Here is a 72089-nt window from a genome sequence, read left to right on the forward strand (position 1 = left end):
TTCTTGCATAGAGTCACATTGTCATTGAAGTCTCTTGAGATTTTCATAGTTTTTCTGGCCAAAAAATGGGATTTTGCATATGAGTTTCAGTTAATAGATTCGGATAAACCAGTATGTGGCATATTTTTCTCTTTCTAGTTTAGATAAATCATGAGCGTCCAATGTAATTGCATTACTTTAAGCTTTAAATGTACACCATAAATGCTAATTTTAGCAAATCCAATGATAATTAACATTGATATCCCAAAATATAGCTCCTCTAGTACCTAATTCCCACAGATTGATACAAAACCCCAAACCAAAAAGTATAAATGATTCTACTGTCTACCTTATCATTTGCTTGTAAGCTATTAGAATCCTCAATCTTATCAAAATCAAATCTTATTGTCAGTATAATAAATAATTGCACAATGAATAAACTAGCAAAAAATGAAAACTCAAAACAAAAACAATTTGATGTGATCCTAAGCATTATCTGATCAATTACTTTCAAGATCTTCCCATCTACAATGAGTTGATCAAAATCCAATTTTCCTTCATTCTAATAACCAATTCTACAACCACAATTTACACAAATTTTTTTAAAAAAAAAAAACACTTAGGACTATAAAATTTTATTATTTTTTTCTTGCTTTTTTGCTTCAAATTCAATAATAGAAAGTCGGATTTTAAAAAAAGGCAAACAGAAAAGAAACTCAGAAAACTGCTCAAGCTACAAAGAAAAAGTAACAGAAAAAACTTACAACATTGAATCAAACCAAAGATCCGTTCTTTCCCTTCATTTGCTTCACCTCCTTATTTTCATTTCAAAAAATTAGATAAAAATGTATTTGAACTAAAATAAAACCTTACAAAAATTGCTTAAATTAAAATAAAAAAAGAAACTTATACACCAGATTAGGCTGAAGATCCATACTTTTCTCTTCATCTGCTTATTTTTCTTCTCATCTTATCCTTCTAATCAAGGGGAAAAAATAAAACAAAAAAAGACTGACAGAACTAGCTTAAATTTCACAAAAAAAGTGAAAACAAAAGCATAAATGTTCTGATGAAGATCCATTTTCTCCTTTCTGCTTCTTCTTATCATAGCCTTCTTTTTTTTTTGTCCCATTTCTCTTGCTGTTTAAAATGGGAACCTAAGCAAAGAAAGGCTATTAGAAATTTGTTGCAATTGTGAGAAGCAAATGCAAAGAAAAATCAAATATTCCTTAATCTTGCTTTCAAACCAAATTGTTCCATTTTCACCAAAATTCTACACGAATCTAGTTTCTTGTTTTCATGAAGCTCTATTTGTACTCTAAAAGGTTTCCATTTAACCATTTAATTGTGAGATAAGGAATAAAACCTGTGAAGTAAATTTCAGAAATTTAAATATGTAATCTTCAATCATTTGCACCTTTAACATGGACGAACTAAATTAATAACATAAAAGAATAAAAAATTAATAACATAACCAAAAGTGACATAAAAAGTAGATGATTTAAGAAAATAGCATGTAAATGCAAAGTATTCCTAACATCTTTTTGTTATTTTATCTGCAAAAAATTCTAATCACCTTTTCAAGCAATAAAGAAACTGGAAAGACCAACATATTATCACACCAAACTTTTAATTGCCCACAAACATTGAAATCATTTTCGTGGAAGGTAAAGTCTAAATAAGCAAGAAGCATGTAGTAAACCGGTTAAATGGCAGTGGACGGTAAGAAATTTCTCTGCAATAACAAGCTAATACTCAATCTCCCATATATACTTTATATTTACTTTATATTCTCAAAATGTTATCCCCAATGCCAATCTTTTAGGAACAAAATCAACAAAAATTTAACCAAAAAATGGTATTCTTGTGAACCTAAAATAAAAGGTACTCATTTAAAAGAAAAAAGGCAGGCAAGATTCATGCAACACAAATACATAGGGAACATGTACTTAAAACAAGTATCTCAACTAATGGCTCCTCGATCAGTTTTAGTGCTTTTATTAGCAACTAAGAAAACACAAAAAGCATTTTTTTTGTTTTAAAGAATCCATATACACTCTTTGGAAAATGAAAACCAAAACTTCTCAAGAAAATAAAAAAGAAAAATAGTTTTCTAAAAAAATAAATAAAGCTTTCAACAGTCAATGACATGAAATTTGTGTTGGAAAAACAACCAAAAACAATGTTAACTGAAATTAATATAATGTAGCTTAAGTCGTACTTTATAGCACTGTCCTAAGAAACTATTTTAGAAGGTCAAAATGTTTCCCCAAATTTAAACAAGCCTTCTTCCTATTATGAACAGGAAGAATCAGAACTAGCAATAAATCCAACAGAGTAAAAGTAGAAGAGGAAGCTAACAGGAAGGTATCTACTATCAGGGGGAGAATTGGTGAAGAAAGCTGACAGGAAGGTATCAACTGTCAGGGGAAGAAGAATTGGTGTGATTTTCCAAGGGGAAATAGCACTTATTTATACATTATAAATCTTGAGAGGTCCTATTCATTTTCTGATATGGGACAAAACTTTTGTCCTATTCATTTTCCGATGTGGGACAAAACTTTTGAAATATTTTACAACAATTTCCTTCCTATTTCAAAAGATTTTGGACAAAAGATAAGAAAATAATCTGCTGGATTTATTTGGGTGAAATATAATTAGTTTGGTGTCTTTTGAACTATGAACCAAACTTAGACTGACGAAACATGACCTACAGAATTGTTGGTGAAATATGAATTTCTATAAACCAATAATTCTTGACGTATGACGGAAATTTTGTCAATCACATTACAATCCATAATTTTGCTGTTAATGCGATTTTGCGCTTTTAGACTGTGTGCCTGCCTAGTTATACATGAGAGCTCTAAGATTTGACCAAGGAATCTTATAGGAGCGACCCCACTCCACTCTCATATAGGTGAATTCATCAAGCATATACTGTTTTATATACACCTCCCTAATGGGATATGAATTCATTAAAAATTTTAACTCATCCTCATAGTTACTCAAAGCACTTATCTCTGTAGGGACTTAAATTTGAAGTACTTTACAGTCAATATTGATGTGTTATTACCCATATGAACCTACTTCATGGGATCACCAATCACATAGGTTGGGTTATTGTCTCTATTGACAACTTGTTGGTCGAAGTCCCATTTCTTTTGAAGTTTGAAGAATCAATTTTCTTCCTACGAGTTTAGTCAGAAGATCGGCCAAATTCAACTCTAACTTCACATAATCAATGGAAATAATTCCTTCTCTAAGCAGCTGCTTTATGACATCATGTCTTAATTTCATGTGTCGACTTTTACAATTATATTATTTATTTTTAGTAATAGCAATTGCCGCTTGACAATCACAATATATGGATACAGGAGGCAACAGATCCTTAGTCGGAGGAATATTGGCTAAGAAGTTTCTTAACCAATCAGCCTCAAACTAGTCAACTCCAGAGGTATAAACTCTTTTTCCATAGTTGATCTAGCAATGATTGTCTGTCTAGCTGACTTCCATGCTACTGCACCACCACCAAGGGTGAATACATAACCACTAGTAGATTTTGTCTCATTTGAATCGGAGATCCAATTAGCATCACTGTACCTTTCTAATCTAGTGGAAAATCTACAATATACGATACCATAATTCATGGTACCTCTCAAATATTTCACTAGTCTGACTAATGTAAATCAATACTCACTATTGGGATTGTGAGTATATCTACTCAATCTACACACAGCATAAGCTATGTCAGGTCTTGTGAAATTCATCAAATGCATCAGACTCCTAATAATCTAAGTATATTTAGACTGAGCAATTGGGTCGCCATTATTTTTCTTTAATTTAGTGTTAGTTTCATAAGGAGTACTTACAGGTGTCACATCATAATTTTCAAACTTTCTAAGAAGTTTTTCTGTATAATGTTCTTGTGACAACATTATACCATCATTTCTCCTTATGATTTTAACACCCAGTATCATTTTAGTTTCACCCAAATCTTTCATATCAAAATTAGAAGATAAGAAATATTTAGTACTATTAACAATCTCTATACTTGTACCAAATATAATCATGCCATCCACATATAGGCTAATTATCACATATTGATTATTCACAATTTTAATATATACACATTTATCCACTTCTACAGACAAAAAATCGTCTTTTATCAATATTTGATCAAATTTCTCATGCCACTGTTTAGAAGTTTGTTTTAGACCATAAAGAGATTTAATTAATTTACACACTTTATTTTCTTATCCAGATACAACACATCCTTCAGATTGAAATATATAAATTTCTTCTTCTAAATTGTCATTTGAAAAAGTTGTTTTGACATCCATTTGATGAACAACAAGTTTATGGATAAAAACTAAGGCAAATAAAACACGAATAGAAGAAATTCTTGTTACTGGTGCAAACGTGTCAAAATAGTCAATATTTTGTTTCTGAGAAAACCTTTTGCTACTAAACGAGCCTTGTATTTTTCTATAGAACCATCAAAATTATATTTTCTTTTAAAAATTCATTTGCAACGAATAAGTTTTGCACCAGGGGATAAGTCTACCAAAGTCCATATTTTATTTTTCAAAATAGAATCTATTTCTGATTTAATTGCCTCTTTCCAAAATTTACAATCAGAAGAAGAAGTTGCATCAGACTACGTTAAAGGATCATTGTCAACAAGAAAGGTTTGAAAATCATTCCCATAGGAAAATTCTTTTCTTGACATTTTACTCCTTCTCAACTCCTCATTAGAGGTTGTTTCCTCATTTCTTTCAACAGGTGCATGAGAAATTTTATTGGACACTGGAAAAATATGTTCAAAAATTTCAGCATTCTTTGTCTCAATGATTGTATTACAATCAAGTACGTCACTTCTCAAAACAAGAAATCTATATGTGGCACTATATTCAGCATATGCAATAAACATACAATCAGAAGTTTTAGAACTTAATTTTCTTTTCTTAGATTCAGGTAATAGCACTTTAGCAAGACATCCCCATACTTTTAAATATTTTAAATTTGATTTATATTTTTTCATAACTCATAAGGTGTTTTGCCAGTCTTTTTATGTGAAATTCTATTTTGTAGATAACAAGCAGATAATATAGCTTCTCCCCGTAAGTTATCTGGAGCATGAGAACTAACTAACATAGAATTCATCATTACTTTTAGTGTTTTATTTTTTCTTTCAGCTACTACATTAGATTTTGGTGAGTAAGGAGGTATTATTTCATGTATTATGCTTTCATGTTCACAAAACTTATTTAAAGCTAAATATTCACCTTTTATATCTGATCTGATTCTTTTTATCTTTTTATTGAGTTGATTTTCTACCTCAAACTTATAAGATAAAAAGACATTATGAGTATCATCTTTATTTCTAAGTAAATAAAGTTTAGTGTATCTAGAATAATCATCTATAAAAGTAACATAATATTTTTTTCCTCCTCTACTCATAGTTTGTTTTAAATCACCTAAATCTGTGTGAATTAGATTTAGAAGTTCAATTTCTCTTTGAACAGTTATACAACTTTTCTTAGTTTATTTAGTTTCTGCACATGTTTGACATTTTTTCATGTTATTATTATTGATACTAGAAAGTAACCCGACTGTCGAGCAGAGAGCGCACACGTTCTTGCCATCTTTTGAAGTTTTCATTGGCAAAAACTTCAATTTTGGAGATGTCTGAAAAAGGTTTAGCCAACGGTATTACAACGACAATTGATGTGGATATAGGTTGTGAAGTGTTAACATTGCCGGAGGCCATAGTTTCTTAGATTGTTGAAAAAACAGCCAAAAACAATGTTAACTGAAATTAATATAATGTAGCTTGAGTCGTGCTTTATAGCACTGTCCTAAGAAACTATTTCAGGAGGTTGAAATATTTCTCCAAATTTAAACAAACCTTCTTCCTATTATGAATAGGAAAGATCAGAACTAGCAACTGAAATATAAATCCAGCAGAGTAAGAAGAAGAAGAAGTAGAAGAGGAAGCTGATAGGAAGGTATCTATTGTCAGGGGGAGAATTGGGAAGAAAGTTGACAGAAAGGTATCAACTGTCAGGGGAAGAAGAAATGGTGTGATTTTTCAAGGGGACATAGCACCTATTTATAGATTATAAATCTTGAGAGGTCCTATTCATTTTCAGATATGGAACAAAACTTTTGTCCTATTCATTTTCTGATGTGGAACAAAAAAAACTTTTGAAATACACTTATATTTTACAATAATTTGATCTCAACAAATAGAGACTTTGGATTGGTTACCATATGGATCGTCCTTTATGAGTCAATAGTTGAACGCACCCTTGCATGGAACAAAAAAAAAACAGTGCCATCAGATGAGTCATGAAAACTCCATTTGCCAGAGTTTTTCAACAACCTTTTCCTTTAGTTTCTCTACGAAGCAATTTTCCCATCTATAATAAATATCATACAAGTTTGTAAAGGGTCCTCTACAGACCCAAAGAAAGAAATAAGTAACATAGAAACTACTTGCAAAAGAGTACAAAACTTTAAAAAAAATGAAAAAATAAAATAGAGAAAACTTCAGATGAAGAAGGACGAAACCCAAGGAAGCAAAATTTCAAGCAATATTTCCCGGTGATGATCTTCTCTTGGTTGCCTCTGTCTTGTGAGAAAGCATGAATAAAGAAATAAGGAACAACATAGGCGAAATTTAGATATTAACCAGGTGAAAATTTTTGGGGAAAAAAACCAAGAAATGTAGAAAGGAAATAAAGATTAAGAGGCAATAAAGAACTTGATAATCTGGAGACAGATTCTGCAAATTTCCTTGGATCTGGAGCTAAAGATGATCAACCAGAGAGAGAAAGATCTGGTGCAACCCTATTATCCTGCAAAAAAAAAAACCACAACAACAACAACATTAGTTTGCACAAGAAGCTAGCCACAATGTTAGACAACTAAACCGGAGAACAAAAAGAAAAAAAGGCTGGAGAAGTTTAGGCAAGGGAGGAAAGAACAACCCTTCAAGCAAAAATATTGAGCCCATTTCGGAGAAAATATGAAGAAAAGGAAGAGAGAATGAGGGCTTTCTAAAGAAACAAATAGAGGAAGGGTGAGAGACAAACAGAGGGGAAAGGACAGTTCTATGAAGCTTTGAGCCCAACGCAAGTCTCACCAACTCTAACAATAAGTCAATCTACCCCTATGGGTAATGGCCTAATGGGTTTCTTCCCTGAAAAAATAATCAAATCTATGGTTTAAAAAAAAGAAAGAAAGGTCCCTTGCAGAGCACATGGTTAAGCTGGAGGGTTATTAATTCACACGAGCAATTACATCAGGGAAGAAATTTGCCAATTCACACGAGCAGGACAATCCCTCCAATCACAGCGCAATACATTAGCACAAAACGACCACTATTTGGCAACATTCGTTCACATTTAGTTCGTATGTGCTAATTAGTTACAAAAAATTGTTAATTAATTGTGATTTTTTTGGAAACCAAAAAATTGTGTTAAAAAGTTGGTAATTAATTGTGATTTGTTGGCAATAAAAAAGTGAAATTATTAATTGATTAATGAGCAATTAATTACAAAAATTCTATAATTAAATATGATTTGTTGAACAACCCAAAATAAAAGAGGACATTTTTTTATAACATTTGAAAAAAATTGATAATTGTTGTTTTTTGGGCAACCACAAAAAGAAGTCAATTTTTAGTTAATAATTGCAAAACATTTTTAATTAAATGTGGTTTGTTGGATGACAAAAAAATGACATTATTGATTATTTATTAACAATTAATTGTGAAAATTTGGTAATTGGATGCGATTTGGTGGACAACCAAAAAAAGTAGCCCAAATTTTTGTTTATGTGATTTGTTAGGCAAAAAAAAAGGGCCAAATTTTAGCACAATCCTAGATGCAATTAAAGGACTACCACCTCTCATCCAATCAAAACTCACAATGTCACCATTTTCATATGCAATTGGGAGGACTATTACCAATTGACGAATCAAAAGACGACACCTCATCAATTTGAAAGCAATTGGAGGACTACAAAATCTGGCCAATGGTAGCGCACCACATCAGCATTGAAAATCAATTGGAATTCAAGTATAGGCATTTTGAGAAAAATCGAGCTCTAATACAATATTATTTGAATTCGATTCAACTTGCGTGCAACCCTAGTTTTGATTCTCAAAATTTGGAAATGTTTTAATGGTCATTGAAATTTTTATTTGACTATAATCACACTAATGTCCTTACAAACTAAATTGAATCTTGAAAATTTTTTAATGTTCTAACTTTAAAGGTCAAATTTTCAATTATTCTTCTAAGCATAATATGAAAATTTGTTTGGATTGTAATGTTTTTCAAAAAATTTTATATTTCTCATAAACATATTTTTAAATTATTTTTTATTTCACGTGCATTCAATCAATACAATATATTTTTTTTTATAAAAACTCCAGAAAACAGTAATTAAAACGGCCTACTAACTACCAGAACGGGCTAAAACGTTTTTTTCTTATTGTGATGCGATCAAACAAAACTGTTCCTTAAAAAATTCAATCCGAGCTCAGATCGGGCACAATCCGCATCATCATCATGGATCTAGACACAGACAATGAAAAGGGATAATTTCAGAAACCTCCCCTGAGGTTTCTGACAGTCTCAAGGACCTCCCCTGAAGTTCCGAAAATCCCTTATACCTCCCCTAAAACTAAGTAGATAGTTTCAGGTCCAACCCAATTGAGGTGGACAATGAATATAAAATGTGTTTCAGGAGAGAGAAAATAATCAAATTCCACCTCTGCCCTCAAGATTGTCATTAGTGAGGATGTTTATGTTGAAAATTTCAATGGAATCTAGTTCCTTTGAAATTGCGGGGGGTGTATGTGAAACTGATGGAAAAAGGTAAGGCTGTATTGCAAGAAATTGTCTTCTAGTTCATGCCAACGGCTCTCAAAGTAGTTCTTTGTAACGGTAATAAGAAACAGTAGTGTTGCTTTGGAGCTCTATATAATTGCCTACTGAAGTTGCAAGAGAAACCAGTGAATGTTGTTGGGTTGTGACTGAGGTTTCTGCAAAAGTGCTCATACAAGTAGCAAAATTCTAATCAAAATCTATTTTTTGATCACAACAAGAAGTGTCACCTATAACAGGAGCGGGCAGTTTAGAAATTTATTTATCGGATAAAATAAATTTAAACCCATTGTTGAATAAAAGACCAGCTCTTTATGGCTTTCGTCCATTATACTTACAGAGTACCCATTTTCCTTAAATACTAATTTATTTGTCGGATAACATAAAATAAACCCCACTCGCTGTGCCATAAAAATCGAATTAGTTAAGTAAGCTTAAACTTAATATAATAAAAAAGAATCGAAAACCTTTACATTTTTATTTCTGTCTATTTTCGTCATTCTAAGGCGAATTTCCATATAATTATAATAAAATACCCCACCAAAAGATTTAAGATAAGAATAGAAACTTTGCTTTTGCTTAATGAAAGAAAAAATTTCATCTCCTTTTCTATTAATTATATAACTGATCAAACTCGGGTACTTTTTCCCTTTCATATAATTTTATATAATTTGAACAATTATAACTTCTTGATTTGAATATTTTAAGGATTTAGCAAAAATTCAGAAGAATAAGTAAAGTAAAAAAACAAAAGATTCTAAAATTCTATTTAAGTTAGTTTAACTTAAAGTCCATATCTTGACTTTTATTGATCCCTTTCAAAGAGGTAAGATCCGGTGAATCGGAAACAATTAATTAATAAATTAAGAATTAAAAAATGTTTTTATGCAACAGACATATCAATACGGGTGGATCATCCCTTTCATTCCACTTCCAATTCCTATATTAATAGGGGTCGGACTTCTTCTTTTTCCGACCGCAACAAAAAATCTTCGTCGTATGTGGTCTTTTCAGAGTGTTTTATTGTTAACTATAGTCATGATTTTTTCAATCAATCTGTCTATTCAGCAAATAAATAGCAATTCGATCTATCAATATATATGGTCTTGGATCATTAATAATGATTTTTCTTTAGAATTCGGCTATTTGATCGATCCGCTTACTTCTATTATGTCAATATTAATAACTACCGTTGGAATTATGGTTCTTATCTATAGTGATAATTATATGGCTCATGATCAAGCATATTTGAGATTTTTTGCTTATATGGGTTTTTTCAGTACTTCCCTTAGGATTAGTTACTAGTTCGAATTTGATACAAATTTATATTTTTTGGGAATTGGTTGGAATGTGTTCTTATTTATTAATAGGGTTTTGGTTTACACGACCTCTTGCTGCAAATGCTTGCCAAAAAGCTTTTGTGACTAATCGTATAGGGGATTTTGGCTTATTATTAGGAATTTTAGGTTTTTACTGGATAACGGGTAGTTTTGAATTTCGTGATTTATTCGAAATATTCAATAACTTGATTTATGATAATGAAGTCAATTCTTTGTTTGTTACTTTGTGTGCTGGTCTAGTATTTGCCGGTGCCGTTGCTAAATCGGCACAATTTCCCCTTCATGTGTGGTTACCTGATGAATAAAAGAGCCCCACTTTTCAAAGCTTTCATTCATTATAAGAACAGAGTACCCATTTTTCTTAAACAAAAATTTAGTTATTAGATATAATAAAAATTAACTCGTTGTTGAATAAAAAACCAGCTCTTTATGGCTTTTCTCCATAAAGGTCTATTCCTCAAGAAGGTCTATTCCTCACCAAAATTAACGTTCAGTCAGCTACCATTGTCACATCAACAACCAAATGGGCGCCCATTTTTGGGCCTTTTCTCTTAGCCCAAATTAGCAATTCATTTTATTATCAAATTCCAGTTAAGTTACTTAATCCTTTCTATTACTCATTTCACTAATTAATTCATGTTATTATCAGAATATATTACTTCAACAGCAGGGATATTTGTGTCAATTCAACGTTTTTCAAGTCATTTTGGGACCCAACAATCTGACAGGGGAGGTATAAGGGATTTTCGAAACTTCAGGGGAGGTCCTTGAGACTGTCAGAAACCTCAGGGGAGGTTTCTGAAATTATCCCCAATGAAAAAGTGATGTATCTTTACACTATTTAGTAGTTAGTAATGCTGCTGTAGAAAACGGTCGAATTGAGTGGGTCCCGTTAACAACGGGGCCACGTGGAGGAGTGTACCCTTTCCTTTTCATCTTACAACAGCTCTCTGGTCTACACTTCTATACTCTATAGTGGTCCATACTTTCCATTTCTACCCTTTTCTCTCCTTTTTTTTTTGGCCTCTCGTCATATAGGTGTACCAACATTGTCGGTCCCAGCACTCCTTAACGCCTCGATTCCCTCAGCTCCATGAACCAAATCACTCCGTGTAATCGGATCTAAAGCGTCACATTATACCCGAATTGGACTGATACTGTATTCGGATCTTTTTTAAATTTAATTTATCCTTCTTGCAAAAAGGGAAAACATTTCAATAACAATATTCAATTTGTGCACCTCTGGATTTACATCTATTTACAATGGAGAACTTACTTGAGGGCCATATAAAGCATATAAAGATTAACATTGTAAATTTTAATCTTTGATCTATTTTGTTTTGTTCAGCTTCAATGTAGATCATTACTGAATTTTTCGAAAAACTTTGGATAATGTCAAAAATTGATACCATAAATTAGAGCGCAGAAGTTGAAATACTATTTTCAACATGAAAATGCTTATGTATGTAAATGCAATGCTCTAAATATCCATTTATCTTGACAATTTTCACAATTTCTCTACGACACAAGGATATTTATAATTAAAAACGAAATTAGATTTTGAAGTCCAACAAGAGACAAATTTCATAGAGATTTACAGTATTGAAATAATACCGTATGAATGTTTGAATAGTTAAAATTTTTCAAATAATATTTTGTTTACATCATAAACACTTTTTCTAATCCACTTTTTTTATATTTTCAACCAACTTTATATCTCATATACATCACAAAAAATATTATAATAATTATTTTAAATAATATTTTAAACATTAATCTATCCAAACACACACTTTGCATGAATTTCACCCTACTCAGACTTCAAAGGTCTATATGGCTTATCAAATAGTGTTCTACTTGCATTAGAAACACTATTTTAATCATTTTTTTATGTCACATATTATTACATTACAAAAAATGTTATAATATTATTTCAGATTATTTTTTCAAATAATCAGTATTTACCAAATCAATATTCTACTGGATGCAAACAGGATGCTATCGGATCCTAAACAGACCGGGTCCTATCATCATCATTCAGACCGCACACAGCCCCATCCTAAACAAAAGCACTACACTTATTTCTATAAATCCTGCTACACCACTTCCCCTTCTCTCCTCCATTCCCTCAGCCCACATTCATTCCTCGGTGCACATTCCACATTCTCACTTCCCCCCGTCACCCCATACCCAGCTGCTGCCAAACCCCAGCCAAAATAATCCATCCCATATTGCAACTTTTACTCTCTCATTCATGCTCTGTTCTCCCAAGTTTCAGAGCACGATGGAATATTTCAACGTCCCCCTCCTGCTCCTCCTCATCCTCTCAATCTTTTCTCATTCAGGTAAAATCCCACCATCTCTTTTTGCTCATTCTTCTCATTCATGGCTATTTTAGTCCCCAAAAAGGAAAAAAAAAAAAAACTCATCATTTCACACCTTTTCCTTTATTATTCATTGCCCCATGCAACTATCCCATACACTCACGCACGCGCACACACACTCTACAACACCATTTTTGCACACACGTACCCACATGGGTGTGTGCGTTTTTATGCATATATGTTGATGTTTTGATGCATTTTCATTTTGCAGATGGGGGTTCAATAGGGGTGAATTATGGGAGAATAGCAGATAACCTCCCATCAGCAAGCAAAGTAGCGGAGCTCCTAAAATCTCAGGGTTTGGATCGGGTCAAGGTGTACGACACGGATCCGGCGGTTCTCAAAGCCTTAGCCGGGTCGGGTGTTAAAGTGACCGTGGACCTCCCAAATGAGCTTCTCTTCTCCGCCGCCAGACGGCCTTCTTTCGCCTACTCCTGGGTCCAGCGAAACGTCGCTGCTTATCATCCCGCCACCCAAATCGAAGCCATTGCCGTCGGGAATGAAGTCTTCGTCGACCCGCAAAACACGACCCGGTTCCTTGTACCCGCCATGAAAAACATCCATTCCGCCCTTGAGAAGTACAACTTCCATGACGACATCAAGGTATCTTCCCCAATAGCCCTCAGCGCCCTCCAGAATTCCTACCCATCTTCTGCGGGGTCATTCCGACCCGATTTGATCGAGCCCGTTTTCAAACCCATGCTGGATTTCCTCCGCCAAACCGGGTCATACCTCATGGTCAATGCATACCCGTTTTTCGCCTACGAATCGAACTCTGACGTCATCTCCTTAGACTACGCACTCTTTCGAGAAAACCCCGGTGTCGTAGACGCCCGTAACGGAAACCGTTACTTTAGTCTCTTTGACGCCCAGATCGACGCCGTTTTTGCGGCAATGTCGGCTATCAAGTACGACGACGTTTCAATTGTAGTCACTGAAACAGGCTGGCCTTCGAAAGGGGACCCGAATGAAATCGGAGCCTCCGTCGAAAACGCCGCTGCATATAACGGAAATCTAGTGAAGAGAATCCTGACAGGAGTTGGGACCCCCTTGAGACCCAAAGAAAATCTGACCGTCTATTTGTTCGCCCTTTTCAACGAGGACAAAAAGGTGGGCCCCACTTCCGAGAGAAATTACGGGTTATTTTACCCTAACGAAGACAAAGTTTACGACATTCCTTTTACCGTCGAAGGATTGAAGAATTACCACGATAACCCTACTCCGGTGACGGGTGGCAGGAGAAACTCGAAGGGCAGTAGCGGTAATTCACACAGCTATTCAGGGCAAACTTGGTGCGTCGCGAATGGGGATGAGGAGAAAGAGAAGCTGCAGGTGGCTCTAGATTTCGCTTGTGGTGAGGGAGGGGCTGATTGCCGCCCGATCCAGCCTGGGTCCACGTGTTACGATCCTAATACGCTTGAGGCTCATGCTTCCTTCGCTTTCAATAGCTACTATCAGAAGAAGGGCCGAGCTATTGGTACCTGCTATTTCGGTGGAGCCGCATACGTTGTAGCTATACCACCTAGTAAGTGTTACTACCTCATTTTACTTTATTTCATTTATTTATTTGTTTCCTGGCAATTTAATTCTCATAATCAAGTTAATAGAATTATATTATTTAGGTCTTATGTGTGTTTGAATTTGTGATTATTTAGAATAAACATTTTACTTTTTTTAAAAAAAATTATTTTTCAGCATTTTTTTATTTTTCTAGTTAAAAAGTGATTAGTGAATTTTTGAAAGGAAATATGTTAAGTGATTAATAACTAAAAGTGTTTAGTATTTTTATTTGCTTAATTAATTCTACAGAAAATCGTGGCGCACGTTAGAGATTGCTTTGGTGCATTACTAACATGCGCACGTGCTTAATCTAGACAGCGTGAAAAACAGTGCTGGTCCCCCAATGTCAGGAAAGTTTGTGCGGGCCAAGTAAATGGGCAGCATGTGATAGACTCAGACCTTTGTTGGGGACCTTTTGACCTTCTTGTGACTTGTTGAGTTTTATTTTTTTATTTGTTTTTCATTTTTTAGATATATTTAGGGAATCTTGTCCTTAATTTTTAGCCAGACGTTTCCTTGTTTGAATTTTCAGTTTTCGCAGAAATATTTACTTTAATACATTTTTCAATCATCTTTATTATTTCACACACATCCATCACATCGTCACGGAATAATTTTCTACAAAAATTCCTAAAGTTTTACGATCCAAGCGGGAATGTACTGATATGTTATTGACCCATAGGGCACGTAAATTATTCATTGGAGAATCTTTGTTAACTGTTTCTTGATGGTAGTAAATTCTTAATCCCCCAACGTTGAATTTTGTACCCTAATGGTTATAAAATTGCATTTTGATTATTCTTACTAACCTTGAAATTGTGCGCTTTTTTGTTTGCAGAATATGGGAAGTGTGAATTCCCCACTGGATATTAATATTAGCAGAGCAGAGGAGAAAGAGGTGTCTTGAGTGGTTGTAGGTGTCTTTCTTATGGTAGTAATATTTTTTGGTATCCAATGTAATTAGTTATTGAGTCATTATTGTTGTTAGATAGTGGTACCATCTTGGACCATCTTTGTCTATATAATAATTCACATCTAATCTATCTATCTAGTTACCACTTCCTACACTTTCCTCCTTCCTGCAATTCTTTTGTGGTAGTGTTGGTAGGTCTTGTTCTTCCCTAAGAGAGGGGAAAAAGGGAAGGGGTTGAAGACGCGAAAAATGAACATTAGTTTCACTCTCGAAATGCTGATAAAATATTCAAATTATAAAGGTCAATTAAAAATAAAATTTGATTTTCTTGCCGAACAAAAAAGACTTGAACGATGTTTGTGTGCAATTCCTTCTTGATTAGTTTGAGCAAACGCATCATTTTTACAATGAGAGTTTTGGGATTGGGAAAAAGGAAGAAAAGAAAAAAAAAACACATCTACTTTTTAGAAATCAGAAACTTTCCCGTTTGGATTGCATTTTCTATGATTTTTCATAAAAAAAAATTACTATAGCGATTTAATATATGTGAGAGAAAAAGATAATAGGACAATGTGATCTTTAATATATGTGAGAGAAAAAGATAATAGGACAATGTGATCACGAAAGACGATGCAATTTTTTGACAGAAAATGACAATCCAAATAGGTTACTTTCGCTGAAATCAACTGTTCTAGAACCAAAACGTTCTCCTGAACTTTGTGGGGCATTTATTTTTAAAAGGTTTGATAATGGTGTCCTTGCATAGAATGGCTTGCAAGATGGTAACAGCCAAGACCCTGTTTGAATTGTGAATTTTTGCTTCCTTCAATATTTTTTAAATGACCTTTTTACTATATGTATATTATATGAGTATAATATATTGGGAGAGTTGTACATTAGTCTTTTACGTATCATTGATGTGAAAATATCACTTCTATTCCTTTTTACTTTTTCATAGGAATTTTGGTGGGAACAAGTCATGACCACATTGCCCGCTCAATTTTTAAAGGGTAAAAATGATAAATAACTTTAATATTGCCTAAAAATATATAAACCTCCCAACAATTCGCCTCTACCCACGAGACTTCTATTTTGAGGCAGGCAATAAAGGAACTCTTTCTTTTGCCATGATTGACTCTTCCAAATTTCGCTTCCAGAAGAAAAAGTGGAAAACAAGTTCGCGCCCTTTTTCGAGACAGTCAATTTAGTGTGTTTAGACTTTAGATAGTTATTATTTAGCTCTAAATTATTTGCTTACATCATGAGCATAATTTTCAATACACTTTTTTATCTTTTTAATTATATTTTTAGTTTATATACATCACATCACTAAAAATACTACAGTTATTATTCTAAATAATATTTCAAATAATCTCCTATCGAAACACTAGTGGGGCATCTAAAGGAATTGAACTAAGATCAAGTGCAATAGTTGTGATAAACGAAGGGTCGGTTGCATTTCTCTAACTCGTGTCTATTTTCGCTCCTCTCTTTTCTAGATATTATATTGTTATGCTATCTTTTTATTATTTTCAGTTTTATGAATATTAGCAAAATGAAATTGTAAAATCAATAGAAAAGCAAATTAAATGTCAAACTAGAAGGAAATTGACGAGACTCATGGTGATAGAGAAATAAATAATAAAATTGATGATTGATATAAGAAGAATGACCAAAGATGTGGAATTTGTCGTATTTTGTCTATTTTCAAGAAAATTTTTTGTAAAATGTCAATAATTTGTATAAGGATTTCTTTTGTTGGTTTAGTAATTATTGGTTATAATTTTGTTATAGAGGTAGAACTTATTCTCTATTTCTTAGATATTAATATTTTAAGGACATAAGAGTATTATAATGGTCGTTTTAGACTAGATTGGAAAGACATTGAGGCATTGAGATTTAATTTTGGAGTATAAAATTGGTTGTCAATAAGGGGGAAGAGTATGCTTGCCTGTGTGTGTGTGTGTGTGTGTGTGTGTTTTTTTTTTTTGTTATTTGCATGACAAGTATTGATGTTGTATATACAATTTAGGATCTTTTGGACGACTACTTGAATTTGATAATAATTCGAAGTTTATGTTTGGATAGTTGTTAAGCATCAAGATAGTGGATTTGTGCAAATATGAAAAAAAAAAATTGATTTAGTATATTGTATTTTTCTTTTTTAGTTTTATACAAAAGGATAGTTTAGAATTTTTGAGAGAAAATTTAACTTGTTGGACTTACATTGTTACATAAATAGTAAAAATAAGGGAGGTATGTGTAATTTTAAAAATTTAAGGAAAGCTCTCTACAATTATTAAAAACCTTAGGGGAGGTTTGCGAAATTATCCCTTGTGTTTTGTGGGCTCTTGGGCGTCTACACTAACACTGGAGAGTGTCTTGATATAAAAGGTGGGACCTTTGTTTCTTCATAATTTGTTTTCTAAGAATAGAGCCATATCTTTTGTAATGTTCTGGTTGGTTTATTGGTATGTTTAGCTGCTAAATCTGTTGGATCGATTATGCTTCTGCTTATAATCCAATTGAAATCTTACGGAAACTGTTGGATTTGTTTGAATGCAGGGGACCAACCAACTGATATGAATGTCAACATCTCCATTGTTCCCTTACATTTTTTATCAACATTGAAGTGATATGTCATTTTTATCCTTTAAAAATTAATCACGTAATATTCTCATGACTTATTTCGGCCAAAATTTGCACGGAATGGTGAAAAGGGATCAGAAGTAATTAATTTTTATTTGTTAGGGATTAAAATCACACTTTTTCATTCTAAAGGACCAAATTTTCACTTCAAAAATATGTAAGAAAAGATTGGTACAATTCTCCCTAATATATATATTTTAAAAAAAACTCGGAGAAAATGTATAATCCAAATGGGACCTAAGAGCAGTGATGGCATCAACATGGCATTAATAGCAGTAGACAACGAAAGGGGCTAAGATAATTCGATGGTTTGTGTAGTGACGTGCGACCGTGTCTACTCTTTTTGTTCCTTTGACGGTTTTACTCTTTGACAAATGGATCTAAAGTTGCCAAGCCAGAGATTCAACCATGAAAGCACTCTGGTTTATCTGAAAAGAAATGGTGTCTCTCGCTCCTAAAGGCAAGCAATGCAAGAAAAAGCAGTATTTTGGTAGGTCCGTCAATCAATGCCTTCTGGCCAAATTCAAGTGACTGCCAGTAAATGTATAGTACAAAGCAAAGGCTGGCATCTTCCATTGGATCCTCATTGTACACTTTTTCCTGGAAACAAATTTGGATAATAAGGTACTCATGCTCGCCTTTGTTACGGGGTAGTAAGACTTGTATCACATGTAAACACGAGTTGGTTCAATTAACAAGGATGAACTATTTTTTTTTAATAAAATTTGTGTATTCAAATCTCGTTATTGATGTAAGTATTGTATTAGTAGATGAATTGTAAGAATTTTTGTAAGCTATTTATAGTTTTGAGGGCATTACTCTAATTCATGGTGTTGATCGGAGTCAAATTCATCTAATTTTTTTTTAAAAGACTTTTATCATAGGAAAATTTTGAAAAATGATAAGAAAATACTGAAATTTATTTAAGTTTCTCAATATTCTGAAATGAGGAAGTAATTAATCATTAAATATAGTACACATTGAATATATTGCCAAATTATTAAACTTTCCCTATCAAAAAATTACAAAGATACCTAGATAGGTTAAAAAATCTCTATATAGTACACATAAAACAAATTGCCAAATTATTAAATTGTCCCTAATGCTAAATTACAAAGATACCTAGATAGGTTTTAAAAAGCTCTACTGATCGTCAAATCTAAATAACCAACTACTTTTCACCATAAAAGAGATTTAAAACTCTACTTGGTATAGGTCAAGGGTCAAAATTCTTGGCCTGCATTCTAAATTGGATTTTTAAAAAAAATTTCCATAGCGGGTCAAAATTCTTGGCCTGCAGTTCCGACCCGCACGAAAGGCGTAACGATCTGGGCACTGTCTCGGAGAGAGGCTCGGTGAAATAGACATGTCTGTGAAGATGCGGACTACCTGCACCTGGACAGAAAGACCCTATGAAGCTTCACTGTTCCCTGGATTGGATTTTTAAAAAAAATTTCCATAGCGGGTCAAAATTCTTGGCCTGCATTCTAAATTTAGGATTTTTTTAAAAATTCCGTAGCAGGTGCCTACGCACTCATTTGGACTGATGGTGGTTCAATCCTCCAGATTCTTGACCCCTTTGGGTCCTCCCTCTTCTTAATATAAAGCAGAAGTAGGCATAAAATAGAATCTATTGTAAGAAAAAAAAAATCATCCAATCTAAATTCCTAATTTCTCCCACTCTTTAACTCCGCGGACTTGAAAAACCAAAAATCTCCAATTTCTCCCATCAATTTTCTCCTCTCTCTCACCCCTAGGTTTCCATCATTCTTTGGAAAAGAATTCCTGCAATCATATTGTTTCATCAAACTCAAGAAAGTGTAGCCGGATATCGTGGGTTACAACTACATTGTGTTCAAAATGTTCGTTTTAGCTTTTTGTTTTGATATTACGGCTGCCCAGCATCAAAGCCAATGAATACACAGTAGTGTGTATCTTGCCATCTACACGAATTCCCACCTTTTCCTGTCCATATACTGACTCTAAACAATTGCCATCATAACTCAACGAATATGCTTATTTTTCTCCCATCACTTTCTTTTAAATCATCATTTTATATACACCATTTTCTTCCTTTCAAAATACAAAGACAGAAAGAAAGACATGGATATGTTTGACCGATCTCAACACTCGTGCACACAAATCACACTGATGGTATATATTTTTTTTTTTGTCAATACAGTGGGATATCCGGTATTCACCCCACTAATTCCCACACTGATGGTATATGCCTTACGACAATTTCTTGGCCGAAAATTCTTGGGGCTTTGTGGACATCAGATGAGATGGGTTTCTAATTTGTAGAGATTTAAGGATCTGATATGGCAAGTGGCTTTGAGATTTTCGGTTTTCGCTCTTGATTAGTACTTTTCATATGGATGTTTTGGCTGTATATTTGTGGGCACTGGCTTGATTTGAGTGGACAAGCATTAAGACGCCGAAGCTTGTTTTTCCGCTTGTTTGATGGCTTTGCGACTCCTTTCGGTCACATCAAAGGTTAGAATCGTGCTCTACTTGAAACTCGAGTTGTAATCACTGGGCATTAATCCAGTAGCCGCTAGAAGAAACTTTAGGTCGCGTTTGGTTCGGACATCGAAATCGGATTCGGATTCGAAATCGGATATCCTGAATTTGGAATGAGGTCATTCATTCGAATACATCTGTTTGGTTCAAATACCTGGAATGTGTATCATTACTATAGTTAATATGTGGTTCGTCGGCTCTTTCGGAATGGAATATAATAAATATATTATAAATCACATCGTAAATTATAGTCATTGATTCCTTGTAAATGGGATATAAGCAATTTTCACTAGTTAAATATATTAGTATAAATGTATTAGTAAATTTAGTATAATTAATTAATAATTTCTATTAGTAAACATGTATAATTATTAATATAATTGATAATATTAATTATATTACATTAATTAATATACATTATATAATACATATAACTAATAATATTATTATTATAAGTTTGTAACTAATTAATTAAATATTATATATATAATTAAATATAAATATACAAATGTTATAATATAAATATATAATTATAATTATATAATATATACAAATATTAATTATACAAATATTTTATATAAATATAATATATATTACATATTAAATATAGTTATTATTATATATTATTATATTTAAAATAATAATAATAGTTATATGCATATATATTATAAATATATTATTAATTAATATTAATAAATTTATAATATATATTATATAAATATAATTATATTTAACTAAATAATTATAATATATTTATTATAATAAATATATATAATTATAATAAAATATTATATATTATATACGTATATATTATGATATAAATATAAATATAAATATAAATATAAATATAATATATATAAATATTAATTATGCTAAATATTATGTACTTATAACATTTTGGAATCACACTTGGGTTTTGGGCAAAACCCACCAACTTACTAAGGAATGGTGGAATGCTAAATTTTTAAATATCATTCCAAAATTTCAATTCTGATAATAGTGAACCAAACATGAATTATGGGGTTTATTCTAATTTCCCATTCCGAAACCCTCTTACCAAACACCACCTTTTTAAAATCTAGCTTATCTCTCTTGTCAACTTGATAAGACTAAATATTCCTATCAAATGTCACAAATTGATAACCTTAACCTTGCTCTTAATAACTATTTAATCAAAAAGCCAAAACAAAATAAAATTGAAAAATTGAAAAATGTAAATTAAAAAAATTAGCTAATATGATCCATATTTCTTTGCATTGGGATCATGATGGGATAGCAAAATACGTGGACAAATTAAATCTAATCAAGGTCAACCACACAGGAGGATTTTGGTAAAGTAATTAATACTTTAAAAGATTCTGTGCACAATTAAGTTATAATTAAGGAAGTCAAGATATTTTTTAGAAAAATATCTTTTAATTCATAATGTAGTTTAAGTTGTGTTGAAAATTAAAATAATCTCTCCATACTTGTAAATTTTTCAAGATCTTTACACGTTATAAAAATTTAACTAACCTTATTTTATTTTTTATTGTTGTTATAAATTTCATAAGTAGGATAACATAAGAGTAGTATTCGAACAAAAGTTTAATCTTTCTTGTATTTCTTCCAAAGGAATTAAAATGTTACAAGAAATATCAATCCAAGGGATGTAAGTGAGATTTTAAAAATCTCAGAAAAACTGAGTGATATTATAAGAAATTTTGGGGGAGGTTTCTGAAATTATCCCTAAAAAAATAAGAGAAAACTTGACGAAGGTCCACCACTTAGCTGTGATGACCAGCCAAGGAAGAGCACAACAGCAGGCGCATAGGATGCTGCTAAGTTTTGTTGGCTTCCCGCTGTGGCTGAAACGTTTTCAAAAAATGAATGACGAAGGACAGAGGAAACACGGTGGCTTTTCGATTTTAGAAAATACTTGGGTGAATCCGGTTCATGACCCTACCCTTGGACCTTGTGGTTCTCAAGTAAGCCACATCACCCACTTAACTAGGTTAACCAACACTCTTTGTTACGTATTTTTCAAAACAAAAAAAAAAATATTAAAAAAGAAGGACAAGAAACAAGCTTTGGAACTTTGAAGTTTGGACAGGCGCCACCATTCATCCTTGAAACTTTCTTTTCGACCGTCTCTCTCTTTTCTCTTGGAATAGAAAAACAAGCAATCTAAAGTAGAATTTGAAGAAAGAAAGATGAAGATGTCCTTCGGAGGGGGGCCAGGAGAATGATCTTCATGCTTGGATCAAAATGTTAACAAAATCTCTCACAGGCATTTTCACAAATACATAAAATCCACCCCAGCTAGAACTAAGCAAACAACCCAAAAAATCCACAAAATCTTTGCAGCTATCTTCACCTCCTTCTGCCTGTCTCATTCTCCTTCCCTGTTTGATAGGATAACGTTGAAAAATGATGCACCTATTTCCAAGATTTAAGCTGCCCTAGATATGTTTTTGATTAATTGAAGTTCTAAATCCCCTGAAAGATTGTAATGTACAATCTTGCTCACATATATAGCTTGACGGACTGGATCTAACATTACAAGATCGTATAGAGGTTGAAAGATGTACAGTGATGCAACATTTGACAGGTATTAATGCCTCAAATTTTTTGCTTTGGGCCAAATATCGATAATTTCGGATGAAAAAGAAAGCAATGAACGAGATGGTGAGACAAATTCACCTGCTGAAGTTGGGCAGACATGAGAGATGAAGATGATCCATGCACCGAGCCTCCTCCAATGAGGATGGGAACAGATGAATCACACGGTCCATAGGTGGGGTCATGGACTGGATTCACCCAAGTTTTTGCCTTGGCCTATTTCCGGCTTTGTTAATTTGTATGTTTTAACGGAAGTTTGTTACAAGGGGTCTTTGTTATTTGGCAAAATCTCAGGGTAAATTTTGTGGTTTGGTTAAACTCGAGAGGAGGTAAAGGTAATTAACCCTAAAATCTAAAGATTGTGTTCTAACACCGCTTTAATTTACAAGTGGGATCCTCTCTCTCTCTAACCGCTCTTGGCATAGTTGGGCTCTTCCTCCTACAGTACAAGTTAGAACACAAGTAAGAGCACGAGTTGATAATTGACCAAATAAAAAAGCCTTTTAATAGTTTAAAAGATTTTGTAAGCTTGCTTTTAGGGCTATTTATGACATATCAAAATCCTGTAGATTGCTGAGTGATGGAAAGGGCACCATTATGACATATCAAAGTTGTTTAGGGCTATTTAAACAATGTTAATCTTCTTGGATTTTGTATAGGCACCATTATAAAATTTAGGAAAATAAATTGGAGCAAGAAATCAATCAATTTTTGTGAATGCAAACTAGACTTTTATGCCACTAAAAGGTGGAGGAAATGAAGCTGTTGGTACAATTAGTAACCTGCAAGCGCATAACAATTGTTATAACTCATGCACGTACAATTTAACGTAGTATTTTGCGCTCCTATTCTAGATATGGTCTAAGCAATCTTAACATTGGGTTTGTTTGGATTGAACATTATTTACCCAGTTTTATTTGCTTAACATTGGGTTTTATTTGCTACAATAAAAATATCCCAAATAATCCCAAATAACTTACAATCCAAACAAACCCAATGGTATTATTCATCGTATAAGTGAGATAAATCTAGAGATTGGTGTCTAATGGTGTTATTCCGGACTTAATCCAATTTTTGGCTAAGATTTTTGTCTTTTTTTTTTTACCTTGTTTAACCATACAATATGTGTGCACTAAAATTTTTGTATTTTTTGTGGTATTGTTGGCTTGTTGGTATGTTTTGTTTAATTTAAAAAAAACAAAAAAGCAAACAAGAAAGAACTTGAGCTTCACCGTCGATCCTGTAACATGCTTATAATTCCACTGGTCTGTAAAAAACAAATGTTATCTTGCCAAATGGAAACTTCTATAGTCCTAAAAAACAAAATTTATATTGGAATAACCACAACAACAATGCAACATAGTATGATTTTTTGTGCAAAAACTTCCCAGTTAGCTTGGGCAACTGTGTACTTTTCTACCAGTAGAGATTGGCTGATGCCAATATAGTGATCAATTAAACATTGTGATTAGAATGAGAGTTCCAATCGATTCCCCAAAAAACATATCTACTTTTAAGACAAAACTTTTTCACTGTAATTATTAAAGACTATATCAAATGTTATACAACCAAAAAGTTTACCAATACTTTTTCTGGGGTATTAATTTTTTAAAAGGTTTGATAATTGTAGGCCTTGCATTATCAAGTGGCTTGATCGGAATAATTGCCTTGTCACAAATAAAATAGTGGTAAAAAAAAAAATTAATGGAGCTATTTAATCTGATGCTTTAAGCAGTGACATGCTTAACTCTGTTATGGTGTTACTGTTTGGTTTTTTCTTGCTTTCTTCCCCCCCCCCCCCCTCCTCTTTTCCCCTCTCTTCATAAATGGATAAAACTGGTGATAAAAATAGAATTGCTAACCAGAGTTTCAACGATGAAAGCAAACTGCTAAATCTGAAAAGAAATGGTGTTCCTTGCTCCTAAAGACGAGTAATGCAAGAAAAAGGAGTCTTTTGGTAAATCTGTCAATCAATGCCTACTTGGTAAACATATAGTGGTTAATTCCATTTTGCACCCTTCAACTTTAACCAAATTTTTGTTTTGATTTTTAAACTTTAAAACGGGACACTGTAGTTCTTAAATTATAAAATTTGTCTCACTTAAATAACATCATTAAGGAAGTCAAATAGATTTTATGTCCAAGTAGGTATACTTAGGGATTAAATTGGGCCAAATTTTATACTTTAGGGACTAATATGGATAAATTTTCTGTTTTAGGGACTAAAGTATTGTTGCATTTTAAATTTTAAAGACTAAAATAAGAATTCAAAGTATAATTAAAAAACACAAAGTGGAATTAACCCAAACATGTACTACAAAGCAAAAGGCTAGTGTCTTCCGTCGTATACTTATTGTGCACCTTTTCTAGGGAAAAACTGGATAATAAAGTACTCATTCCCATTTTCGCTTTGGGGTGTAGACTATTATTTTCCTGTTTATTTATTATCTGAAAGTCGGTTGGAAAAATCACAGTTGTCTATTTAAAGACTTAGATCCAATACGAGGCTCAGGATCCGGTTAATTATGTTTGCAAGTTCATCTTTGGGTTGTTTAGGCAAATAATTCCAACTTTTAGGACATAGGATATGTCTAGGGTTTCATCAATTTTCATTTTAATCCATCTATTATTTGGCATTATTTCTCGAACTGTGATAGGAAACTCTTCTTTTTGACGGGATCCAGAAATCAAAGAGTAAATGACAAAAATAGTCATTAAATTATTTTGATTCTTCTACTTTGATCATTAAACTTTTTAATGATTAAGTATTCTTTTGTCATTAATGGCGAAAACTTAAATTTCTTTTTTTTTAATAGAAAAGACCATTTCATTCAAAAAAAAAAATCCACTAATGGCAAAAAATACATCAAAGAAACATGACACGGATACATATACATATGAAATCAATGGATACAACACATCTAAGAAATTAATACAAATAAAAATAACATTGATGTTCTATATATTTTCTATCCGAATGAATCATTGTAACCCAATGTATCTTTGTATGTAACTGATAGTCAGATCTGGTTAAAACTGATTTAAGTTCTAATAGAAATTTAGATTTGACAATAATGAAAAAACTAGATTATAGATTTACAAAAAAAAAAAAAAAAAAAAGATTCTAGATCTATAAATTTAGAGCAGGCACTATTAGTATTTCAAATTGCATACTTTTGTAAATCACAATTAGTATTTCAAATTGACTTATTAACTTTGATACTAAAATTCGAAAGGATAGATTTGAGATGAAGAAATTTTGACTAATGAGACAGTTCCGACAACTATGATGCAATGGATCAGGAAATAATAATAAGATAACTCTTAAGATAACACAAATTTCAAGACATTTCCAAACAACGGAAAAATTGTACAGATTGCCCCTCACATATCAAGAATGATAAAAAATTGTACAGAGTATCCCTCACATATCGTGTACGACAAAATTTAATCTCTCAAAATGAAAATGAGTGATTTTTGTCGTTCTTTGCATTATTTATGATCTCAATTAAAGGTCTCAAACCAAGTATAAATTTATGAGAATAAACTCCGTATTAGTATTTTACGAAATTGATACAATGGAAATGACAAAAAAAGAAAAAAAAAATTGACTCGTTCTTAGCTCTTTTTTAACCTCACATAAACTTAATTTTGAAATAAAAGTGAAATTTTCTGTGTATTTTTTACAATATCAATCTAGATTCTCAAACCAAGTACAAATTTGCCGGAGTGAACTCCGTATTAGTATTTTATGAAATTGATACAATGGAAATGACAAAAAAAGAATTAAAAAAAAATTCAACTCGTTCTCCAACTATATTTTAAACTCACATAAATTCTTTTCAATTTAAAAAAATTCCAATAAAGTGGATGCACTACAATTTTTAGAACCCCTCGAAAAACAACCATTTGATGAAGAGAAAGCATGAAGTCAAATCCACAAACGTTGCTACATGCACAGACAGCGGAACATCTATATTGACCGATTCTCCACAAACAAGGCGATACAAAAAATTATTATGTTTTTTGAGAAATGATAGCTACAAGAGATATAAACGCCAGCCGCTAAAGGACAAAATCTGATGTTAATAATTTTAAAAAATTAAAAAAAGAAGCTATTATGCACTGTCAAAACTCAAAACTGGATTTGCAAATAGTAAAATTTAGAGATACTCCCCATATGAGATCTTTCCTCCCCCAAAAAGAAAAGCAGTAAATTAGAAGATATTCCACTTATGTTCAAGGACATGGCAAATCATCCCAATGCTCCCTTTTGCAGACAATGGATAGTTGGTAACTGCAGTAAGCAAAGAAAACTCTCAGTACTCCCAAATATACCAGAAACACATCCAGTGTGGGACGTAGCAACGATACTAAGCAACAAACTTAATGACAAATTCAAATTAAATATTTTAACACTACAGTCACAGAAAGCAAGGACAAATGGACAAGCACCTCACAATTATACCAGTTAATGAGTAATAACAAGCATGCCACAAACAAAACTGCCAGCCCATGAGCAAAAGAGTAGTAGTCCAAGGTAAAGATCAACCAAATCTTGAACTGACTCGGTGACCCCTGCTGCTGGAGCTACTTTTACCTCAGCAACAGCCTATAAATTAAGAGATCACCTTACCATGCATGGAATGTCAAGCAGGCCCATGTCTGCTACCTTATTTTGAGATTAAAATGCTCTATTGTGTTAGTTGTCCGAAAACTACAAAAATACAAGTCATCGCCAGTACATATTCTATTTATCTTACCAATTTAGGAAAAAAGTCGAAGTATTCATCTTTCAACTTTCACCCCCAATTCATTTCCCAACAAATGTTTGAACTTTAGGTAACGGCTAATAGATCAATGAAACCATACTAAATATTGTAGATGGCAGCAACTTGATGATAATGCTAATAGCAAATATCTAGCAGGCAGTTGGATTTAGATGCTTAATATATATACTCAAGCAAAGGAGCTCCATAAGGATTTGTCTAACAGAACCACATCATGCATGACAGACGATGGATCAGAAATGTACACGCTGTAAAGCTTGTAGTTACTAAATTGAAGAAATTCAACCTTTTTGACATGTCACGTATATGGCCACATCTTGGCCCTCCAAAAAATTTCAACAGGCATAATTTCAACTTAATGTTCCACACACTAAGACACCCACATCAATGAGGACTATTGATGCAGAAAATCCGAAAAGAGAGAAGCTGGGTACATGTAGTGTCAAAAAGCAGTTGAAATGACTATGCCATTAACATGAAAAAATATTTTTTTTTTCCAGAATGTTGTCCAAAAAGTATTCATCTAGAAACTTATTAGACGAAACCATTTGAGAGGACAAAACAGATTCTTCTATATTTTCTAGAAAAGCTTAGCTCGTTGCCTTCCCATGATCCCATCTACAAAGTAAATGCAACAATTCAGGAATGTGAATTGAGATGAAGTAGACAAATCAATAATGAACCAGGGCCATTCCTGTGAGGAATACTTCTGGATTCAAATCTAGAAAGCTTAAAAACGACACAAAGATCAACACTTTACACATGCATTTCCTTTTGGCCCAAAATTTTGGCATAGGAGTTGGTCCCAAAGAAACAAAGCAAGCAACCTTGAGTAACTCATATGTAAATCAAAACAAAGTCACTGCAAAAATTTATGCAGCACCAGGTCTTGCATCAGGTCAGTGCTAACCAAGGCACTATCATTCTAAAGAAAATTGCATCATGGTCAACACAACACACAGGGGAAACAGCTAAATTTTCATGTAATACTACTTTTAATGTTTAAATACACCACTTTTCTGCAAAAAAAAATTGACAAATCCATGTCAATCACCTCTAATCCACCAACATCACTGCAATCAACATCAGTGGGGAATATGCCTCATTCTCACATACTATCTTATAAAAACAAATATAATGGCAGCAAACTTATAAAGCAACTCATGTTTTACCTGTTAAACAATCATCTACATACTGCTGATTTATTTCCCCTAGGACTGATGTTCCAACCTAAAAATAAAACAGATGGCCTTATGTAGGCTTGCAGCTGTTGAGCATAGGTGGAGGCTGCAATAAATAATAACATAGCCCCAAAGACACCAAAAAAAAAGGGCTAGAGAGAGAGAGTACCACAAAAGTAAGGTTGATATCATCGTCTACAGCAGACAGATAGTCTTCAATATTAACCACCTTTGGAGAAGTATGGGAAAGGCCTAAATGACAAGCACAACAACCTATAATTAGCTCTTTCTTTCTCCAAAAAAGCTCAAAAAACAGTCAACAATGCAAAATGAATTACAAGGTTCTAGATATAGCAATACTCACCTATAATATGAGAATTGGTAGGTAAATATCTGGTTACAGGTTCCTGAATCACACGTAAAAGGACTTCCTTGGTTCCTTCAGTCCGTATGCAAGATTTCTCCAACAAATTCACTGTAGTGTTTCCAAAAACCAAGAAAGAACATGCAGCTCAACTAAAAATAAGGTCCCACTACAAAATGTCATTGAATTAGGAAAGAAAGAACAAATTGTGGAAGAGACAAATCGAAATCAGAGCACTAAGAAAAAGAGAGAATAGTATGGAAAAAATAAATGCTTACTCATTAGACCACAAAAACGCTGCAACGTTCTGGGTATCCGAACCTGCGGTTTAACTTCGAACAACACTCCATTCTCAATTTTAACATATATAGCCCCAACCAATCCATATCTATTCAGTGGACTATCCAGAATTGCCCGTAAAGCCTGCATACATCATTGTCACAGGCACCTTAAAAATCATAGAATTGAATTACACCATCAGCAAAAGCAGTCAGAAAACCCAATAGCTCCAACAGTGTTATAGGGGCCCTCGAGTCATGACATTTTCACATACTACAAACTAGGAAATATTGTTTTCAAACAGGAATTCAGAATAAAGGAGGCGATCTTTCTTAAAATTTATGCAGTCAACTATTGTGAACCCACTACATACCATATGATGGAAGGGAAAAGCAACCTTAACATTCTTATGTGATCTAAATGTATCTGAACAAAAAGGAACACCACCAAAGTCAATTATTAAATTGATTTCCCAAGTCAGGATGAATCATAGAATGAGAAAGGCAACACAAATGTGCTATAATGAAATATCACTAACAGGCTAGCAAAGTTGCATAATTCCTTGAACATTCTACACTTCAAGGAGCAAACCTAATGAAGTGATGCGGCTATGATTCCAGAAAATGTACAGATTATATACACATAAAGCTAAAACTTAATTCTATCTTTCCATCCTCAGTCAAGTGCATTGTACCCTATGCAAAAAGCGAAGTCTTTAATTTTATTCTTAAATTACCCAATCCCCATAAGTTGAAGAAACACGAGCACAATGGGAATAACAAATCCAATGCTGTTGGTACCAAAAACTAAGTACAATAAAAGAAAGGACTTTTAGGATGAAACCATACTGGTACCTGCTAGCTGTAGAAACAAATTCAGAATAGTTAGCAACAAAAAGTATTAGGAAAAGGTCAAGTAAAAAAAGGGGGCAAAGAATAAGACATTGTTATTAATTCATCAGCTGATCTCAACACATTTTAAGTGCTCCAGAAATTAAAGTTCGAATCCTATTGCTCGGTCCTTGGTCCGTTCAAGATCAAGATTCCATGTGCCCACTATGTGCAACAAATATCACTTTGCCTTCTTATCACGTAGCTTACAAGAAGATTGGATCTATTCGTAAAAAAGGAGCATAGATCTTTCGGTTTTCAACTGAATTTCTACCAAATTAACATATATTTGATATGCAACTCAGATAGTACATTTAGCTTGTCTAAACTTTAACACCCATTTGGTTACTACTAATGAATGGCAATGGCAATCACTATCCAATACGCCCTAAATGATAATGGGATTAGCAAGATTCATTTATTCTAAAACTGATGTTTGGTATCTATAGTGCAATGGGAATCACTATCACTTATTTTATTCCTTCTACCTTTTTTCTGTCCATCGCCTTCCTTGTTGTCCCCAATTCTCAGAGAAATCCCTGAAAAGTCTGAAGCTTTGGCATCACCTATTGTAGCAGCAATCCATAGCAGATTACTAAAACCTAATTGACAGCCTCCCGTGTCGTTTAATCATCAAAAACCACAACAATTAACCAAAAATTTATTAAACTAAATCAGACCAGAGATTTGCAAAAAAAAAAAAAATATGTCAAAACTAGATCTTAATTATCAAAATTACAAAAAATCAAACTTATCAAATCCAACTCAGACCAGCAAAAAAAAAAGAAATGTCTCCCCAGAAAACAAACTTCTCCCCCTTCTTTCTCTCCACCATCTTCCTTTGTCCATGGTTATTTTTCTCAAATTTGTCATGATTTGATCCTTCCAACTCAGACCAGCAAAAAAAAAATGTCTCCCCGGCAAACAAACCTCTCCCCCTTTCCAGCTCTCTCGTCTCTATATCTCCCTTGAGAGATATTCTCTCAACCTCCATTGCAAGAATCTACAGAAGTTTGATTAAGAAGTGGTGATTGAGAAGATGGATATATTGAAGAAGAGGAAAAGAATGACGCTTCTTTACTTTCTATTATTCTGAGTTTTAATTGCGGTATTGGGTTTAGTTTGATTTAAATTTTGACTTTAAGGTGAATCAGATCATGATTGAGGATGAAAGTGCCAATTTAACTGCATACTGCATCTATGGGACTGGAAGACCTAAAAGTGGGTAATGAGCGATCCCACACAGGTGAACTGAACAATATTATGGGTTTCATTACCCTTTGATTCCAATCGAAGAGGTAAAAACCCTCCAACCAAATGGGTTCTCAAAACCTATTCCTACCCAAAGCTTCCACCTAAACTTTTAAACTGTGACATATCAATTTTCTATTAGTTCAAGGCTGTCAAAGGAAGGTAGATTAACATTTTGGCCAGATCAATTTTCAAATCAGGCTTCTTCTGTATATTTTATGTGCACATCCTGAATTCTAATTGTGCAACCGATAGCTTTGTCTTGTCCATTTAAAAGTTATACCACATGAAGATTCTCAAATTACCTTGTTATTTTATGAACTTAGATACAGGACAGGATAGAGGTGATCTTGCCTGCAAAGACTAGCAGAAGAATGAATGATCTTAGGGCTGCTTTGGGGCTGTAAACAGCAATCGTTGCAAAGACAGGAGAACTTAGGGGAACTTGGGTGAAGAATAGAGCAAGACAATGCTTTGGGGCTGTAAACAGCAATCGTGAACAGTTGCAAAGACAGGAGAATTTAGGGTAACTTGGGAGAAGAATAGAGCAAGCCAATGATCAAACAAACTGAATCATTATTAGTCAACTCTATGTATTTCAATACCTAGCTACAAGGGATATTTATAAGCCATAGACTTAGCTAAACTTGATCTTTAAGAGCAGGATTTCTATTTCCTATGTTATACACGATCATTACCTTAGAGCCTTCTAAATCAACTACCACTCCACTTAGCATCCAAAAATAGTCAAGTAACTCTTAAGACGCAGAGAACATAATTGCTAATGTTTTACAGCAAAAGAGAATAGCCAAAATACCATTGAGACTAATATCAAAATATACAAGTCCTAATATCTGTAAATGGAAATGTAAAACATATAAACCGTCTTCAAACCTAAGAATCACCATAAAAGCTCCCTATACACCAGAATTCCTCCCTGTTTTCGAGCGATCTTATACTTTTATTTTTAGGCTTCTGAGATCATTTTTTTCCATTTTTATTTTGCTTTTTCTTTTTTGGAGGGCTGCTGGGCAAGATGATTGTTTTCTTATTAAACTAGCGGGAACATCATCAAAGTCTGAATCTCCAGACCACTCGTTCACAGATTTAAGCATTAACAAAATGGAACAAAGGTGGTGATCAATTCAATTTTCTACTTCCTCTATTTGAACTTGAGCACATTTCATTTTATTATCAGACAGTACAGAGCGTGTGCAGCATTTCGGTTTCCAGTAAATTTAGGACATGAAAACTCAGTTAAAATATTGGGACATCTAGAATTGATATTCCAAATGGACAATTAAAACCTCTAAGCCTACACCGAGATTCCCAAAATTTTACAAGCCTACTTAACTGAACAAGCGCACTGGAAAAGCAAATGAGCACACTCAAAATAAAAATCTGAGTACTACTTAACACCTTAACTGTTGAGTAAGCAACTTAACACTGAAAGAAGCTCAAAATGCTCATCACATTCTAAAAAGACAAGACAAGAAAATTAACAGAGCAAACAAAAATTCAGCAGGGAATGCACCAAGGTAGCAAAATCAGGCCAGCTTTTCCCTAGAGGAAATTACATCTTCCAAAGGTTAAGAACTAGTACACTAAAGAGCCTTCAAATGGCATTCAAACATATGTCCCGGTAACATCATCATTGTGGATGCTTAGAAGTTCTTCACTTCCTGTATCCAAAATGCACATCAACATGGTTGACTGCATAGCAATGCACCAAAACATCCAGGGTGGGATGGACTCAAGAGGCATCTAATTTGCAGAGGAGACTGCAGTAAAATCACTTTCAGGGACAAGTATCAACTACAATTAATATGGCCATCAATCAAGATGTTAAAGTTGCTCATTGTTACTGCTTATTCCAACAGTTATTTGATGCAAATCCAGTTTTGGAAATTTATCCATACATAAATCAATCATGTATCCTGATTAAGGTTTAGCTTTGTGCAAATCAAGAATATGGTGTAATTTCCTTAAACCTGATTTAAAATAAATTACTAAATTATGTCACAAATACTGAAATTAAAAAAAAATATTCTGTCCATCCAAACAAGTCTATACCTAATTTCCTTCTTGTTCAGGGTCATCAGATGAGAGATCTTCCTCCGACTCTCAGAATTCAATCAAGCAGGAGGCTACCCTCAAATCACCACTCTCACCTAGAAAACCCCCTCACCACAGGAGAATCAAACGCATCGCACTCTCTTTTCTACTAAAAACAGATCATCATTTATTTTTCTATAGTAAAGCAGAAACTAGAAGACACAAATATTGCCACATGGCTCTGTTGCTTTTGAAGGAGTTCATCAAAACTTCAAGCAGTTAAAGGTTGCTTTTAGCACACCTTATTTTCCTGTGTAAATTACTGTAAGCCAGGCAACTGATTCTCATTTGATGATTTTCTCGAAAATTCATTTCACTGATTGACTATATACTCAAAACTTGTGCTTATGGCGCACCCCCTTCATGCCTCATTTATAAATGACTTTTCCTTTTCAGGGGAAAATAATGTTTTATACATTTTCAAGTACATTTATAGTTTTTTTTTTTTTTTGCATCTGAATCTAATTTATTTGGATGTTAAGTTGACTGTTAGATAAAGGCTTCTACCTTCATTATCTCTTTTCTAATTATTTATACATCATGGTAACAAATTTTGGAGCTGTAACATTGGCCACTCAACACCTAAAGTTGATTTCAAAGTTCTCTTTTCTAGATACTGGACGTCATTTGAAAAAGTTATTTTACTACTGTTTTACATGCAGTAACATGTAATACTTTGTTCAACTTTTGGCATTATGTAAGCAACAAATCATCAAGGGTGCACCACCTTCATGTGAAGCAGTTAACCAGATATTAATTGTGTTAAAATTGAGAGCAGGGAATCCTGGTAAACTCTTCAATAAACCATTCTCAGCAACTAATTACCTCTCATGTTCTCTATCTAATGGATAACTAGCACCCAAAGATAAGAGGTATGATTAGCAAACCTGTAGCTATGTAATTACACTATTGTAAATTTTCAAGGGTGTCAATCGGGCTCCAGAAGCCAGGCTTTGGCAAGCCCAGGCTCGGCTCGGAAAATAAATTGGACTTTCAGGCTTGGGCCTAAGTTAGAAGGCTCAAACTCAGCTTATACTTTAATATGAGCTCCGGGCTCATATCAAGCCTAAGCTCATAATTAAGTACACAATTATATATATCATTTAATATTCACTTATACATACATACACACACACATACATAATTATACATGTTTACACAATTATATATATCATTTAATATACAATTATACATACATACATGCATACATACATACATATATATATATATACATACATACATACATACACACATAATTATACATGTTCATGGGCTGGGCCTTAATCAGGCTTGAGTCTAGTAAAGCTCAAGCTCAGCTCACATTTAATTTGGGCCTATTATTTAGGCCCAAGCTGTGCCCAGCCCTGTTAAGAATAAGGCTCACCAGGCATTTATTGGGCTGAACGGGCTGGGTAGCAAATTGACAGCCCTATTCAAGATTTCACCCTTACACTAGTTACTATTTGGAAACCTTTGTTCTAGAATCTGCTTAACAGAATGGCAAGTTTTTCAGTACTAGAAAAAAGGACAAGATGTGTATGAATGCCATTGATTGCCTGTCTAGAATAAATAATTCCATGCTTATAAGGAAAGAGATTATGCACCTAAAAGCACATCACTACTAGCAGAAATCAGGGAGAGCACTCACATTGAGCAGGGGTGACATATACAGATTAATGGAACTTGACACCATATCTTTTTTCTTTTACTTCTCTTTCTCAATTTAACTGTACAGTGAAATTATTTTCTCATTGAAACAATGACAATATTTTATCTCCACACATGCTCTCAGTTTTTGCAAGATCATATCTTATTCCATTTCTCCTCTTACCAATATAAATACATTTTCAAGTTAGACTCTCTCTCTCTCTCTCTCTCTCTCATTCTCTTTTATATATACATGTGGACATGTTGAATATATCATAAACAGTTACAAGATTTTCTGAATCACTCCAACAATAATTTATTTCAAAGCATGAAAAATGTAAAAAGAAGTACTGAATGCTTACTAATAAGTTCTACTCCATAGAGATTTTGTACAAACCTATTATCATCGAACAACATAGGTGAATGTAAAAAATATTTGAATCTAGAAGCACCAAAAACATTAGTTTCTCAACCTTTATATTTAGGATGAAAAATTGGAGCCTCATTCAGGGAAAAGGTTCCTCATATCCCTGGAGGGATAACTCAGCCAAGATTGTCCCCAGATAAAAAACAAAAAACTAATTCAACTGCAAAGATGCAAGCATTCACATTCAGGCAGAGAATAAAGTAAAACATGTTCTCCCTGCACTTCGAGATGACCTGCCAAATTTCACCCACTTCTACCCTACTCAAATGCAAAATATTAAAAATTTAAATGCCTGAAAACTGCTTAAATGAAATTTTCAGCTACTTTAAAATATGCATATATACATATACACACACACACATATATATGTATAGATTGTATAGCTTCTGTCCATATTTAAATAGTTGAATATGCAGCACTATGTGAAAAACAATACAAGTCAACAGAGAAAGGAATGAGCTAACAACCTCGTGCAAGATGTCACATCGGTATTGGTTCACATCCTTATTCTGCCTCAGAATAATCTCCGCATCATCCAAGGAACATGGAACTTTCCACTTCTGCAAGAATTATACTATACTTTCACAATGCCTCTACAAAAAATAATTATGAGCGTTCCAGGGAACTTTCCTCAAACTAATGTTAGTCACTAAATAAAAAAATTAATTCTACACCATCTTATAGAACACATGAAGCTTGCATTTGTATAGGATAAAGTACAGCATATTTTACTCACAAAATTAGTGACTACAAGCAGAATTATGGGGGAAAAATTACAGAATATTCTCCCCACCATCCCAGGAACTAAAATATGCTACGTGTCAAAGTTTCTTTCATTGTTACTATAATGACTAAAATATAGTGTACCATACACTAGACTTGTGCCAACGTGCATTCTTGCATAAATCGATAAAAAAAAAATTAGATTCACACCTTTTTTACGAGAGTCTTCTTTATTGCGGCATTGTCAAAGATAAAATTGACCTTTCTACGACCGATTTCATGAGGCGTTAAAGCTAGTTCTGGAATTTCATTTCTTTTCCCTCGTTCGTCATCAGCTGCTTCGGGTTCTTTCTTCCGCTTTAGGCTACCATCAGCAGAGCAAGCCTTTAGCATCATTTGGGATTGATTCAGTGCCTGCCACTGCCTGCCCCAGGACAGAATTATTACATCCGTTTTTAGTGCTTAAAAATCAGAAAATTCATCATGATATCTACACTAGGTAGTGTTCTTGTGATTGATCGTCTTGGACATATGAGAGTGAAATAGAATACTACAGATAATCGCTCGAACAGTACTTGCCAAATCGGCGACAGGCGGGACTGTAGGTGGCTAAGCTAAAACGACCGGTGGAGGCGGCGGTGATCGGACGTCGAGGTTTTGAAATCAGTTTTGATGGAACAATGGCAAATTGGCAAATCGGATTTAAAGGTTTTGGTGTTAACTTTCAGAGGGTAGAATTCATTTAATTACAGGGCTAATTCATTATTCTGAAGAATTTACTTCGTTGAACAGCATCACTCAGGTAGTGGCAGTGTCCTCATTTTCCATGTTAAACATCAGGTTCGATTTTTCACCTTTAGTCAGGGCTGTGAGACCGAGTATGCTGGCAGAGATTCTAATCTAAAAGCTGAAAAGTTAAAAATGGGGTATTTGGTTTGTAACTTCAGTAATAGCTGAAATTAAATTGAAGACAGATTATGTGGTAATTCCGGCCAGATTGGTAAACCAATGTTATCTTCTCATCCACCAACCTCTTCCACACAATTCTCCACCATCAATGACGAAAACATCATCAGGAGCAGCAGTGGCATTGAACCCAAGAATGAGGAATTATCCTTATCAAGGGATTGAAAGGAATAAGCATAATTTGGAAAAAAAAACTTGTAGATTTTAGAAAATATCAAGTGTAGATGAAACAGCCACCACCTTTGACAAAGACAAAATACTAGAAAAATTTACCTGTTAGAGAGTGAGAGCTGGAACCAATGAGTGTCGCTGGAAGGCCCGCTGCTGGAGCTGCAACCGTGAGAGAGTGTGGACTGAAGAGATGGCGGAGGCGGACCAAAGAGTCGGACAGTCTGGTGGAAGCTCAGAAGTCAAAAATGGTGGAGACAAACCGAAGAGAAAGAGGGACGGTGGGCTGGAAGCTTAGATTTTGCCTTGCTCAGTTGCTCCTCTTTGAAGCTTGGAAAAGGGACGGCTGAAATTGTCAAATTGGGGACAGCAAAAAGTGGAGAGAGTGAGAGAGGTATCAGATGCGGCAAAGGTATACCAAAGGGATTTTAGGGTTTGGCGTGTTTGAAGTAAATTTTGGAATCTTATATTAATAAATATATATTTTAAATTATTAATTAATTTATATTCGGGTACGGGTCGGAACACACATTCCGTATTCGATTCGTTTTTTGTTTGACAAAATGGGTTCGGGTCCGGATCCCGAAATTATATCCTTACCCGTACCTGGAATAAAAAGACCTGAACAAAATTTTTACATGAGTTTTGCGCATTTGAGAAATCAATAATTGGTAATTGGGTTGATTTTTTTGGTTTTTTTTTTTAATAAGACCAATATTCAATTATCATCCAAACTTTTATTTGATAATTTGAATATTGGTAATTGGATTTTAGTCGGATAGTCAATATTTTTAAAATATAGATTAGTTAAGTATATTTAATATATAATTAATAATATAGAATGTATTAATATGTTAAAAATACACTGTTAAGGTCACGTATTTGTATGGAAGCATAAAATTATAATACTATTCTTAATATATGCAATATAATACATTAGTAGATATGAAATATATACAAATATAAAATTTGGCAATTCAACTTGTAGTCGAGAATTCGAAAATCAAATTTCAATGTCTATTACAAATCATTTTACCAATGTTTAAAATTGGATATTAATCAATTTTTTGGAATTCTGTTTCACTAATATCAGATCTCCGATATGGATCGGCCATTTTATAGACAGTTATGTAGATACTATGTTGACTAGAGCAAAAGCATACACTCAATGTGTATGCAACTTAGAAATACTTATTGTTTTCCATGAATATATAAATTTTATTTTTACATAAATTAATTTCATATATACAAAATTTATTAAAGAATTTTGATCCATTCTTAACATTTTCTTTAATAAGGTCATAGTTAATTTGGTTGTTACAATCCTAACTGTGCTATCGAGTCGAGTCGAGCTCAAGCTCAAAGGTTATGAGGACTACTCGAGCTCGAGATCGAGGTCGAACAAGCCTCAAACTTCAAACTTGAACTCGACTCGATGTAGTTAAAAAAAACTTGAGCTCGAACTCGTATAAGATTCGAGCTCGAGTACTTGAGCTAAGCTCGTAAAATGAGCTCGAAAACCTGTGCAAAAAAATCTGTGTTTTCCTTCATTGTCCACACAAATAATGATTTATGATTTATGAAATCCCTACTTTGTCCACACAAATAAATAAAGGTGGTAGAATGGTTCATTGTAAATTTCATAAGTTGTTTACCTATATTAATAATTTTATATATAATTTTTTAAATTTTTTATGCGATATTCGATAGAGCTCGTCGAACTCGCAAGTATCATATATCTAAGATCGAGCTCGACTCGATAACTCTAACGAGTAGCTCAAGCTCGAGATCGAGCTTGGTCAACCGAGCTCAATCTATAGCTGCAGACAAAGTAGGTCGCGAGCTTGAGCCGAACTACTTGGTTCAACTCCACCCCTATACAATCCTATGCATGATTATCAATGATTATGTTGGCAAATCTGGTTAATTGATTAGAGCAAAAATTAATTTTTCTAAGGATAACAATAGATGCTCAAAAAATATTTACATCAACTGCGACTCTCTCTCTCTCTGTATATTGTATAGTTATCTTACTATCTTACTTTAACTATCTCTACAATAATAATAAAACGGGAATAGATGATTTGGTACAAACAATATGCTGCCACTTTATTAAAATTTCTTTTTCATCCTTGAAATAATAGTTGGTCACTGACCTACTACAATTCAACCACTAGTATGATAACATCACACAACCATTGATATAGTTACGACGATTTATTACTTAACCATAACTACTAAAATCACATGACTACTATAAACTACAACCCACAATCCCAGAAAATAAACTTGTACTGAACTAAAGATTAAAACCTCATAAATGAAACTTCTCCACCATCTCCTTTAGAGTAAAATTTTTTTCATAAGTATCTCTTGCCAAAAGATTTTTATAGTTTACAATTGTTAAATACAATTATCCTATAAATGATTGTAAAGTTCAATCTCATTGTTAGAATAAGTTTTTCTTTGATTTTTTCTTTTTAAGAGATTCATTAGTCAACCACTAAAGATAATTGCTTGATTTATTTTATTTGATTTTTATGATATTTTGTTGTATTAATTTTTATAATTTGTTACTTCTTGATTTTGCTGTCAAATAAGGATTTTACACTTGTTTGTTAAATGAAGATTTTTTATTCATTCCATACATATCGATTGAATGTGCATCAATCACTAATATATAAAGTGAGGAGTGGTTGGTATAAACAAAATGTGTCGCTTAATGTAGTCTCAATTTTACCCTTTCTTTTAAAGACAATTGTATCATTTTAATGATCTACTTCCGTATTACCACTACACATCCTTACAATTGTCGGATCACCCCCTTTAGAATACTACAACAATTGTTGAATTAATAATTACTTTCCTAAAATAATTATCTCTTTCCAAAAATACAAAAATGCTTCTTTGACATAGTTAAACTCTTCTCAATAGAAATAAAATAAATACTAAAATTTTTTTTGGATTTGATTTTCATCTTCATTGACTCTTATTTTCAACCTAAATAAGGCTAGAGCTAATGCCTTTCCATTGTGTATGAGTGTTTTAGATTCTCTTCATTCATGATCTCTTTGCTCGGTTGTTAAAATCTTTTTGTTTTTCTTTTGGTTCTATGTCGATAATGTTAACAAATCCTTTTTTTGTTAATGTTGTTTGGTTCAATGTATAATGTATTTCTTTTGGTTAATGTCGATAATGTATTTCTTTTGGTTCTATGTATAATGTTGTTTTTGTTTTATTTTGCAGGTGGCTCTGGCCTCTCTTTTAAGAAATTGATCTGCGGCTTCTAGAGTGATTCTTCCACATTGATAGGTTTTGATTTGTCCTTTTTTTCCTTCCATGGATGCAGTTTTGCTGCTTTGGTTTCTTAACATCTTTATCTTGTGACTTGTTTGATATATATATATATATATATATATATATATATATATTTGAGTTGCAATCAGTCATGCCAAGAAGTGTGAAATAGTCTATGTGTTTTCTGCTGATACCTATGGCTAGATTTCCTTGTTCTTTCTTTTATAGTTTTTGTTTTATGACTGTGGTTGTTAGTCCTTTTATCTAAATGCTCGTAGCTTTTGATTTGGAATTGTGATAGGAGGTGTTAGAAAGTAGGAATCAGTTTTTGGATTTTTTCTATGAGTATTGTTGTTGAGCTCTTTTTCTTTCTTTCATGTTTTCTTTGCTTGCAGTGGTTTAGTTTGTTTTTTCCATTTTAAAAGTTTTACCATGATTTTTCTGGAATCTTTTCTTTCTTTTGTGCTTCATTCTCTTGCAAATATTATTGTTGAGTTCTTTTCCTTTTGTCTTTCTATTTTGTTTTGCAGGTGGTTCTTGCCTTGGTCTTAAGAAACCAATTTGTGACTTCTGGGACGATTCTTCCACATTGATAGGTTTTTATTTTTTTTCTCTTTTGTGTGTGCAATTGTTCTCTACTTTGGTTTTATTACATCTCTGTCTTGTGATCTATTTGATGATTTTCCTGAATTGTGATCAAGCACGCTAGGAACTATGAAGGTGTCTATGTGTTTTCTGTTGATGCCTATGGCTAGAGATCCTTTGTCTTTCTTATTATGCTTTGTTCTTTTTTTTTTCTTCTTTTGCTGTTTTTTGATATGAATACCCATTTTATTTATCTTGCACATTTTGTCAAATAGAAACAAGGCATAATCTAAATTGTCACTTTTTTTTTTGTAAAAACTAAATAAGATGAATGAACCAAGAGCAAGAACAACCTGAAAGCCATTCATCAAGGTTCAAATTTAAACCCAAGATTCATGAGTATCAACTGAAATCAAGTAAATAAACAACCTATGATGCATACTTTTCTCATAAGAGATAGCAATCAACAGAAACTTTAAGGATAGAATTACAGCAATCAACATAAACTTTAAGGATAGAGTTGAGAAGTCTTAAAATAATTTCCTAGTGTGTTTGTTGAATGATGATGGTGGCTTTCAGTGAAAGGTTACGCCACAATCCTTCTATTGTGCTTTCCTGTAGTTTTTTTCTTTTTCAGAGGAAAAGAAAATTTTTAGGTATTTGTTTGCTATTTCTTTTTCTTCTTCTTTTTTTAACATTGTGCTTTCCCGTAGTTCTTTTCATTTTTAGAGGAAAAAGAAATTTTTAGGTATTTGTTTGCTATTTTTTTTCTTCCCTTTTTTTAACATATTTGGTACCGTGTGATGTTGTGAAGTTGGGCTAGATGTATTGCTTGGAATACAAGGTATTATGAGTGTAGAGCTAGTTTTCTGTTGCTAGTTGTACATAAGTTTGCAACGGTGGTCCCGTGCAAGTGTGCAATACCACTCAACTCTTCATTTCTCAAAACAGTCCATGACATTAAAATTGTCAGATTAGGTGTCTCTTCTTCGTACAGTTGTAGATTTCATTGGCTGATCAAATTGATCTTTTTTTAAAAATATTTTATTGGTAGTAACATAGGTAAAATTTTTTTTACTGTAGATAAGACTTTTTTTAGGTTGTTTTTGGTATTTTGGAAGTCATTTTTGGTGTATTTGACATTACTTTTATTTATGTATTATTATAGAATTGTGCATGAAAAACTTGTTTTCAAAAAATGACCCATTCAAATGGAGCCGTACTCTATTGGGGAATGCAAGTGTTTCCAATTGATTTTAATTGCTGATGTGCCGCTCTTTCATTGATCAATTGGTGGCAGTTCTCCAATTGATTTCAAATTGATGAGATGTTGTCTTCTGATTCGTCAATTGGTGGTAGTTCTCTCAATTGCACATGAAATTGATGATGTGGCGAGTTTTGATTCGATGAGAGGTGGTAGTACTCTAAATTGCATGTGGGATTGTGCTAAAATTTGGTTTCTTTTTTTTTTTTACCCAACAAATCACATTAACAAAAATTTGGGCTCTTTTTTTTTTAATTGTCCACAAATCACATGTAATTACCAATTCTTTGCAATTGATTGTTAATAACCAATTAATAATGCCATATTTTTTGTCATCCAACGAATCACATTTGGGGTCTGTTTGTTTGGAAGGAAAATCTTTTCCAGGAAAACAGTTTTCATATTTTCAGTTCTTTGGTTGTCAATTAATTTGAAAAAATAATTTCTGACAGAAAATAAGTTACATCCACCGGAGGAAAATAACTTCCTTATCTAACCCTGTGAAGTTATTTTCCTCAGCTTCTTTTCACAGCCTCGCAAGGATTTTCGGCATCAGCAAACAAATCCAAGGGAAATAACTACTCGGGCATCTCTCTCTCTCTCTCTCTCTCTCATTTTTTTTCCTTTCGTTCCCGAAGAACCCCATTCTCGCTTCCTCTGGCGTTAGTCCTCAGTGGCGATTACCTCCTCCGGCGACATTATCTCGATGGCTACCACCACATAATCTATATACTCACGTCATCTTCATTCAACAGGTTTTTTTAACTCTCAGTTTCTAATGAATTAATTTGGCTGCTGAATTTTGGGGCTTTTATGATTCTTGGAATCAGAATCCGAATAGGGTAGGGTAGTATTTTTCTTACAATCTGGTGAGATCATTTGTGACAAGATGTCGCTGGGGTACTACCAGAAGATAATTGGATACTTCCTTTTTCTTTTTTGGTTGAAGTTCCTGTACCTCTTTTGATGTTGGAATTAGATTGATTTCAACAACTAGCTTGAGTTTGCTGCTTTTGGGTAAACACCTGCTGATAACAAGTGACATTATTTACTTCCCATTTGCCCCAGTGATGATTGTGTTTCATGTTGCTAATTGGGATATGGAGGAATTCTGTCTTGGATTCCTTTTGGGCGAGCTTGAAGTGCAGCCTTTTCTGTATAATTTCATTTGTCTATTCTTCTCTTGTGAATTCTTCTTTGGTTTTTTGAGACTTTATTCTTCGACTACTGGTAGTGTTTTTCTTACAATCTGGTGAGACCATTTGTAAATAGTTGACAAAATCTGATTAGGGAGGAAAACTGTTTGCTTGTGTTCATCCCAGAGAGTAGTAAATTTTTTATAAAAAAGATTCCATGTCTCTTTTCAATATGTCATCTGTAAAGAGTTGCATTCGTGTGTAGCAGATATTTGTTCAAATGCATGCTTAGAATATCAGCTGTGATAGCTGAAGTATTGCTGAAATAAAAGATAAAAGTTAGATTAATTTAAGTGCATATTGAGTTTTTTGTTCTATCATGCATGCAAGTAAACATTTCTTGGTAAGTGGACTATGAAGCTGTTAAAGCTTCAACCTCAATCACCTGAGGCCTTGATGCCATCCTTTTGAATTTTACCTTGGACTTCAATTGTTTCCCTCTTACTGTAGAGGCTCTGGTAGCGTTTTTGGTCCTTCTTGTTGAGCTTTATCAGTCCTGCTTATCTGGAAGTGTGCACGTCTACTACTCTGGAAGCATGCTGAATGAGCTACTGATACCACTGTAGCTTTGGCACTTGAGAGAGAAAAATATTTTGATAGTTTGAACCTGAATCTTGAGGTAGCTTCTAAGTTTCTTATCCCGGTGTAACTAGAATTTGAATATTGGTAGATTTAGTTTGTAGGATTCTACACGCTTATGGTAATGTGTTTATAATGAGGCCTGTGATCTGCTTGCTTTTTCTTGTTTGTTTAGCTGATCCAGAATGATATTCTTCTTTTTTAAGGCTGTGTAATAATGGTTATATAATAGTCGAGGATTTATGGAGTGTTGAGATTGTTGATTATGCTTCTAATACCGATTGTCGAAAGTGTGAGAGCCCCAAGGTCGTTCTTGTCTCTTTGTCTGATTTTTGTTTGTTGCGTGCAAGCTTTTTGCTAGAAGCTTGTTGGTAGGTGAAGGTGGTGTTTGCAATTTTCTTCATTTTGTTACTCAGAATGGTTACCTGGTATTCCATTTAAGTGCTCATTGGTAATTCCATCAGACAAGTACATTCATAATAAAATTGAGTTGTATGATGAAATGGCTGTTGTGGTTGGGAAAGATCTGGCCACCGAGTCTTTTGCAAAATCATTTGTCGATGTGAATTTGGAAACTCAAATTGTTCCTAAGACAAGTGTGGAGACAAGTGTAGAACAAAAGGATGTGACTAGTGCAAGATCCTCAGAAGTGAGAGCAACATCATCGGGAACCAAACAACATCGTAAAAGAAATCGCGGCAATGAAGACATTGAAAAGATGTCTCAACAACTTGGAGAAGTAGCAGTTGAACAAAATTAGTGCAAACAAGCTTGATATCAACCAACTACATGAAAAGATTATGAAGATAGAAGGCTATAGTGAAGAATTTCTGGACTTGGTATTCGAGCATTTGGTGCAAAATGAGAAGCTAGGAAAAGCATTTATGGCGAAGAGTCAAAGACTTCGTTTGATTTCTCTCGAGAGGTTCAAGAAAGATTGGGGTGTCAAATAAAGTACTTTGAAGTTGCAGATTCTGCTTCGATGGCATGAAAGGAGTTTTGGTTGTCTTTAGCGAAGTTTTGTATATTCTGTAGCAAGCATGCTTATTCCATTGAAGAAAACATTTGGTTATTCTCACTTGTAAGCAAATGCTGGTTCAGTTCATACTTGAAATTTGTAATCCCCTGCTACATGGGTTTAGTATGCAATCTGAACTGCATGTAACTGAATTTTGTTTTCTTTAGGAAGAAGTTATTGGACAATTTTTGCTTATGGCCTTTAACAGATATGGTGTGGCATTATGAGGTCCAATCTAAGATCTGTAATAGTCGTATGCATTGCTGTTTTGGAAAAGGGTTGCATCTTAACAGGCTCTAGCACAGGTGTACCTGGAAAATCCTCTATTCGTTAGCCTCTTGGCTAGTTCTAGGCTGGGAGATATATGGCCATAAGCCAGCCATGGAAACATGAGAACCTTGAGCTGAGAAGTAACAGCAACTGGTTCTGTACCCATAAATCCTTTGTTTTCTGCAAGTGCTTTGTGTCTTGGCATTCAGTGTTTTGGTTTTTGGGAGGGGGAGGGGGAGGGGGAGGGGTGGGGAAATGGAAATGGAAATGGGGGATGGGCAAAGGTTTTAGTCTTGAAAGGGAATTTTAAACGATATCTAGAAAGACAGGGCTATGAATTTTCTAACCGAGTTTGCTTTTATCTGTCAAATACTCGTATGCTTGACCTTGGACTTTGCTAATCGAAAGATCCATTGATTGGCAGGAAGAATTAACAAATTATGAATAAATCCAAGATTCCATTAATAATTCTATTTAAGAATTCATGGTGTAATATGAATAAATATTTTGTAGAAATGATAATATGATTATAATGGATAGAAACTAAAATTAGCTTGTAATGAAATGAATGTTTTGAGAGTAAAAAAATATTTGCAACATATCAACAAACATATCAGAAAATATTTTCATTGACAAACCAAACACCGGAAAATTATGAAAAAATGAATTTGAAAAATATTTTCACTTAATAACCAAACACTGGAAAATTATGGGGAAGGAAGTGATTTTCCAGGAAAATGACTTCCATGGAAAATATTGACTTCTAGGGAAAATATTTTCAATCAAACCAAATGGACCCTTGATTAACAATTTTTTACAATTATTAACAAAAAAATTGACTTCTTTTTTGTGGTTGCCTAAAAAACCGCAATTAATTATCAATTATTTTTTCAAATGTTATAAAAAATGTCCTCTTCTATTTTGGATTGTTCAACAAATCATGTTTAATTATAGAATTTTTGTAGTTAATTGTTCATTAATTAATTAATAATCTCACTTTTTTATTGCCTAACAAATAACATTTAATTACCAATATTTTGCAATTATTAACATTTTTTTTGTTTTTCAAATAAATCACAATTAATTATCAATTTTTTGTAATTACCATATATATAAAAGGGGGAATGCCATGGCTTAGAGGGGTGGTTGTTTTGCCGATGTGGCCAATCATTATTGGCTGGAGTATGTTCGTCCAAAAATGTGTTTTTTTTCAACCAAATAGACAACTAGAAGGCATAACCATGGCATTGCGCGGTGAATAGATAGCATGTATGCCCATTTAAGTATGAATAAGTAGACATTACATGAATAGTGATAATGTCACAGAATTAAATACCTTTTTCTTTTCAAAACGGAATTAAATACCTTGTGGCTGCGTTATATACGTTTTATTTGTTCAGATCCATATACCTCACTAATTAATCATTAATATATCTATGAACGTCTAGAAGAAGGCAAGCATTTAATCTAGTTAAAATTTAATAATAATATAAAAACAATATAGAAGGCAATATAACTTTGGAGATCAAGAATACAAGTTTAAAATTTATGATAGACAAAACAAGGGTCAGGAAGTGGAACTCAAAACAAGGTTAAATCTATTGAATGCATTTAGAAGTACCAAACCAAATATTGGCACACTGAATGGGACAAGAGCAATTGCATTAATGATTTGGAATCTACTAACATAATATTTAGATCCTGAACGTGCAATGCTAGGGGTACATAATTTCTATTCCACTGGCTCCAAAGATCAATACAGCAAATGAAGTACAACAAATGAAGTACGAGGTTGAGGAAGAAAGAGCAAAATGTCTCCGTCTTCTAGCCTATGAGCTGCAAGAAAGTCACTCCATCTTCGATGAAAGCTATCTTTTGCGATTCCAATATTGTAACTTCTGATTCCATTTGTTAGAACAATATCTAGAATCCAAGGCTCAACTACTTTCTGATCAGTGGGCTTTAGAATTTTCTACAAGCAAAAAGCAAGGCATAAGAAAGTAAAGGAATTATGTTGCAAAATAGAAGGATTTGTTTTAAAAAATATTTACGTAGATACCATGTTATATCTAAATCTTCGAGTATAAACTGTGAGAGTCTGAAAATTTTGATGTTTTATTTAATTTTTAGTGCATGTTACATTATTATTATTATTGTTGTTGGTTGACTTGCATGTTCAATTTCTTCTTCTCACTAACAAATAAATAGGCATATGATAGAGATAAGTGGCAAAAATCCACTAAAGTTTATAGGAGACGTGGGAAGGATGTGTTGAATGTTCAAACATTGAGGGGGCGTTTGGTAAGAGGGTATCGGATTCGGGGAATGGAATGAACCCCATAAATGGTGTTTGGTTTACTGGAATGGGAATTGAAATCTTGGAATGATTTCTAAAAATTTGGTGTTTCTCCATTCCCAAGTATTTTGGTGGGTTTTGTCCGATTCCCAAGTTTGATTCCAAGAAACAAATCCAATTACATATTATAATTATACAATGATATAATTAATATTTATATTTATTATATATTATAATATATACATATATATTATATATTATAATTATAATATTAGTACATTATATAAATATATATTATAATTATTTAGTTAAATATAATTATATTTATATAATATATAATATAAATTTATTAATATTATGTAATAATATATTTATAATATATATGTATATTTATAAATGCATATTATATGTGCATATGATTATAATATACACATGTATATAATATTAATAAATTATATATTTATATTTATATTTATATTTATATTTATTATTTTAAATACAATAATATATAATAATTACTATATCTAATATTAATATGCATTATACTTATATAAAATATGAGTACAATTAATATTTATATATTATATAATTATAATTATGTATTTATTTTATAACGTTTGTATAATTATAATTAATTATATATATAATATTTAATTTAATTAGTTACAAACTTATAATAATGATGTTATTGTATTATATAATTATACATTATAATTATTTAGTTAAATATAATAATACTTATATAATATATATTATAAATTTATTAATATTATATAATATAATATTTATAATATATATGTATATTTATAAATGTATGTTATATGTGCATATAATTATAATATATACATGTATGTAATATTAATAAGTTATATAATTATAATAATTATTATTTTAAATATAATAATATATAATAATAACTATATTTAATATGTAATATATATTATATTTATATAAAATATTAGTATAATTAATATTTGTATATATTATATAATTATATATTTATATTTAATTATATATATAATATTTAATTTAATTAGTTACAAACTTATAATGATAATATTATTATCTAAATTTACTAATACATTTATACTAATATATTTACTAATACATTTATACTAATATATTTAATTAGTGAAAATTTCTTATATCTCATTTACAAAGAGCCAATAATTATCATTTACGATGTGGTTTATAATATATTTATTATATTCCATTCCGAAAGAGTTGACGAACCAAACATCAACTATAGTAATGATACACATTCCAGGTACTTGAACCAAACAAATATATTGGAATGAATGACCTCATTCCAAACCCAAGATATCCGATTCCGAATCCGAATCCGATTCCGATGTGCGAACCAAACGCCACCTGATTTGGCATGCTTTTGATGACAAGGAACCAACTTGGGAGTTTGTTTGAATTTTATGGAGTTTATTTTCTGATTTTCGCCAGTATGAGTATTTTAGTAATTTGGATTAGCAGCAAGAATTTTATATTTATGGTAATTTTCTATTTAGTAATTAGTGTTTTAGTTGTTATGGGGAATACGAAAACTTAACTTTCTAGTTTCTGCTAGAATTTTATTCTAATTAAGAGTTCTAATTAGGATTGGGGTTGATTTTGTTCTAATGTCTATAAATAACCATTTTTCACAAAGAGAAGTCAGATTTTTTTTGTCATTAATAAAATTTTCATGCACACTCAACGTCTTTCTTAGGTTTGTGTGATATATTCCAATTTTAGGCGTGATGCATAAAGATTCCTAAGAGTGATTTCTATAATTACTAATCAGTTTTTCACCTTCTTAAGTATATTCTCTCGTCCTATTCCAAATTGCTATTATAAGTTCGGGTGAAATTCAACATCTAAGATTTTCTACAAAGCTATTGTGCCTACCAAGCTTTCGTGTTGGGTCAATTTTGGTATCACAACAAGGCTTTTCCATGACAAAAAGAAGTGGATTGAATTTTAGGGGTCGATACACAAAAAAAAAAAAAGATAACATCATTAATCTTCTCTTCAAGAGGATTGCTATGTTAGAAGACAAAATTTTTAATACTGAGCAACAACAAATTCCTGAATCTAGAGGCAACAATGGGTCTAAATCGGGAGTCAAAAACAATGAAAAAGAACCAAAGCATCTCAAACAACCTGAAGACACAACCAAGAATCAATCTGATAGGAGTAAAAATAGATTCAATCAATCTTTTGGAAGGCCATAAGCTTTTTTTTTTGACATGGCTGAAGAGATTTTTCAATCAGTTAGGCAAGGAAGACAAGACTCCTATGATTTCTCAGGAGACATCACAAAAAAGGTAAGAGTAAATATTCCTAATTTCGGTGGAAAAATTGGTCCTAAAGTTTTTTCTAACTGGCTTGCTACTTTGCAACGCTATTTTGATTGGTATGATATGACTGATGAGAGAAAAGTTAAGTTTGCTATCATGAAACTTGTTGGACAAGTCCAAGTATGGTGGATAGGAGTCAAGCATGATCTTCGACTTGCTGGACAACTAGACTTGATGTGGGAAGAGATGAAGCTACGTTTGAAGAGAAAATACATGCCTCTATATTATGCAGCTGATCTTTTTGATGATATGAATAGCTTAAGGCAAGGAGGAATGACAGTTACTGAGTATATAAATAAGTTTGAAGAGCTAAAAATTCCTTACAAAGGCACCAAAAGTTCAACACAAGTTTTATCCAGATTTAAGTTGGGTTTGAGACCTGAAATTCGCAAAGAATTGATGGGACGTAATATCTACACAGTTGATAATGCTTTCCAAATAGTTCTTAGGCTTGAAAAGAGCCTGCAATAGCCACTACTTAAAAGGTTTAATACTTAAGGTGGGGAGGAAATTCCTAAAAGATTTGCTGCAAATGGAAAGCTATATAAATCAGCAACAACTCAAGCAATTTCCAAACTTGCAGTGACTAAAACTAAGGCTTCCACAATCGATGAAGGAAACAAGAATAAAGATGGATGTTTCAAGTGTGATTTGAGGGATACATGGCATGGGAATGCCCGAACAAGAGAAACTTGCACATTGGTGCCAATTTCAAAGATAAGGAAAATCTAGAGGTTGGGTAAGATGCAAGTGCTGATTATTTGACTGAGTTAGCACAACTTAATGTTGATGATTTAGAAGAGGAAGAAGAAGACACGTCTTATCTCTCAGCTGTGAGGCATATCCTCAGTGCACCAAAGTCACAAAAGGAAGACTGGCGAAGAACTTCAATCTTTCAAATCTTAGTTTGCTATGGACAAGAGACTAGAAAGCTCAATATTGATGGTGGCAGTAGCATGAATATGGTTTCAGAGTCTACCGTACAACGGTTAAGTTTGCCTACAGAGCCATATCCTGAACCTTACAAGGTTGCTTGGATCAACAGTAACTCTATTTCGATAATGAAACATTGCTTGGTGTCCATTAAACATAGACCTTACAGTGATACTATATGGTGTGACATTTTTCCAATGACTATTTTCCATATACTTCTTGGTCGACCTTAACTATATGATCGAGATATGGATCATAATCGGAAGTCAAACACTTACTCATTCAAGTTTAATGACCAGCACATAGTCCTAAAGCCTATGAGTGCTGAGACTATGAAGAAGTTTCATGAGAAGAAACTAACCAAATAAGAGAATTCAAGAGTTAATGAAGTGATCGAGACAAGCAAGAAACCTCTTCAGATTTTGAGCAAGAAGCAATTTGAAAGGGAGAGAAAGGAGCAAGGAGTTATTATGATATTAGCCTTCAAAGAAGTGAAAATTGCAGTAGTTGTCAACTCTGAAGAAGTGCCTCCAGAAATTGTAAAATTGCTGTCCGATTTTTCTGATGTAGTTCCAGAAGATTTGCCACTTGGACTACCACTTACGTGTGATATCCACCATGCAATAGATTTTATACTAGACTCTCAACTCCCTACCTTGCTTGCCTATCGCATGAACTCGAATGGTTTGTTGAACTTAAAGAGAAATGGATGAGCTCTTGGACAAAGGACATATTCAATTCAGTCTAAGTCCTTGTGCAGTGTTGGCTTTATTGATTTCAAAGAAAAATAGAACTTGGAGCATATGTGTAGATAGCCATGCAATCAACAAGATAACAATCAAGTATAGATTTTCCATACCTAGACTTGATGATATGATTGATATGATGGCTAGTTCAACTACCTATACTAAAATTGACTTGCAAAAAAGGTACTATCAAATCAAAATTCGTTCGGATAATGAGTGGAAAACAACCTTTAAGACGAACAATAGCCTCTACGAGTGGCTAGTGATGTCATTTGGCCTCTCTAATGCTCCCAACACCTTTATAAGAATCATGATACAGGTATTTCAACCCTTTATTGGCCGCTTTTTGGTGTCTATTTTGATGGTATTTTAATTTATAGCAAAACAAAGAGAAGCACATTAACCATTTTCAACATGTAATGAGAGTTCTTCATCGAGAAAAACTATATATCGACTTGAAGAAGTGTACTTTGATGGCTCTTAGTCTTGTATTTTTGGGTTTTTTTATTTCAAATGAAGGGATAGCTGCTAATTTGAAAAAAGGTGAAGGCAATAGTAGATTACTGGTTCCTACTAATTTCAAGGAGGTGCGCAATTTCCATAGGCTAGTTTCTTTCTATAGGCGATTTAAATGGGGGTTTAGCTCTATTATGGCTCCTATCACTAATTGCATGAAACAGGGATAGTTTCAATGGACAAAAGCTACAATGAAGGCTTTTGAAGAATTGAAAATGCAAATGACCAAAACTCTAGTGCTTAGGTTGGCAGATTTTTTTAAGATATTTGAGATCGCATGTGATGCTTTTCATGTTAGGATTGGTGGAGTTCTAAGTCAAGAATGACATTCTATTATTTATTTTAGTGAAAAGCTGAATGAAGCAAAGTCGAAATACTCTACTTATGACAAGGAATTCTACGCTGTCATTCAATCTATTTGTTATTGACATCATTATCTTATTTATAAGGAATTTGTGCTATATTCTTATCACGAGGCCCTCAAAAATATAAATTCTCAAGAAGCCGAGTCATCGGCTTGACAAATAGGTTTCTTTCTTTAACAATACAATTTTGTTATCAAATACAAGGCAGGTGTTAAGAATAAGGTGGCTGATGCACTTAGTCGTGTGCATCTTATTCTAACTACTATGGCGGTTTGAGTGGCTGGTTTTGATTCACTTAAGCAAGATTATCCTCATTGTAGAGATTTCAAGATCTTATATAAGGACTTAATGGCTGGTAAACAACCAGAATATGCCGATTCTTTTATCCATGATGGCTATCTTTCCAAGAGGACTCTACTTTGTATTCCTAGTACTTCACTGAGGAAGGAGTTAATTTGGAAATTACATGGTAGAGATGCTGCTTGACACTTTGGACATGACAAGACAATTGTTGTGGTGCAAGATTGCTTCTATTGGCCAAGTATAAGACGTAATGTCGGTAAGACTATTGTTAGACGTCAAATTTGTCAATTGGCCAAAGGGCGAAAGAAAAACACTGTTCTTTACATGCCACTACCCATTCCACATGAACCGTGGTAGGATTTGAGTATGGTGACAAGAGTATATTTTAGTGTTTTTAAGTATATTTTATTAGTTAATTTTAGTATGTTTTAAGTAGTTTTATAACTAATTAACTAGGGTTTTGGTAAAAATATATATTTTATGGTTTAAATGGCAAAAATTGCATTTATATGAATTTTAATGGTAAAAATTTCATGTTTTTGTAGATTTAACGATTCAATCATCAAAGGATGTAAATTCAGACGAGAATTTGATGATTGATGATAATTTGTAGTGCTTAAAGAAGACATGAAGTGCAAAACATCCAAATGAAGAAATACAAGTGAAGATAGTTTTGACACATCTTCGTATTTCGGCTATATTTTGAGCTACAATAATCGGATCGAGGTGATCTTTATATCATTTTGAAGCTAAAAGATAGATTTACACTTGGTATTAGATATCAAAGTCCAATTCAACTGTTTTCCTAGTCAAAAAGTCAAAACACAGAAGCTTCTTTGTGTGGTCGAGAGCTGAAATGGGGGATTAACTAGTTGATGATTTTTTGATCATATCTCAGTCCATAGAGTTTCAAATTGGATAATTCTTAAAGAATTGGAAAGCTAACTCAATAGGCTACAACTTTCATGTTTTGTACAAAAGTTAGTTCGGCCTCCATCATAGAGAAAATAGCAGTTGAAATGAGGCCAAATTCACAAAAGTGAATACGCAACTTGAGAAAACGTGTGTGAAGTCGCGTATTGTAGCCGGATTTCTGCAACTTGCTCAACCACTTGCCTTGTTTTCACATTACTTTTTAGCTATAGTTGGAGAGAGAATTTCAGCTGCATATGCTTCTCAAGCAAAAAAGAAGAAAAAAGGAACTTTATGTCTTGTCCAAAGCCTACCTTTTTGACTCTCTTAACAATTAGATATTAGAATCATTAGAAGAAGAGAGTAGAATATAGTAGAAGGGGTTGAATTCAGTTTTAGCTTGAGACTTAGATGTTAGTCTTGTTTTGTTCTCTCTAACTAGCATTTTTTGTAAGAACAATTGGAGACTTCATTATACACCATTTTTGTTGAAGAAATTGAAGATCATTGGGAGTTTTTTCATTAACTTGGCTAAGCTTTCTTCATCTATCTTTAACTTGTGATTCATGATGTGTTTGTGCAATGAAACTATATATATTTTTACTATATTTAACATGAGTAGCTAAATTTCTAGATCTAGCAAGTAGATGAAACTTATGACTACTTGATATAAAATAGATATGATTTACACTTGTTACATTTTGTATTAACTTGTCTATTTGTGCATGCTTATCATTTGTTGTTGCTTCATCACTAATAACAAGCTCTTAGTTGCTATTATTCAATGAAAGTTGGTAATAATGATAGAACAACATGAGTAGAGTTTAAGTAGTAGACTCATGAGAATAGAGGTACACTTAAATAGATTAAACTTGCATTTCATGAGTAGATTTAGTTATTCACCATGAAAATAGGGAAAACTAGACTATATCTAGGCCATTTCATCATGAGAATGAGATTTGGTAATATTGGAAATGAATCCCTAGTTAAACATGGGTTATAACAAGAGTTAAATCTATTCATTTGTATTGTTTATGCTATAAATGGAATCTACATCCCTAAACTCAAGTATTTAGTGAATTTTCTCCATTTGTTATCTTGCAATTGTCTAGTGAAGGTTTATAGGTGTTAGTAATTGTATTTTCCCTTACTTAAATTGATTGTTAGTCTAAATAATAGAATAAGTAAGGATTTAGTACTTGTGAAATCGCTCTCCATAGGATCGACTCGATATTTGCCCTAAACTACTAATTTGACCTGTATACTTGCAGTCAAAACGGGTAAAATTCAGAATTAAACTTGTACTTATATAAAAAAACCCATCATATGGATTTTGTCCTTGGATTACCAAGAATATTGCAAGGTTATGATTCTTTATTTTCTAAAATGACTCACTTTCTCCCATGTGCTAAGACTTCGGATGCTATCCATATAGCTAAGATTTTCTTCAGAGAGGTAGTTAGATTTCATGGACTGCCAATGACTATAGTTTCAGACAGGGATGTGAAGTTTATGAGTTACTTTTGGTAGACTTTGTGAAAGATGCTACACACTAAACTCAAGTTTTCTTCTTCTTTTCATCTACAAACGGATGGTCAGACAGAAGTTGTTCACCCCAGACTTGGTGATCTACTTTGGTGTTTGGTTGGTGATCATGTTTCCAGTTGAGATCAAATTCTACCAATGGCAGAATTTGCTTACAATAGTTTAGTGAATCAATCAACTGGTTATAGTCCTTTCGAGTTTGTAACGGAAAATAATCCTCACAAACCAATTGATTTGCTTCCATTACTAGTTAGCCCTCATCCAAGTGCTGAAGCTGAAGCTTTTTCTAAACATATTTTGGGTATACATGATAAAGTTTGACACCGAATTGCTATCAGCAATGAAAGGCACAAAGTACATGCAGATTTGAAGAACAAATTTAGAGAATTTGAAGAAGGGGATGAAGTTATGGTACGTATTTGGCCAGAGAGATATCCTAAGGGTGTCTACAAGAAGCTACATACAACAAGTGCAGGTCCTTTCAAGGTTCTCAAGAAAATTAGCTCAAATGCTTATGTTCTTGAGTTATCTGATGATATGGGGATTAGCAATGTGTTCAACATTGAAGATTTGACTACTTGTGATGGGCATTTAGACGATTCAACAGATCGGACTTCTAAGGCTGCTCTTCCACTTTCTACATGCTTATGTGAAGCAATTGAAGATGTTTTTAATCACCAAATTGTGTCCACTAGAGGGGGCTGCTACCAAAAGTTTCTTATTCATTGGATGGGACCACCATGTACAGATTGTACATAAATTACCGAATCTGAATTTCAGAAGTTGGATCCAAATTTCTATGAGATGTATCAGGTCGAGTCTTCTCAAGCGGGGAAGGGATGATAAAGATAAGTGACAAAAATCTACTAAGGTTTATAGGAGATGTGGAAAGAATGTGTCGAATACCCAAACATTGATTTGGCGGGTTTTTGATGACAAGGAACCGACTTGAGAGTTGGTTTCAATCCTATAGAGTTTGTTTTTTGATTTTCACCAGTATGGGTATTTTAGTAATTTAGATTAGTTACTGGAATTTTATGTTTATGATACTTTTTTGTTTAGTAATTATTTTTGGTAATTAATATTTTAGTTGTTATTAGGAATAAGAAAGTTTAACTTTCTAACTTTCTACTAGAATTCTATTCTAACTAGGAGTCCTAATTAGGATTAAAGTTCGCTTTGTTCTAGTGTCTATACATAACCATTTCTTCATAAAGAGAAGTCAAATTTTTTATCATTAATAAAATTTTCCTGCAGACTCAACGTCTTTCTTAGCATTGTGTAATACATCCTAACTTTAGTTGTGATGCCTAAAGATTCATAAGAGTGATTTCTAGAATTAATAATCAGTTTTTCGCCTTCTTAAGCATATTTTTTTAGCCTATTCCAAGTTGCTATTATAAGTTTGGGTGAAATTCAATATCTAAGCTTTTCTACAAAGCCATTGTGCCGATCAGTAAAAATTTTTCATACACACTGCTACAGTAAAGTTTTTCAAAAACAGCTAATTCAAACGGAGCAAAGTTTTTGTGCTACATTAGTATACCTTAGAAAATTGCATCACCTATCTTACAAAACATTAGTATAAGTAACAACGAAAGATTTATTGTGAGGAAATTTCATACAAAAAAAAAAATAGCAACAACAAAACGTGGAGTGCGTTTGTCCTCACCAGTTATCCAAAGGCATGCAAATGTATTACTCATCACCAAAGAATCAAAGCTAGTGCTCTATATCTTAGTCAGCCAAGAGAAAGAGTAGAAACTATCCATAGCTTCCATCTTCCTTAGTTTCTTAAGATAGCCAAGACACAATCAAGAGGAAATGAGAGAACCACACAAAAGCAGAGAGCCATTTCTTACTTTTTCTCAACCGTGAGAGCTAGTTAGGAATGAAGAAGAAATTTGCAATCCATCTAGCTAAGAGTTAGGAAGAGAGAGAGAGAGAGATTAGCTATCTTCCTAGCTTAAAGCTGCTACGAACCAGAGGTAATCTACTAAATTTCTTTCAATTTTCTTTTGTATTTAGTTAGCAATGTCTTAGGCTGAGTTAGAACTAAGATAAGAAGAAATTTTTGGGAAAACAAAGTTCAACAAATTTGGAAGAAAATTTGTTGAAAACTACTATAGAAGCTCAATGAACTAAGCTGCAAAAATTACGACTATCTCTTCTTTAAAACATGAGAAATTGTGTCTGCATGCACTTTATTTAGGCTTTCACTTCCTTATCTCCATCTGCATGTATAGTTTTACTAGAAGATGGGCGAAATAAGTATTGGTTTTGAAGAGAGATTTTGCTGAATTTTTGTTAAGAAGGTTGTTGTTGCAGATGTAGTGGTTTAGTTGCAGGCTTTAGTGTTTTTCCATTCAAACTTGCAAGATGATTCTTGTCTATACTATATGTACTTCTTACTCCCTAAGCTCAGCATGCATGTAGTTTTTGAGTTGAGTCAAGCATAATAGCAGCAAGTTACAGGATACTCGTTGCTAGAAAAGTAAAAAAAATCTTGCTCAAAACTACAAGTTGGCCTATCAGTTATAGCTGAAAATTTTCAATTTTTTTTCAAACGTCTTGTTGAAGTAGTAGTTAAAATTTATTCTCCATATCTTTCCTTACCTTAACTTGATCATGCATGTGATATTTGAAGTGTTAAAAGCAAGAAAAGATGAACTTTTGAAGCAGCACCAAATCTAGAATTTGAAGACAACAAATTAGGAAGAAAAACACTGCAACTTTGGTCATTTTCTTGGAAAATATTGCTAGATCATGATTGAAATCCGTGCTTTGTGCCTTGTCTAATGTTTCTAGAGTGATGCATGTGAGTTTAGACCTGGTTTTGTCGTTTTATAGATGGTTTCTTGCTGGAAATTCCAGCTTTGGCTGAAAGAAAAGAAAACTTATATTTTTTGACTTTCCTTGCGAAATTTCTAAAAGTTTAAGCTGAAAAACTCCTGCTAAATACTTAATACCATCTTTATTTAGTGTTGTGTGCTGGTTTTCTTAATAAAAATTCAATTAATGAGGCTGGAATGACTGAACCACATTGTTGTTAACCTGTCTATTGGAAAGTAACTAAATTCTTGTTGAAGCAAAAGTTTATTGGAAGGTTTTGCTGAATTTTGGGAAGCTCTGGTTTCATTCCAGTATATGGATAAGTGCATGTTGGATTTGGTTGATAATTTAATATATTGAATGCAAAACCTTGAAGATATTTGGCTGGAACATCAGTTTTAAGAATCGAATGACTGGTGTGCTTCCTTAGGCTTAGCTTCCAACTTGTAAATTGAAGTTTATGCAAATATTGGTTAAAATTACCCTATGGTGCTATGTTTCACTCTATATATTATGCCTACTTTGATTTAAGAAGAAATGTCCAGCTTTGGAAAAGAAATTTGGGGCTAGTTGAGCCTATAAACCTATTTTGAACAAGTTTAGGATGGTTTAGGAGTTAGAACTATTTTTCTAGAAGTTTTAGGAGATTTTAATTAAAATTTGAACTAAGAACAACCTATAAGAATAACGGTAAAATGCAAGTTGGATTATAGGAGATTCGAGCTAAGGAAATGGTGAACTTTGGACCAACAACATGGAACATGAACAATCTTAACTTAATTCTTCGATTCTAGTTTTAACTTTAAATTTCTAAGGTAGCAATGAGCAGAAATTGATCAAACTTCTCTAAATTACCTTAAAAAACACTTATCTATAAAAATTATCCAAAAATCTAGAGTAAAAATCAAGGAACTTCATAAGATCTCTAAACTACCAAATCCTAGAAAAACCTATTTTTTCTTTTGATTCTAAATGATCCTCAGAACCTAAATCCCAACCTTTATTGCGATATAATCACTTTAAACATCTTGAATTGTGTATACACATACACATATACTTTAGTCAAAATCATCATGTGAGCCTTAACTCATCATTTTGGGAATTAATAAGTCCATAAATATCTCGGGAGCCGAGGAAGTTTCAGGCAGGGGATCCAAGAACCGAAATGTGAACTCAAAAAATATTTTAGGTAAGTGTTTCCGTATTTGTGTGTTTAAATTGCTTGTGTTACTTAAACAATGTTTATATGATTATGTCAGTGTTTTATTGTACAGTGTATTTCAATTGTCCCTTGCCTTCTATGTCAGTAGTGTACTTTATCACACCCAATTTAGTTTGAGTTTGAAGGTTAATAATTGATAAAGTATTATTGTAAGTGTACATGACTGTAAACTCTGTGTGTACTTTACCATATTAGCTGAATTGGGCCTCAAAACCCACTATTCAATAGACTATTCAAGCCAATAAAAGGCTTGGTTGGATACGATGTAACTTTGAATAAGTATTTCGGCATGCTCGAGTATTACCATGGAGTAGTAGATTACTGCTAGGGCCATCTAAGTTAGAGAAGTATTTACTATTTTGAAAGTTATAAGGAGGAATTCGGTGGAGTGTGTAATGCATTGAAGTGGCTCTAATGCGAGCATCATATCCTTTCAATGCGATTGTTCAGTGAAGTGTTCTTTATTTTATCTAGTGAAGTGTTTTTTTCTTGCTTAATTTTGATTACGTTTCATGTGTTTATTAATTGTTGATTGCTTGGGAAACCTCATTGGGCTTTGCTCGACCCATTAATTTGTTTTCCTTCCTGGAGTAAAGGACAGGTGTGGAGAATAGCCAAAAATTTAAGCCTGAGTCTTGAATTGTACGAGGATGAATTCTTTTGTACTTAATGTTATAGTTTTGGCAGCCTTATTATCTTTAAGGACTGTACATATTAAATGTTGTAGCCTAGGACAACTTTACTTATGTTTGGAATGTATCTAAGTATAATAGACGGTTAATGGTTTTAATTAGTGAAATGTTATCTTTGAAACTAATGTGAGTGAATGAGTGAGTCTTTGTGAGAGTTAGGCAGGCGGTCCACTTAATCCTTTGATTCACCTTAGGATCCGGCTTAATCGTCACATAAACTTAGAGCACATTTAGCACCCTTAGATCATGCCTAATGAATTGATTGATGATGCAACGAATCCTAAACTCACATCTATAACTATATCATATGTAGCACAACAAATGTGTGTTAGTAAAGTATATCAGGTGAGAAAAAAAAATGATTCATAGTGAGATGCAAATTTACGCTCTTTCGGAGATCAGTGGTGTGTATGGGAGCATTGGCAAGTGCAATGTTCGTCATGTCCAAATTAGATTGTGAGTAGCAGAGAAAGCGAAAACTTCATAGATGAAGTTCCCTCTATTTTAGAGAGAAAGCGAAAACTTCATAGATGAAGTTCCCTCTATTTTAGAAAAAATTCATATTGCCTGGAGAGATGTAGTTATCACTACAGAAACTGTTCCATTCTTTTTCAAAACAAGAATTCAGAATTTTTATTTCCAATGAGCCAAACCATGATAAAGTGTCCATCTTCAAAACAATTAGCAGCAAGGATCTCTTGAAATGAGATAGATAGGTTAGGTATGTATTAATTTAACAGATGACCTATTTTCCGGTGCTTATGTAGAACAAAACATAACACCATGGTCGTCCATTATCCATGAAACCAACTCTTCATTTTGTGTTCAAGAGAACAAAAGAAATGCAATCATATGTGTAGCTCTTTGAGTAGTCCTCATTATATAATGATGCAAACATGTATAAAAAGCCACCTGTTTCTACGAATGCCATCGATGTGATATGTGTATTATTCTATAGCCACTGCTCAATCAATGCAAATGAAAATAGTGAGGGTTCACTCATATATTTTAGAACCATTGGATATGCTTCAAGGAAAGACCTCTTCACACAATAAGTTGTCTCTCCATGAACCTTGTTTATAGTAGTTGTTGCATGAATCTTTTCATGGTCAAAGGTGCATAGATAAAATTTAATATTGTTTCCCTTCTCAACTACCTCCCATTTTCTAAAAGGGTCTCTTGGTTTAGCCATAGGTGGTTAATATCAAGAGTATTTTAGTTCTATAATTTTAGCATATCTCAAAGCTGATCACTAAAGCAAGGAGCAAAAACAAGGGAAAGTTTGTTGTGCCACCAAAGGAAGAAGATGTTGAATGTATTTTAAAGAGAGGACGAGCATAGCATGTTTAAATAAGAAGTCAAGATACAAGGACGAGCATTAAGTACAAGAGCATTATAATTGGTTGAAGATATATGAAACCTCTAGATAGAGCAAAGTAGGAAATACCTCACTTAATACTTCCAAACAAAGCCAACATACATAAACTTATTTATAACATGCAATACTTGGGAAACAAGCAAATATTTCGAAAATTTTCCCAACAAGATTTGCATTACTGTAACTACAATGATCACAACCATTATGTGTTACATAGTTGACCCAACTATTCTATCCTGTAAAGACAATTTTAACAAAGACAGATTGTTTTAAATATTCTTACGAAAATAACAAAACACAAGTGGCATATTAGCCTTAAAAATTTGTAGAAAAAATACAATAATTTGGCCTTTACATGAATGTCCAATCTCCAAAACTCAAATACGATAGTGGAAATCCTAAAAGCTTAAGTACAAATTATAGATCAAGGCCTTTACTCCATATCAGCCAAGCAATACTCATATAATGCCATCCAACTAAATAAAAAAATTATGCTCACAGAAGCTTTCAAAGCTTTACACATTGAGAAGTAAATCAGTCAAGGATTTTTTGATAAATAGAACTTAATTTGTCAAGGATCATCTCCAGCTATTGTCTCACAAGTACACCATAACCAGAAGGAAGTGTAACTCATCTACATTTTTTCTTAGAAACCTCAATTGTTTCAAAAGTGCAAGTGTAGACAGGCTTATCCCTAGCCATTGTCTCACAACCACATCAGGACCAGAAGGGAAAGCAAAGGAAATGGCCAATGGAAAATTCCAAAAGAAAAAAAAGCTACAGTTCTCAGAAAGATTCAACCAAGCTCAAGTAATACTAACATTATTCCATCCAAGTAAATAAAATAAATTTTGGCTCACAGAAGCTTTAAAAAGCTATACACATTAACAGACCTACAACATGAAAGACCCAGGAGAATGCCAAGCAAAGACAAAATCACAACCTAGAAAGGCAAGTCCAAATATAAGAAGTAAATATGAAAATTTCTGCTTACAAAGGCTGCTAAAATCTATGCACATTAACAGAATTATAACACAAAAGACCTACGAGAATAAACCAATGAAAAACAAAATCACAACCAAAAAGATGACAAGAGGATATAAATGCAAAACACAAAGATAAATGAGCAAAGAATAGAAAAATATCCAACAAACATGAAACCAATGGACAGAAAAAAGTGAAAATGGTAAAAAGAAACATAATCAAATATCCATGAGAAAACAAAAAATAGAAAAAATACAATTTACCTGATGGGAAAAATTACAATCAGAGCTTGCAAGTAAAGGATCTACAGAAAAGAGGAGCTTGTCAAAATGCAAAAAAGAAAATAAAGGAAACGGAGGGAAATACTAAAATAACTGATGAGAAAAAGAAAGAGATAAGGGGGGAAATGTAGACAGAGCAATAACAAAATGGTATCCAAGAGCAAAGAAAAACAAAAAATTACAAATTACCTGACAGAAGAAACTATTATTAGAGCTCACAAGTAAAGGATCTGCAGAAAAGGAGAGCTTGTTAAAATTTTAAAAAAAAAGGAAGTGGAAAACAGAGGAAATATTGAAATACCTGATAAGAGAAAAGAGATGGAAATGCAAGACATAGAGGTAAGTGAAGAAAATAGAAGAAGATGGAAATGTAGAACACAACAACAAACATCCAAGAGCAGGACATAACTAAGCTTCACATAGGCAGAGCAATAACCACATAGAATCCGCAAGACAAAGATGAAGCGATAAGGAAAAGAAGCTAAAAAGTGCCTGATTAGAATAGCACAAACAGAATTCTCAAGACAAAGACGAAGCGAGAAAATGGAGATGAGAAAGCAGATGAGAAAACCCTAGGAAAAAATGGCACAGCCAATTTGTCTTGGAATTTAGATTGCATCGAAAGAGACAACCATGTTAAATCATGCCAATTACCATTTCAGAGAAAGCTCTCCTGGTAGCTCTGGACAATGCAGTTGTGAGAGCTGGGAAAGAAAAGGAACTCGTACGGCCATCTGTTCCAAAGCAGAAAACCCATGGGTAACCCAATTACTCGAACCATTCCAATGAAGCATCTGGAAGCGCAAATTTACACAACTCACGTGCGTGGCACATGACGACGAAATCTCTTGGTGCATTGTTTATTTAAAGAATGTATATAAAGTGAGAAGAGGATGCCAAAACATGGTCGTCCTCCATGTGTTTGCCACGTGTTCTGCCAAACTATTTGCTTTCAAGTGGATTCTTTTATTTTTTGTTTCTTGAAGGGTAGTCTTGGAACCAAACAATGATTATTACGTTTTTATAAAAGGTACTAACATGTCTGATGACACTGTGCTCAATGTGCCAAGTCAGACCACCGTTTGTATTAGCCAATGCTTATCCACCACCATTTGTATCAGCAGAAAAAGAAAGGGCATCTCTGGGATGCTTACATTGTAGAATTTCGACAACTTAATTAATTTGTTGGATTTCCAATGTACAGAAATTGCACATTTAGGAGCCTTCTTTTTGCAACTTTTCATGGATGAGATGAAAAGCTCCTTTCTACTTATTGTCTTAACCCACTTATATCATTTTGTTTCTCTTCATCTGCTTTTTCTTCTTCTCTATTTTTAGTCATCAGTTGGTTCTATTCAATTTACATGATTAACTCTTCAATTCTAACAACTACTTTAAATTCAGTCTTGAATTTTAATACCCACGATAAACTATAAAGATAGGGTAGTTATGTTTAAAATTTATTTATTGTACATTTACTAAATTTTATATTATATTTTGGTCCACGTCTACTTGCCATTTTTTTCCCTAGAATCTAACCCCAATTGACCTTACAGTTTGACAGTGGCATAACGATAGCTGCGGCGACCAGCCACTGTTTACCTAAATTATTTTTTTCTTTCTTCCTCCATGAAATCAAGCAATAGTCGCCAGCAACCCTCTACCCATTTTTTTTCATCTTGGGTTGGCCGAAAGGCCAACCTTTGACAATTACTTCCCGTCGCCAGCCATGTGCTGGCAACATTCGTTTTTTATCCCTTGTCGCCAGCCATGCGCTGGCAGCTTTTCCTCCATTTTTTTTCTTGGTTGTGTTGCTCTAGCAATGCTTAGCAACATTTTCTTTATAACTTTCCAACAATTTGATAAACCCTATTCATCTCTATGATTGAAATTTAATACCCTAATCCTACTAATCCAAACCCAAATCTTCCTAAATTTCTCATGCAAGCATAAATATATCTCGATGTACATATACCTGAAATTTTCAAAATAATTCATGGAATTAAATAGACATAAGAGAAAAAGAATTTTAGCGTGCGTTCGAAACTTATAGGTCCAAGCGTTTAATCGTCTGCTTGTTCGACGACGATATCCTCTTCTTCTCCTTTACTCTAGGGGAGGCAGACGAAAGAAAGATATGGATGGTGTTATTTTTTTTTTCTCTCTATTGTTTTGATAAAACTCTAAACCCTAGCACTACCCACTAGTAGGTGGTTTAGATAAGCGTTTTAATTTATTATGAACTCTTATCTCCTTACTAACCCCTAATTACTCCTCTACCCTATCCTACTAATAAGTTTTATATATTATTTTTTTTCATACCCATAGTAATTTTATCTTTTTAATTAATTGACAAAAATCAAGTAATAAAAAAAATGAGCAAGGATGTGGGATTTTACATTCTACCCCCTTACAAAAAGTTTCATCCTCGAAACTTACGTACCTTGATAAAAAAGATAGGGGTATCTATTATGCATGTCCTCCTCCAATTCCCACGTTGCCTCTAGCGATGTATGGTTCGTCCATTGCACCTTGATGTAGGATATGGTCCTTCTCCTTAGAATTTGATCCTTTCGGTCCACGATTCTTAAAGGAACTTCCCCCACTGATAAGTTCTCCCTCACTTCGATGGGTTGATCCTCCAAAATATGGCTCGGGTTTGATACATACTTCCTCAGTTGGGAGATATGAAAAACATTATGTATCCTTGACAAAGAAGGTAGGAGAGCCAATTGGTACGCTAGAGGTCCAACTCTATCTAGTATTTCGTAAGGCCCTACATACCTCAGAGTTAACTTGCCACTTGTTCCAAATCTCATCACTCCTTTGGTAGGGGATACTTTCAAATATACCTTTTCTCCTAGTTGAAACTCTAAAGGTCTTTTCTTTGAATCTGCCCAACTTTTGTTTCGGTTTTGAACTACTTTTAGTCTTTCTCAAGCAATCTTAATTTTCTCCAAGGTTCTTTCCACTAAATCGAGAATAGTGATCGACTTCTCACCTACTTCATCCCAATATAAGGGGGATCTACACTTTCGTCCATACAATGCTCAAACGGTGCCATACTATACCGCTATAATAACTATTATTGTACGAGAACTCCATTAGTTTCACCAACCTATCCTAATTATCCGAGAAGTCTAGAGCACAAGTTCTGAGCATGTCCTGCAGTATCTGTAGGGTCATTTTCGACTATCTATTCGTTTGGGGGTAGAAGGTGGTACTAAATCTCAGGTGAGTCCCCATAATATCTTGGTAGGTCGACCAAAAATCTAGACGTGATTTAGGATCCCAATTCGACACTTTCGCAACTTATTTTTAGACTAGATATCACATTCTCTCCCCCTTTAAAGGTTTTGTTCTCGAAACCTAAAAAACATAAATATCAAAATAAGTTAACAAAATTTTCAATGTTCTTGCAACACATCTTGGGAATTATTCCTATAATATCTAAATTGGATTTCCTTATTTAATTTCATCAAACTTCTGCTACGCACTCTTATTTTTTTCTCAATACCTCCCATCTTGATATTTATATAGTTCAGATGGACATAATGTCTCTCACAAATCTGGCATTCGAAATATCAGTTTATAATACTCCATAGAGATCAACCTTTATAAAGGATGTCATAAACATTAACAGTATCATTTCTTCTTTTGACACACATTCTATCACAACTTATTCTCACAAAAAGTAGTCATTACCTCGATATATGGGTTCGTGCCCATTGTGTTTGTAATTGGTAATGGAGATTTCTTGTTTTCCTCAAATCTCATTTCAAATTCCAAAAAAAAAGATCAATAATACCTCAAATAGCATCATACCTATTTCCAGATCCTATAAACTGAGTTGTTGTACCACTAAATGCCACGGAAATCTTATTTCCTTCATTTTTTTACCTCAATTCAATTTTCAAAACACATATTCATATTATGGTACCAAAACACACAAAATTTCATACAACAATTATCGCCAAATTCTCATATTTGAATATAATAACTTTACCATAACTTTAGTAAAGTATTTATCTATGCATAAAATTTCGAACTCATACAAGTTTAGGAACCTGAAAATGTTTGAAACACATGAGTTAGTTAATTGTGCTTCTTGCACCATTAGAACTTAGAGTATGAAGAAAATTTATCAAGAATTATTGTTAGATTATTTCTATATGATATGATTTTTTTTAATGTAGAATACATTTATCTATAGCTCTTTTTGAGATTAGATGAGTATTATAAAAACATTTTGTTCAGGTTTATAAGATACAATTATTTATGGTGTTTATTCTTTTGTTATTGTTAATTTATGTATCTTAATGTATTCATATTTATAGAAATTATACTTATTTGATAAATATACTTATTCAAAAATCTTGATTAACATTTGTTCGCAAAATAATTTTTTTAAGATAAGAACTATGTAAGATTTTGTATTCTAAGAAATTTCTAACATATTTATTGACTAAGCACGATGTAATAATCCAATAAACTAGTTCAATAATTGTTTGGGCATTGGATCTAATCATTATAAATCTCAAAAAGAGACAAGTCTATTCGCTTTTGACCACATCTCCCACCGAAGGAATACTACTGGTAGACTATATCAATTTGTATTTGATAAGGCCATACACCTATTAGTTATCTCCAGTAGTAGTAATAGTTCAACTAGATTAAAATAGTAGCAACATCAATAGTACATCTATCCAGGTAAGAGCATTATTTATAGAACTCGATTACAAATAGAAAAGATCTGCAACATTTCATTCTTCATCTTTTGAAGTGGTTTCATCGGTCAAGATAAGTCAATATAACCTCTAATGTCGTTGTTACCCATCGTGCAATTAATCCCATACTACTTAAACTGGATCTCTTTATTTAATTCATCACGCTTGCTGCGTACTTTAATTTCTTGATACTTTTAATTTCCTGTAGACACTACTTCAAATATATATCATATTTCCTACACATCCGACATCTTAAACTTACAATGTACTACCAAAATCATATACAATTAAAGGAACATCCTAAACACCAATAGTACCATTTCAACTTAAATCACATATGCAAATTTTCAAACCTATTTATTCAGTCACAATTGATCATTTCCTAGTATGTATTTTCTCTAAAGAGTAAATCGTACCCCAAGCTCAGTTATCACTAATATTATGGAAATCTCTTATTTCACAATATTCTATCCAATTTCATTCCAATTCCTAAAATCACACATATTACAAACATCGTTCAACATACATCTAGATCGCATAACCTAAACTTTGATAATATTAAAAATTACAAGAATCTCTTATTTCCTTTAATCCTTTTTGTCTTTTCATCTCATTTCAATACTCAATACCCCTAATATCTCAAACACCATTCATATACTTTCAGATCATATAACCTAGGCTCTGATACCACTAAAAAATGTCATAGGAATCTCTTATTTCCTTTGACCTGTTTTCCATCTCCTTTCAATTTCCAAAATCATTAATATCCAAATATCATTTCTCATACTCTCAGACCATATAACCTAGGCTCTAATACCACTATCCCGCGCGCACCCGTCACGTGGCATCCGCCGTATTCTCAAGTCTCACTCAAGAATACAAGGAAACATTTAACCAGACTAAACTTTAAAAGTACTAAATGATATAACTAAATAAAGTGCGGTACAAAGATCATATAAAAGGTAGTCTATGAATACCCGATAAATTCGTACATTTATTCTCTAGTTGAAACAACGGAAACAGAGTAAATAAAATTAACAACTAGAAGTAGCTAGCTTGCTAACTTCTGTTCACTTAAAAACTAATAAAAGTCATCCTCAGGGTCTTCTACGTAAATCAACTTATACTCTTCAGAATCGGCAAAGATGGTAAAAAGTGGGGTGAGCGACAAATCGTTCAGTACATAATATCTACCCCTTTGTTGGATCATGCACTCATAACTTTATAGATACATGTATAGATATAAATCAAATCATTTACACCTCGTTCACATCCATAATCATGAAAGTAACGTTGTTTATAAAACCGTTAGTAGTAATGAGTGATAAGCAATTTAAAAGTATCTTATTGATAACTATACATGAAAAATCATAAAGTCGTAAATTATTTCATATCAATTCATAAGTCCCTTCATATCAGTTCATAAATCATTTCATATCAACTCATAATAAGTACATGTAATGACTGGCTATTGAGTACTCAGTTTAGAGATTAAACCCCTTCTAGGTGGGCAACCAATAGGTTTCATGACTACCAATTGTTCTCATTACATACATGGGTCAATCGGCCGGATTCTATACCAGACTATCATGACCTTGTCAATCGGCCAAACTTTATACCAGGCTACCATGACCATTAGACAGGACTATAGCCTCTACCATCTATCCCGTGATTGTTTTGAGCTTTTCTTTACACAAATTCATTTCACACGTCATATGCATAGTTCTTGATTTCATAAAAAATACAGCTCAGTTGGTATATAATAAAATATCAAGAAGTTTCAAATAAGTCACATGGTCCATTTTTGTATAATCAAAATAGAATTTGCTTAAACAGTCAAGTAAATTATTCAATCAAAAACAATTCAGATTAACACGTAAAAATATAATCGATGACAAAAATTTTCCTTTAAATTTTTGAAATCTCAGAAGGGTAGGTATCACCTACCTTTGTCTGGCTGCTCGAGTGGAACTACTTTAGATTTTTTAAATTTGTGTCGTAGCTATCAAACACATAGGTTTCCTAATTAGTTGACATTTCCTATAGATGTATACATATACAAACTCTGAGCAAGTCGAAGATTCATGTCTAGACCATTATATGAACCCTAACAGCATTTTTCTAAATTGAATGATTTCTATTTTTGGAAAGTTTTTATTTTTAGAAAGTTTCTTAATTTGGAAAGTTTTCCTTTTTGTAAAGTTTCCTAATTTAAAAGAAAATAATTATTCATAATTATATTTATTATATTGACTATTATCTTACTATACATATTTATAATTTATTTTTATTCATTATTACTATTATCGTCCTTGTTGTTGTTACTTTATTTTATTACCTTATTTTATTTCTTACTATACATATATACATACATATATATATTTGTTAATTAGTTACCATTATCTTGCGCTTTACCTCCATTTTTTTGTGCATGTGTAGGTGTTATTATTATTTATGTATATATGTACATTGATTTATTATTTACCATTATTATTACTATCATTGTTTTATTAATTATTATTAGTATTATTATTATTATCATTATTACTGGTATTATCATTATCATTATTATTATTATTATTATTTTTTAAGCGTTTCATTTAACAATCTAGAACTTATCTTACATTGTCTAAATTAATCTAATAAGACTAGATTAAGATGTTTTAAATTTCTATTTAAGTTTCTTAGACTTAATCAATTAAGCATAATTTTACATGACTAACTTTTCAATTCTAACAACTACTTTAAATTTGGTCCTGAATTTTAATACCCACGATAAACTATAAAGATGGGGTATTTATATTTAAAATTTATTTATAGTACATTTACTAAATTTTACATTATGTTTTGGTCCACTTCTATTTGCCATTTTTTTTCCTAGACTCTGACCCCAATTGACAGTGACAGAACGATAGCAGCGGTGACCAGCCACTATTTTACCTAATTTTTTTTTCTTACTTCCTTTTGGCCAACCCATGAAATCAAGCAATAGCCGCCAGCAATTGCTGGTGACCTTCTACCCCTTTTTTTTCTTAGGTTGGCCGAAAAGCCAACCTTTGACTCGCTAGCCATGCGCTGGCGACATTCGTTTTCTTTTTTTTTTTTGGCACTCAGCCAACCCTTTTCCCATGTTGCAAGCCATGCGCTGGCGGCTTTTTGTCCCTTTTTTTTTCTTGGCTGCGTTGCTCCAGCAACGCTTAGCAAAACAGCAGCGGCGGCGTCTCTGTTTTTTTTTTTTTTTTTTAACTTTCCAACAATTTGATAAACCCTATTCATCCCCATGATTGAAATTTAATACCGCAATCCTACTAATCCAAACCTAAATCTTCCTAAATTTCTCATGCAGGCATAAATATATCTCGATGTACATATACCCGAAATTTTCAAAATAATTCATGGAATTAAATAGATGTAAGAGAAAAAGAATTTTAGTGTGCATTTAGAACTTACAGGTTTAAGCGTTTAATTGTCTACTTGTTTGACGGCGATGTCTTCTTCTTCTCCTCTACTTTTAGTTGATTCTTGCTCTAGGGAGGCAGACGAAAGAAAGTAGGGATGGTGTTATTTTTTCTCTCTCTCTATTATTTTGATAAAACTCTAAACCCTAGCACTATCTGTGACGGCCCCACCTTCCCCTAAGGCGAACCAAAGGGTTCGGCGGACTGCCTGCCTAACTATCGCCGGGACTCAGTCATTCACCTCAAGGAATTGAAGATAAAATTTACAAAACAAGCAAATAACGATCCCAAACTTAAAACATAAACTTATATGCATTCCTATCTCCAAAGGAATTACAAAATTTAAATATACAAAGGTTTCCAATTTCTCATACATCCAACCCTTGCCAAGTGCTAGGGTGAGAACCATTACAAAAGAATTCAAAGAACTAGACTAAGTTAGTCTATACAGAGCTCTCGTCCTTGTTCGCATCTCCTGTTAAGGAAAACAAAATTAACGGAATGAGCTAAAAGCTCAGTGAGGTTCCAAACACATAAACAAACAATGAGTTCAATACATTGACCATAGATAGCAAGTAATTCAAGAAACATGACAACATAAAGCAATAATAACATTCATCAAAAGGATACGTGCTCACATGGAGCCATTCATTCATTCATTCATTCTCCTTTCATTTCCTTATTCCTCCAAT

At 33.1% G+C, this 72089-nt stretch overlaps 3 protein-coding genes and 1 long non-coding RNA gene across 8 annotated transcripts; 2 read left to right on the forward strand and 2 right to left on the reverse strand.

Moving 5' to 3' along the window:
- Window positions 1-12328: 12328 nt before the first annotated feature.
- LOC140006519 (glucan endo-1,3-beta-glucosidase 12-like) lies at window positions 12329-15227 on the forward strand. Its single transcript, XM_072048534.1, has 3 exons — window positions 12329-12561; window positions 12812-14125; window positions 14999-15227. The coding sequence occupies exons 1-3, from the start codon at window positions 12471-12473 to the stop codon at window positions 15031-15033; spliced, it is 1440 nt and encodes a 479-aa protein (XP_071904635.1). The 5' UTR covers window positions 12329-12470; the 3' UTR covers window positions 15034-15227.
- Window positions 15228-21819: 6592 nt separating this feature from the next.
- Window positions 21820-23303, reverse strand: LOC140006267 (uncharacterized). Its single transcript, XR_011813906.1, has 2 exons — window positions 22928-23303; window positions 21820-22629 (listed from the first exon to the last, which is right to left on the reverse strand). It is a non-coding gene; the product is annotated as an uncharacterized lncRNA (long non-coding RNA).
- A 3493-nt stretch (window positions 23304-26796) lies between these two features.
- LOC113688106 (ribosomal RNA small subunit methyltransferase NEP1) lies at window positions 26797-38093 on the reverse strand. 5 transcript variants are annotated; one of them, XM_072048535.1, is made up of 9 exons: window positions 37753-38081; window positions 37545-37628; window positions 36724-36933; window positions 36258-36350; window positions 29460-29604; window positions 29182-29292; window positions 28987-29069; window positions 28809-28866; window positions 26797-27143 (listed from the first exon to the last, which is right to left on the reverse strand). In XM_072048535.1, exons 2-9 carry the CDS (start codon window positions 37602-37604, stop codon window positions 27064-27066), a joined length of 840 nt encoding a protein of 279 aa, XP_071904636.1. In that variant the 5' UTR covers window positions 37605-37628; window positions 37753-38081; the 3' UTR covers window positions 26797-27063. The 5 variants fall into 5 exon arrangements, with proteins under 5 accessions (XP_071904636.1, XP_071904638.1, XP_071904637.1 ...); XM_072048537.1 differs by having other exon boundaries at window positions 36724-36937; XM_072048536.1 differs by lacking the exon at window positions 37545-37628 and having other exon boundaries at window positions 36724-36937; window positions 37753-38093.
- Window positions 38094-50392: 12299 nt separating this feature from the next.
- Window positions 50393-50974, forward strand: LOC140006987 (uncharacterized). Its single transcript, XM_072049656.1, has one exon. The coding sequence runs from the start codon at window positions 50393-50395 to the stop codon at window positions 50972-50974; it is 582 nt and encodes a 193-aa protein (XP_071905757.1).
- The last annotated feature ends 21115 nt before the right edge of the window (window positions 50975-72089 follow it).

This window comes from Coffea arabica, chromosome 5e (assembly GCF_036785885.1).
Source record: "Coffea arabica cultivar ET-39 chromosome 5e, Coffea Arabica ET-39 HiFi, whole genome shotgun sequence".
In the NCBI taxonomy this organism is placed as follows: domain Eukaryota; kingdom Viridiplantae; phylum Streptophyta; class Magnoliopsida; order Gentianales; family Rubiaceae; genus Coffea; species Coffea arabica.

Excerpts from the sequence above, each read along its gene's own strand:
- LOC140006987 (XM_072049656.1), top strand. The coding sequence starts at position 50,393 with ATGGCTGAAGAGATTTTTCAATCAGTTAGGCAAGGAAGACAAGACTCC.
- LOC113688106 (XM_072048535.1), bottom strand. The coding sequence starts at position 37,604 with ATGCCACTGCTGCTCCTGATGATGTTTTCGTCATTGATGGTGGAGAAT. Across the intron at positions 36,351-36,723 it reads AGAAGACTCTCGTAAAAAAG|AAGTGGAAAGTTCCATGTTC; the intron begins GTGTGAATCTAA and ends TAATTCTTGCAG. Across the intron at positions 27,144-28,808 it reads TGTAGATGATTGTTTAACAG|TTACCAACTATCCATTGTCT; the intron begins GTAAAACATGAG and ends TGCTTACTGCAG.
- LOC140006519 (XM_072048534.1), top strand. The coding sequence starts at position 12,471 with ATGCTCTGTTCTCCCAAGTTTCAGAGCACGATGGAATATTTCAACGTC. Across the intron at positions 12,562-12,811 it reads CTCAATCTTTTCTCATTCAG|ATGGGGGTTCAATAGGGGTG; the intron begins GTAAAATCCCAC and ends TTCATTTTGCAG. Across the intron at positions 14,126-14,998 it reads CGTTGTAGCTATACCACCTA|AATATGGGAAGTGTGAATTC; the intron begins GTAAGTGTTACT and ends TTTTGTTTGCAG.